Source organism: Sceloporus occidentalis, unplaced genomic scaffold (genome assembly GCF_023333645.1).
Source record: "Sceloporus occidentalis isolate IW3139 unplaced genomic scaffold, rSceOcc1.0.p SCAF_82, whole genome shotgun sequence".
Taxonomy (NCBI): domain Eukaryota; kingdom Metazoa; phylum Chordata; class Lepidosauria; order Squamata; family Phrynosomatidae; genus Sceloporus; species Sceloporus occidentalis.
The window spans coordinates 1,459,707-1,531,795 of record NW_028317062.1 but is presented as its reverse complement, the minus strand read 5'-3'; the positions used below and the strand labels follow the sequence as shown (position 1 = coordinate 1,531,795).

At 41.1% G+C, this 72,089-nt stretch overlaps 3 protein-coding genes across 3 annotated transcripts in view; 2 read left to right on the top strand and 1 right to left on the bottom strand.

The window, feature by feature from the left end:
- The first annotated feature begins 23,438 nt into the window (after positions 1-23,438).
- LOC149285231 (cyclin-dependent kinase 4) lies at positions 23,439-34,713 on the top strand. The gene is made up of 7 exons (XM_089495598.1): positions 23,439-23,656; positions 28,618-28,753; positions 28,959-29,126; positions 32,312-32,421; positions 32,724-32,774; positions 34,148-34,283; positions 34,579-34,713. The coding sequence occupies exons 1-7, from the start codon at positions 23,439-23,441 to the stop codon at positions 34,711-34,713; spliced, it is 954 nt and encodes a 317-aa protein (XP_089351724.1).
- Positions 34,714-44,621: 9,908 nt separating this feature from the next.
- On the bottom strand, positions 44,622-52,586 carry LOC149285230 (tetraspanin-31-A-like). Its single transcript, XM_089495639.1, has 6 exons — positions 52,524-52,586; positions 47,248-47,415; positions 46,575-46,655; positions 46,303-46,443; positions 45,693-45,806; positions 44,622-44,696 (listed from the first exon to the last, which is right to left on the bottom strand). Exons 1-6 carry the CDS (start codon positions 52,584-52,586, stop codon positions 44,622-44,624), a joined length of 642 nt encoding a protein of 213 aa, XP_089351765.1.
- A 17,294-nt stretch (positions 52,587-69,880) lies between these two features.
- The window catches only part of LOC149285229 (uridylate-specific endoribonuclease D-like), an 8,929-nt gene continuing 6,720 nt past the window's right edge, over positions 69,881-72,089 (top strand). The window contains exons 1-2 of the mRNA XM_089495597.1: positions 69,881-69,950; positions 70,857-71,031. Coding sequence (XP_089351723.1) covers positions 69,881-69,950; positions 70,857-71,031 — 245 coding nt within the window. The remainder of the gene's footprint in view (positions 69,951-70,856; positions 71,032-72,089) is intronic.

Here is a 72,089-nt window from a genome sequence, read left to right as displayed (position 1 = left end):
TGGGCCAGCACTGGTGGCTATTGCCTTTCTGCCCCCCGGGGCAAACCCGTCCCACCCCAGTTGCAGTATCCTTATCGAGCATTGTGCTTCTTTCTGCAGTGAGGTACTCAACAAAAAAAGATGGCTGTTACGGAGTATTGGGGCAGCTCCAACTAAAAAACATTAAGCGTAATGATAAGATTTATTAGATTGCAGTTGCATTATTTCAAAGGTCATTTATATCTGTAGGTGGTTATGTGCCAGCTGGCTTGCATTAATATTCATCACATTGCAACTCATAGTACCATAGAAAACATGAATCTTCAGGTAAGACCACTTAATTTAAAAACTGCAGGTCCCTTCTTAGGTAAAAAAATAAAAAACACATGTAATTTAGAAATAAATTGCTAGAAAATTTTACATGCAGAACAAGTATTTTTGTACCTGTTTTAAAACACTGCACAAACACTGCTGCCCCCGAGATGTCATGGATTAAAATGTTTTCTATGCATTATTATTATTACAGTATTTGCCTAAGACCATTAAATTAATTCCGACAGTAAACCAATTTCTAGTAAAAGGTTAGGTGACTAAGATGCATTTACTTATTGTTATGGTTTGTCTATATATGACAAAAATGCTACGGGTAGCGTAAGAGACGAAATTATGTAAAGAAAGAGAGATATAACAGTGGAAGCGAGACCCTACCATAAAGGCAAACCATGCAGCTGCCTGTTGATGAGCTTGTAGGGGAGCACAGTCATTATATTCTTTCCTATGTTAACAAAAAAGTGCATGCAAGAGGGGGCACTGGGAATAGCTTGGTAAGGGTGCTACAAAAAGCTAGAAATCCTAAAGTGAACCTTAGAAACCAGGTAGAAGGAAACAGGGGGTTATCATGTACCAGCCTACCATAGAAAATGTTTAAGGATGGTACATTAGACAATTGACACATTATAGCCTATTGGTTTTGTCTGAAAGAACTGAATGTTCAAGTCTGGTTTTGTGGATTTTGTTGTTGATATTGTATGACAGCCAACAGGAATGTATGGCCTATCTGCTGATCTTCTCATCCACAGCTTATAATAATTAAACACTTCTATTTCAACAGCTCATCCGAAAGTAAACTGAACAATCATGATATGTACTATTTTAGGTTATGTTTTTTTATTGCCAAGCAGGCTGTGAAGGTTCTCCTTAGATGGTGCCATTAAAGTAAACAGGTATTTTTTCTCGTTAACATTAGGACCAGCAAATAACATTTACAATAATTCTGGATCAACTAGGGTTCGCAGAATTCAGTCCAGATATTCCAGAACTCATCCTGACCAATATGAAGATACACACATCAAATACCAAAGAGACTATTTGATATACAGTATAACTGTGACTCTTCCCTTTTCCAAAAAATAAATAAACTGGCACTTGAATAAGACTATTCTAATTATTGATATAGTCTTATGTTATTTTAGGGCACAACCCATACCGCTATACAATACATAAGTAATATGCCTTTGTTTATTACCTATTTTATTATCTGGATTTAGGGTCCCATAAAGCTATGGGATAGTCTACTATCTAAAGTCATCACTTTGGGTAACTAAAACTATCCATTAGCTTCATCCATATGTCTACACATGCCTTATTCACAACTAGTCCTTATCACAATCTGAATTTACTATTTGATTTACTGTGTATACCATAAAGTACATAAACAATGCTTGCAACAGCCGTTATCTTTTTCTTGAAATGTAATGTTGCTATTTTGGTGCCAGTTTCCATCTGGTCTAGAGAATATTTATAATTGTAAAGGGACACTTGCCATTTCATGCAGTATTTGTCAGCTCTAGGGCTTCTTGGCTTGTAGGACATGTGGTGATACACTGCACCTTTGGAGCTGCAGCCTCTCCTAAAAGTAAGGGTGTTTTTCTTTTCCATGGATATACAAAGTACATTAATATGCATTCTTTGTTTGTGGGGCTTTATGGTACATTGAAGCTTCTGTTAATACCTTTAAAAAATGTTTTCAGGTACTTATGTATTTATATAGATATACTTATGTGTTTTATTTTGTTATTAACATATGACCACTGAAAAAGAAGTTATTTATTCCCTCTAGTTTTCTCATGGGTTATTTCTGATTCAATGAACCGGTCAAAACCTTAATTGGTTTGGGTCTATGGAAAAGTAGCACACATAAAAAGTATACATTGTTGTAGAGATTGTAAACGTTTTGGAGCAGGGCCCTCGTCACTTGTTGTTTCTGTACGTCATCTTGTTATGTTATATACTTGTACATTTTCTTCAATTCGTAAGATTTAACATCTACTCACCTATTAAACTACTAGCTTAGCACTTCTTGCTGTAGAAACTTGTCAGTGTTGGCCCTTCATCAGTGATATATTTATCTCTGGGGCTAACCTAGGGCAGCGCACCCAACCGCCATACTCCGTGGCCAGCATCCCAACCTTAGAACAAATATACAAATTACCCATAACAATGCCCCTGTCTTTCTCCAAGCCTTGGAAGGGGTATACTATGAGCTAGACACCCTAGTTAGGGGAACCTACCAGACCAGCCCCTTTGGCATATAAAACTGTCTCTGTCCAATAACTTTTAATCCATATCAGTGGTTATTGATAGAATTGTCTTCTATGTTCAGTAAATAGCAGATTGTTTCTCTGATGGTTGGGCAGAATTGGCAGCATGCGTGTACAAAAAAGAAGTCAATTGACCTCCTCAAGCCTTCTTGCCCAGAATCAGAAGTTAAATGGGAATGGTGGTGACTGACTGGGCAGTAAACACGGTGAAAGCGGTTAGAGGTGGGGGGCTTTGTGGGTTTGTGTTGCGCGGCACATATACTATACATGGTAAGGGCAGCAATTTCTACTGATGGGTAGTGTAGGCTGAAAAGTGCTGTAAGGTTGCCAGGCAAGGTGAGGTGTAGCTAGGGAGGAGTTAAATGATACGAACATCTCACCTTGAATAATAAAAAAAGAATGTCTTCACTGATTTGCATACAATACAAAATGCACTGAAGTTGATGCACAATTGACTCCAGTGTTCGTTTAACGTTAAAATAAATCTGGCGTTGTAATTACATTTAAGTGCCAGATATAATGTTTGCATTTGTCTATATATATATATATATATATATATATACACCTTTTTCCTATGAAAAGCAGGAGTAGGATTCTGGATATGTTTTGATTATTAAACCTGCTTTAACTAGATTTACAACAGCTGCCATGACTATTTAATACCAGTTATGAATGACTTGGCTTGCATACCAGCTACACAGGCCAGGCCAGTCTCTAGTCAGTCTTCTGGACCCATTTGTGTCTCTCCTTTTACTGCTTGTCCTACATGTTTCTAGATATGGTCTCTAGACAGTGGTAAATGGACAATAAGACTGCAGTGACTGTGTTCATTTATTTCTGGGTATGTAGGGGTAAAGACTAATTCCATGTATATAAAATCTATAATGTTGCATACAATTTTACACAGCTGGGCTTTTCTGGAAATGAAAACACACAGTGCTAGCAGTAATACATATATCTTGCCATAGCTATGGCTGTATAGCTTAGGGCAATTCATTAGTGATACATTATAGTTCATGTTACTGTCAGGAATGAACAGCTCAAATACCAGGAATGTAATTTGCTGGGCCCTGCAGAATCTCTGGCTTTCCTTTTACTATGGCAGAATAAAAATGTAGAGGCCAACACCTATTATTTAAGATCCAATGTCTGAAGTCATACTGACTGAAAATGTTTATCACCGAGTTCGCAAAAGAACAAGACCTGATTATAGTGTTTCGACAGCACCCTCTGGTGGATCTTTTGCTTATCTACAACTTCCACTGGCAGAAGAAATTCTGCAGGTTAACTCTGACAGGCTAGATTTTGGGCCAGTGGACTTTTCTACTAGCCACAAGTTACAGGTCAAATATCACACTGGAGCATATGCTACCACAGACAGAAGAGTGTGATATATGAATGTTTTATCGATATATATATAAAAGCTGTGTTGCTGCTCAGATGTCACGTCCTCAGAAACACAGACTGCAACGGACCTGGTGCTTACTCAGCTTGGGTTCTCCGAGTGGCCTTCCATCCATTCTATCTTTATGCTCCATAGAGCCAGGCCTCCAGATACACATGTACATTAGCCCAGGGCTCTGCAGGCATCTCTGCGTGAGGCACCCCTCCACTGATGCGCTGTAAGGGGAGGCAATTCCACTACTGAGATGGTTTGCAGGAGGGTAGAACACAATTTACTGGCTGCTGGCATTAAAGAAAGTGTTACTTTCATCCCTGGTCCATTCTGGCACTACTCTTTTAGCTTATTGTAATAAGTCTAGGTTTAGTATTGATTGTAGGGATAATTAATCATCATCATCAATAATTTTCTGTGTTTACTTACCAAACATGCATAAACATAATTATTGCTAGTTTAAAACAAATGTGTCTGTGGTGTACTTAAAAATTATCAAGTCTTATTTTTGTTCTTGTAGTTCATATAAGTCATTACTTGAATGGAATTACTGGAATTTATAGTAATCCACTCTACTCATTTTAAAACTATTTCTAAAACACAGAGTAACCGGTTATTACCATTGCATAGTTACCAACATTTTAAAAAAAAAAGTAAATGCAGGGACACTTTGCAGCACAACAATCAACTACATAGGTAAAAATTTACAAACTCACTTCAAAGTCCCACCCACTCTACCCAATCCATATAATAAGCATAATTTAGCTCCACCTAGTTATTATGGCAAAGATTATGTCACCAAGTTCCCATCAACATTACCATACACCCTTGGTGTGTGGTAGATATGTATGTATTTGCAGCACAGCATCAATATGAGGCAGGTGAATTTTATTACCTTTACTGAGATTATATTAAAGAACGTAGATGAATAAATAACAAGGAAATAAATGACATTAGAGCTGAAGAGAATTCAATAAGTAATAGTAAAACAAATTTCCCCAAACCTAGTGTTTTATTCAAATTTGTTCCGGCTGGGGTCTGAGCAAGTGTTTTCCATGAGTTTAATGTTACATTAGGAACAATGGTACAGTAAAATAGCCTTTGGCGCTTTTGAGGTTGTGTACTATAATGCCCATTAAGCATGTGCAGGTGTAATTGCATAGCCCTCATCAGTATATAGTTTTCCAGACATGGATATGATACAGCTGTGCAACTCATAGTGTGCATAAGCACATAGTGAGCCTGACATATGTGGTACAGCATAAATCGAATTACTATATATTGAGCCAGACAATGACAGCTGAACAGCATAACTCCCATCGGTATATAGCAAACCAGACAATTATGATGTTACAGCATAACTCCCATCATTAAATAGTAAGCCAGACACTGACGGTGGTACAGCATAACTCCCATCATTATAGACAGAGCCTGAAGGAGGTACACTATAACTCCCATCAATATATACTAAGCCAGACTGAATCGATGGTTTTACCACATTGATGAGAATCAATATATATTAAGCCAGACAATTGCATTGATACAGCATAAGTACCATCATTGCATAGTAAATTAGATAAGAAGGGTGGTAAAGAATAACTCCCATCATTATATAACTGAGCCTGACAGTGGTACAGTATAACTCACATCAATATATACTGAGCCTGACAGTGGTATGCCACAACACTCATCATTACATAATGATGCAGACACATATGGTGGTATAGCATGACTGATATTATTATATCGTGATCCAGACACAGATGGTGGAACAACATGACTACCATCATTAAATAGTGATCCAGATACTGATGGGGATACAGCAAAATTAATTTCATTATATAGCAAGCCAGACACGAACTTTGTTGCAGCATAACTTCCATCACTATGAATTGAGCTAGGCACTGATGGTGGTACATAATAACTCCCATCACTATATACTAAGCCAGGCATTGACGGTAGTATACCATAACTCCCATCACTATATACTAAGCCAGACATTGATGATGATACACTATAATTCCATCACTATTTACTGAGCCAGGCATTGATGGTGGTACACTACAACTCCCATCACAATTTACTGAGCCAGACATTTTACTTCCATCACTATTTACTAAGCCAGCAATGGTACACTATAACTCCCATGACTATTTACTGAGCCAGACATTGATGTGATAATGCCCATCATTATTTTGCTTTTTTACTCACACTCACACTCATAATCATGCTCTCGCAACTCTCTCTCATAAACTCACACTCTCCTTCACTCTCACTATCATACCGCCAACACACCAGCGCTCTGTCTATCTAAACAAGCCTTCTTCAAATATGGCGACCACATGCACCGCAAACATAACACAGCCCTAAACAAAGATGGTGGCTTTTGATCTCACAAGACACAGTTCCCTCATTGGATGAGGTCAGTGGAGGAGGCGTGGTCTAATAGGGAAGTATCACTGACCCACCAATGTGTATGGCAACAGCTTAGCAACCAATGCAAGACACCTGAAGGTAGGAAGGCTGCCTGCCTTGACCTTCTGCCTGTGACCCCGGCTACCTTTTGCCTGTGACCTTGTCTCTGGACATGCTCTCTCACACATTTTTTACTCATGTTCTCTAACACTCTTACTCTCTCTTACACATTCTGTTTCTCTCAATGTCTCCTTACTTTCTCTCCCATATCCCTTTCCTACTGCTCCACTTCTCTTGCTTCTTCTTCTTTTGTCTTCTTTCTTTTCTCTTTTTTCTTCTGTACTCTTCACCCTGGAGCACTTCCTCAAAATGGCAGAAGAAGGTGTATGCAGAGGATCTGCCACTTTGAGGAAACACTACAAAAGGCCTGTTACAAGAAGATGCACATTTCAGCTACAGCTTTATTGAGCCATGGAGAATTAGTAAAGGTTGTCAGAGGACCGCCGCTTCTTAAGAGGTATGCTGACTGTGGCAGCGAGAGACGCATAAGCCAGGACACATGCTCGGACCACATTTTGCTGACGCTGCGCCTCATAAATTAGGACGGTTGTCAGGTATGCTATTGTAATACTAACTACCAAATGAATTATATATATATATACATGGGCATCTGGAGGGGGCAAGATAGGGCACCTACCCCCCCCCCGGAAATTCAATGAAGTCCAGTGAAGCAGCTGCAGGGGTGGTAGCTCCCATGACTCTCAGCCAGCCTGGTATGTTAAGCATCATGGGAAAGTGAGTACGACTGGAGTGTCAAGGGTTGTTATCATTATAAGGGTTGTTATATCATTATGGATTGGCACATCTCATGATTCTCAACCATCCATTTTGTTTTCTCAACATCATGACAAATGTAGTAACAACACTTTGAGTACGAAATATTTAGCCAGCATGAATGGTAGCTGTTAACTGTAGATTGGGCTAGGGGATACAATAATATTGAGCAGCCATTCTGCTGGCTAACATCTTGGAAATCATAGGTTGTGATGACCTACATAACACACTAACTGCAGCTCCCATGATATACAGTCAGCCATTTCTGGCTGAACACCATTACATTACATTTATTTATATAGCTCCAACTGATTAAGTAGTGCTGTTAAAATCACATAAGAAACTGGTACAAAAGGAGAAGAGGATCCTGCTCTTGTAAGCTTACAATCTAGACTAGGGTAGTAGTGGCTAATTTTTAACACCCAGCTATTGTAAACTAAAGTTCTCATGTTGTGCAGGTACATGATGGTCTGTTAGCTACAACTACCATGGTCATATCATTATTCCTGTTAATGGGTAACTAACGTTTGCCTCCAACCAGAAAACCCCTCTCCTGAGCCAACAAAAGTAGGCATGAGGTAAGGAGGTACTGGGGTGGGAGAGAGGTAAGGTGGGGAGGATATTTTGCCCCTCCGCCATTTATATATTATACATTTGTGTTTGAATACATACTTTGATTATGTGAGTAAGTCATCCTTATCGTTACATACTCGCTGACACAGTGAATTATTTCAGTGTTGAAGACTAACCTCAGTAGCCAATCACAAACATCTCTAAAGGCATGGGTTCAATGAGGCTCTTAGGAGGACTAGATCTTTGGTTGAATGTAATTGAGTGGCTATTTAATCAAGCTGGCATTCCACTTTGCATGACAAATACATTCCTAAAGAAAACCACTATGTATGACGAGACAGGTTAAAGGTCATTAGTTGGCTCAAAGCCCGTTGCACAGTCATATCTGTATCTGTAACTAAACTAAAATGAACTAAAGCAGACAAAATACATCAATGTCATGGGGAAAATCAGCTGGCTTTCCATCAAGCCAACCAAAATATGCACCTACCAGCACTGCACCTTCCACATCATCCGCTTCCTCTTAACTAAGTACTAGCAAGACTAATCTTTTAGATTATCATAACAAGTCTATGTTTTGTTGCTCACTTAGTTTAGACTTTCTGTATAATTGTTACATTGCATGGGCACTTTTTCAGAAAAAAACACTCCTTTTTCTTGAAGGCAAAAATGTATAGTCTATTAATAAGGTGAGGATCTGTTGATGATCACTGAATAATACTGACCGTAGAGATAATTAAACACATTCAAGTCTTTCTTTACTTACTAAAGTAATGCCATCTTTGAATAATTACTGCTAGTGTAAAAACAGGACCAGGTGTCACATCAAATATTAATGTAGTGAAAAGTTTTTGTCACAGGGATATGGTTTGCTGGATGACAAATGAGCATTCATGGCTCACAGATCATGTCACATCATGGTTGAAGAACTTTCTGGATAGCACATTCGAGGTTGTGTATCAACCTATTGTCTGTAGAACAGTGGGGACATTTTTTATCAATTCACCATCCTACCATGCCGATACCAAAACTAAGAAGGAAAATGCAGCTTTTGTTCTTCAGCCTAAAACCAGCAGCCCAAATAATGGGCATTAAGTGAGATTATACAAAGCAAAATCGGCACAAAAGCAGCAGATTTACCCTGAGGTTCCATGGCCTGGACACCCAACACATACTAAAATGGAGATACATGACTTGGACAAAGAAAGCCAAGGTTCTAGGTAAACTCCAGTAGCGAAGCATCAAGGGACAACATGATGCCGAAACTCGACTAGACCAGAGCAGTAAACGTAGGAATTTGGCTCTTTAAGATCAACACCCTTTATGATCATGCAGAGGGAATATCCATTATACTGCATAGCTAATAAAATCAATGTACATGTAAATATTCAAAAGATAGGTAAATGGTGATAGCCAGCCAAGAAAACAAAACAACTGATTTGTACCCTTGGCAGAATGGGTACAAACCCTAACGGTAGCTCAAAAAACCTTCTCTTCCAAGAAATTGTGTGTAGTAAATCAAGCAGCATTTGGGAATAGCAAAAAAATATATACAGAAAGGGGAGTACACAACCTAAAAAGATATACACATTCAGATATTCGGGTTTCTGGAATAATAATAATGACCAATAAGTACACAAAACAAATAATTCAGCACATACCCAGAGAATACATCCAAAAAACACCTATCTAAGCCATAAATATATGTATTCAAAGTACCACAAATACGGTCCTATCTAATTTTCCATGGCCATATTGCTCACCAAGGAGCTGAATCAGTGGGACTGCATTGTATTTTGGTAATATCCCTTTAATGATATTATATATATATTGTACAGAGGGATTACGGACTATGATGATGCCACATAAAACAATAAATAATAACAACATACAGTATATGACATGGGTTCACATGTTTCACTGTTTCAGTTTGTTTTTCCCTGAATACTACAATACATTTTCACCTGTCTAATATTCCTACATTTTTCTTTTCCTTTATTAAGTTAGAAGAAATAGCAAATTTCACTTTGTTTTGGCAAATGGACAAGCACTTTCTTAAAATGATGTTTTCGTGAGCTAACTCAAAAATAAAAGTGGTTTATTTTACATTAAAACAAAAATTTTTTTAAAAAAAAAACAAACAAAAAGCAGTAACAAACTTAAAAATGGCACGTAATATATATTATAAATGCAAAGGTAAATTAACTTTTTTCTGATGTAAACATAGACTATCAGTAAATAACAATAACTGATTTGCACACAGTAGATGACCTGGGCCATCTTTAATGCAGGTTGAAGGGGCAGCTGACCTTTGGGCACCCTTAAAAGCCATTGTATCCTGGAGGTGAATTGTGTGTAACTCTGGGAATTTATAAAGAAAATTGTCCAGATTTTTCACTAGACACAAAATTATATTTAAACATAAATGCCCAATTACGCACCGTACACAAATTTGGTCTTTATCAGAGCAAACAGTGGGCAAAATCAAAATACTGTTAATACAAAGGATGAAGCAATAAGGTAATATTAGGTATTAGGCCGTGTCAAATCTGTAATCATGGGCGGAAAATGGTCCCAGGGAAGGAGAAGATACATGGACAGAGACATTGCAAAACCAAAAAGTAAACCTGGAGGGACAGGGGTATTCACATACCACTTCTCTGGGTCGAGCCCCGAATCCTCCGGGACACGGGAGCGGGGTCTTGTCACGCCCCCCACTCATTTCCCCTTTAAATGGGGGTGTTTCCCGCTGCCCTCACCGAGAACTCCCTCGACATCAGCGGGCACTCCCCCCGGCATCAGCAGGATCACCACCGACGTCACGTCACATAAGGGATAGCCGGAGCCCAGAAGTTCCCAGGTATGGGTATTCATGTAGTGCATATGGTGGCTGGAGTTACCCTTTAAGACCTTTATGATTTAGACCATGAAGTATTCAGTGTCACAATGCTGCACCAAGTTGTAAAGTTCTATATGTTTATGATTGTATCTCATTTGCCACTTTTGCCATATGTCGGTTTAACCACTATTTCCCTTACCTGGATGTAGTATACCCATATGTGAACTATATGTCATTTTTTCAAGGAGAGATAGCGCTTTCTTTTGATACCATATGCAAACCTAGAAACGCTCTGGGTTTGACCCAGAGAACTCCGGGTGAAGCTTTGCTTCCACGATTCCTCCAGGTCGCAGGAGCGGGATCTTGACACGCCACGCACACCCCTTCCATTTCCTCTCTAAATGGGGTGGCCCCAACGTCATCGGGACCGCCCACTGATGGCAGCGGATCCGCCGCCAACATCATCTAGAATGCCCAGTGACGTCAGCGGGACTGCCAACCGACATCACAGGACCGCATGCGGACGTCAGTGAACAGTCATGGCTGCATGCCGCAAGGGAAGGCTCCAGGTAGCCGGAGCTCAGAAGTTCCCAGGTATGGTGATTAGCCAAACATTCAGTATGAGCAAAATGGAAAAAATTACTTCTTCTCAAAATTAGCTAAACTGACAGAAAATACCCTCAAAATATATAGAATTTCCATACTTTCCCAGCAGTTATAGAACAGATATTATAAAGTGCACATTATGGTTTCAAAACTGTTGAATTCATACATTTAGTATCCTGGATTTGCAACCCTAATTTTAAACACAGAACCCAAACAAACCCACAAAAGGTATATATTTCTGTAAAGCAGACAAACCAGAGTATTTCACCATGATCATTTTGATGCAACCATATGGACACCAATCAGTGCCAAAATTAGCAGTAGCAATAATTTTGTTTGCTTTTAGGATTTTTTGCACAGGTTATGTGTTATGGCAGAGAAATCCAGCCAAACTTGTTCAGCTGCATCTCCTAATGATGGAAATACACCATGTGCATAGTTTTGTTTTTTAATTTGCAGGACAAAAACTTGGTAGGAAATGTGCCAATTCAAAATACCCCCCCCCCCTTTCTTGTGGCTCACCCACTGAACATATACAAGACAAATATAAGATATATAAAAAAACCTATATATACTTTTGTATTATAGACCATGAAACAAACATTGATGAAGAATTCAGGCAGAGGGGGACAGGAAGGGTAGTGGTGCCTGAAAAATATCTGCCGGTAAGACCCAGGACATTTTCATCTTGCAAATTCGGTGTGGACTCCTCGAAGTGTATGGCTTTTAAAATTAGATAATTCCAAATTTCTTGTACAGCACGTACAAATTGCATGGCCAGGTTACATGGCAACCTGGGTCAGATAGATGGGAATCTTTTAATACCATGTTCTGTTTTTCTGTAAACATAGATCTGAAAGATCTAAGCCCCATGTATTTAGTATATTCAATGATGGACTGTGGTTTTAGGACCTGTTCTCTCCTCTCACATTTACAGGCTTCACGTATTCATTGTGTATGGAGAGACTTTCATCTAATTAAATTCCTTCCCTGGCTGCCTGTACTGAAACCAAGAAGTGTGAGCAGGAAGCCAAAGCTTACATCAAAATCAGTGGGAGTAGCAGCAGTGTTTATATACAGTACCATAGATGTGATTGACTGCTGCTACTGCCTTTCATTTTAATGAAACCTATAAGTTCTTTTAATTAAAATCCCTTAACCCCTTCACGATGGCTGACTTACCAGGTACGTCATGAGCATTGGTCCAAAGGAGCATTGGTCATGAGAGAATTTCCCTAGAGGACCCTAGAGGTCCCTAAAGTGACGTTATGGTAAAAAATGGTCTCACGCCACTTGGCAATCACAGGGGCAGTGGCGGATCTACCGGGGTCGCAGGGGTCGCGACTGCGACCGGGCCCCGGCGGCAGGGGGGCCCAAGCCAAGGGGCCGCCCGAAATCTTTTTTAAGTTTTTTTTTTTTTTTTTTAAATAAGGCAGGGGCGTCCAACATGCAGCCAGGGCAACCGATCTTACACGAGCCGCACCTCAAGCCCTGCTACTTACTTGTGGGAGGGTCTTCTGGACAGCACAGAGGAAGCGGAGTTCATGTGACATCCTACTTCCTCTGTGCTTTAGCAGAGAAGGCAGAGGGAGGCCGCGCCCCCTGCTGAAGTCTGTGAGCGGCATCGAAGGGAGATGCAGTGCAGGTAAGGGGGTGGGGAGGGTGTTTGAATGAGTGTGTGTGATTGAGGGAATGAATCTGTGAATTAATGATTATATGAATAAATGAGTGTGTGTGTGTGTGTGTGTGTGTGTTAGCATGGATGTGTAAGTGCTGGAACCTAGGCATGATGGGACTGTGATTGCTGTTAGCAATCACACTCCTATCATGCCAAGTCAGCCAGTACATGCTGAAACCTGGCTAGCTGCCCCCCTTGTGTATTGATGCTGCCAGCAGTATGGGGTCTGCACATCACTTACAGCCATCCTGTACCAGCGTGTATTGGCTGACTTGGCATGATAGGAGTGTGATTGCTAATAGCAATCAGAGTCCCATCATGCCTAGGTTCCAGCATTTACTGGATGGATGTGTAAGTGCTGGAACCTAGGCATGATGGGACTGTGATTGCTGTTAGCAATCACACTCCTATCATGCCAAGTCAGCCAGTACATGCTGAAACCTAGCTAGCTGCCCCCCTTGTGTAGTGATACTGCCAGCAGTATGGGGTCTGCACATCACTTACAGCCACCCTGTACCAGCATGTACTGGCTGACTTGGCATGATAGGAGTGTGATTGCTAACAGCAATCACAGCGAGCACAGTCCCATCATGCCTAGGTACCAGCATTTACTGGTTGCCTGGGTATGATAGGAGTGTGATTGCTGTTAGCAATCACACTCCTATCATGCCAAGTCATATTGCTAATTTTGTCCAATTGTGTGTTACCTACTTTTATTAAACATGTGAGTTTTTATTATTATTTTTAAAGGTGGAGGTCATTTTCAGTTTTGGCTAAGTGAACCCTGAATGTTTTGGTCCAGAATTTTCATTTTAGTTCATCCCTAGAATAAATCTAGGGAATCCTGAATTTGTAGTCGCAAAACTTTCAAGGCCCAGAAATCAGTGAGAGGAAGAGTAAAGGTTTTGTGTCATTTTACTTTATTTTAATCTGCATATTTTATTAAAGGCCATATTTTTTGTCACAGTGAAAAATGAGTTCGGCCCGCGCACGTATACAATTCTGATGAAGTGGCCCACTGCAGAAAAAACTTGGACACCCCTGGATTATGCCCTTTGTACATGCGCCCCTTTTTCTTTGATTTTTTTACAGATATGATTCAATATGTAAATTGAATTTGTTGAATTAGTTGAAAAAAAATTGTTGGGTAAAAATCATGTTTTTTTGGGGGGGGTGAGGGGGTGGGGGGGTGAGGGGGCCCGGGGGCCCTTAACAGATTCTCGCACCCGGGCCCTGAGGCGTCTAGTTACACCCCTGCACAGGGGCACTTCTGATGCCTGCCTGACGTCCAGGCAGACCAGCAACAGCAAGACAGAGCCTCCCAGAGTAAAACAAATCCAGCACTGATGCTTCCAGGTCGGTTGCTGTCAGTTAAGACTCTGCTGCCGTTTAAACTGTTGCAGAGCCAATGCTAGGAAAAATACTTACCTGACCATCGGGTCTTCACTGCTCTGCTTCTTAGCAGGTTCCACACCTGCAGGCTTCATCTTCCTTTATGGCTTTAGCATCTTTGGATGAAACCTGCAGGGAAATCTTGATGTTGGTGGTGGTCCTCTGCTGACACCTAGTGACGAATGAGTGATACTGCTGGCAGGCACAAACCTCTTAAAGGCACCTCTACCAACTAACCAGGCTACCCAACTAACTATATAAAGGTGTAAAGCGTCTTCCTTAGTTGCTCAGCTGTTGTGCCTCATTTGTTTTTGCAATGCAGTGTTCTGTTACCTGCTTCCTGAATCATGTTCCTAGTTCCTGCTCTCTATGCTCTTCTCTTGACCTGCTCTCTGGCCGCTGGTTATTAATTACCTGGTTACTGACCTTAGCTTGTGGTTTGACCTTACACTCTGTCCAATCCTTTCATCTTCAGTCTGCTTTGGTTATTCTGGCTACCAACCTTGATTTCATCTGAGACCTTGTCCTAGTCCACCATGTTTTCTCTGCTGATGCCTTTGGACTCTGTGATTGCTGTTCCACAGTACTCTGGTGTATCAAGGCCTCGTGGACCTCTACTTATCCACTGGACCCTGCTCTACTCACTATGAGAGGTTGGTCAGTTGCACCCCTACACTGTGGGTAACTCTTCTCATACCTTCTACTGGTTCCCTACTCTCCTTTTCTATGAACCAGATAGGACTTAACAGCTATTTAGGAGTGGGCTGATGATGACCAATAGTCATATGATCATTATAACAACCACTTGGTGACCCATGCCCCTGTCATCAGTGACAGCTGTCATAGAGGGGGGGGGGTCTGTAGCCAAGCATATGAGGTGTTTCCAAATTCAGGTCAAATACCTAAATACATTTTGGGATAATAGAAACCCCTCTATTTATTTGTATATACATTATTTTTTCTGTCACTTGTTTCCTAGAAAACTACTCATACCTAATCTGACCACTTGCTTCTGATTGGCCAAATAATTTCTAGGACTTAGGAATCTGTCCTGTGTCCCTTGAAACCTCAATTCATGATCATCATAAGATGTCTTGGTTTGGAATAAGATACAACTTATTGCAGTATTCAAGCAGCACAAAGCATAAGCAAGCACGAGTGGACTGGCCCAGAGTGTCTGTCCTAATTCTCCTACCTGGGAACTTTGTAAATGGGTTGACCCTGAGACTTTTGAAATATTAACCCTTTAATAGCCAATCATGAAGATTCTATGTAGTGACTTGTAAAAATGTATTATCCAAATGGCTTTAATGTGAGTCATCATGGAAACCTCGACTTGTCATTATTTAAAGATACACTTAATTGAGTCACTTGCATTCAACCAGGGATATCAGCCATAACATACTGGGAGCACAATCATCAGTGTCATGTATGTCCACAGCCAGGGGCGGGCTGGGCCGGGGGGCAATTGCCCCCCAGGCCGCCCGAAATCTAATCTAAACGGCCGCTGGGTGCTGATGCCGCCGGCCGGCGCTACTTTAATACTTTTTTTTTTAAAGTTAATATGGCAAGCCGGATCGGCTATTAAATGGAAAAAAAAATAGTATTAAAGCACCGCCGGCCGGCGGCATCAGCACCCAGCGGCCGTATGCGATGGCCTCCAAGTAATGGGAGCAGCGTGAGGGGTGAAAGCTCCGCCCCCTCGCACGGACCTTTCACCGCTCACGCTGCTCCCATCACTATGCAGCCATCAGATTGTTGGAAATCAAATCTAAACGGCCGCTGGGTGCTGATGCTGCCGGCCGGCGCTACTTTAATACTTTATTTTTAATATGGCAAGCCGATCCGGCATATTAAATAAATAAATAAACAAAGGATTAAAGTAGCTCCGGCCGGTGGCATCAGCACCCAGCGGCCGTTTAGATCAGTTTTCCAGCAGTCTGATGGCCGCATAGTGATGGGAGCAGCGTGAGGGGTGAAAGGTGAGTGCGAGGGGGCAGAGCTTTCATAATCTTCCCATAATCCTCAGACAGTATCGTGGGGGGCATTTAACTGGCTGAGCATCAGGGGGACATTAGGTTTTGCTTTTTTTTTTACCATCCTTTGTTGCTATTAAATTTACTTATGTTGAACCACATTTGAATCATATTTGTATTTTTATAATGAATATGCGTTCAGGAAAAGATGGGCATGTATGGTGGGCTGATTCGTGGCACAACGGGCCACTTCACTTGACTTGCCCCCCAGGCTTTAGGCTGCCAGCCCTCCCCTGTCCACAGCAGTGTAGAATAGGAAGGAATCAGCTCCAGATTGTGTGAAAATGAGAATCTGCCCCTTCAACCTGAGATTGAGGCAAAAACCCTGAGGCTCAGGGGCAAACTCTGAGAGTTCCCAGGTATGCTAATTTTTTAAACAGGGCTATGTGCGAGAAGACAGGCTCAGGCTCCGCTCAAGGTGTATGTTGGTTACAATGTCAAAGAGGGGCTAAAGGGCCACTTGACTTTACATGCCCCCCAGGCCAGAAAGTGCTAGCCAACCCTGCATGTAAGTGGTTTGGCTCCAATGCAGTCCATGTCCGTCATGGCCACAGTGCCCACCTGTTTCACTCTCAATGAGCAAATATTGCTGCCTCCGCTGCTTAACCTAAGGTAGGATAGTCTATCATTACATTCTGTAAGTGATCATACTGTTTGGCTAGTTATCTTATGCAATAAGTGGCAGTTAACCAGTTGAAAAGTGTCCTGCCCATGGATAATATCACCCTGATTAAATCTGGGCTGTATAGATCGAAAGGTAGATCATACATTTTGCTTCAGTTCATGTTGAATGAAAGAAGAAAAACAGCTGGATCTGCTTTCCTATTCCCATGGAAAAAATGTACAGTATGTATGAGACACACCTTCATACGAGGGCTTGTTGGGTCAGAGTACAGTCTCCTTTGCAATATAACATCAAAATCAGCTAAATCAATACTAAAATCTGGGTCTGTTACAGACTTAACAGAGTGCCACCATATTCTACAGATTTAAATGACTAAGGAATTATTCCTGGGAAGAGTTTGAGTAGTTGCAACAGGACCTTTAATAACAGAGGTTCACGTAAGTAATTATTCACTTTTAAATTCTGGAGGGGAAAGTAAAAATATCTTATGTCAGTTTTGAGCACTTGTGAGACAGAGGTTGACTTCAGTCTCACATAATAAAACCATATGAATCTTGGAATCTTCCATTACTGCAATATGTACTTATTAGACTAGTAGCCTTTTGTATTTTCGTTTGTAAATGATGTGTTTCTCAGAGGTACAGTGCTGCCAGTGGTAGAATGTCTGGAATGTCTCTACAGCTGATTATAGAGAACAGCCTATTTGCTTTTGTTGTTATGTGCGCTTGGGTTTTTTTAACCTAAGGGGAAGTTTCAATAGAGGCCAAAGTGCCCCAAATGAGAAATCCTAGATGCCAACTCTGTGGATCTGCCTGCTGCTCCCTGCTTCAGTTCAAATAATGAAAATCTGGGGGGTGGGCGCTGAAAAAGGTCATGCAGAGCAATGTGATGTGACCCCAAACTACTAGCATGGAGCTTGCACATGTGGCAGGGAATTCTGGAATTCACATGGCAGCAACTCAATGCATTTCGGCATGTAGACGGCATGTCAAGACAACTTTCTTAAGTTCAAACTGAGCATTAGAATGGGTGTTGGTACCAGACGGGCTGGTCTGAGTATTTCGGGAACTGTTGACCTACTAGGATTTTCATGCACAACCATCTCTAAGGTTTACAGGGAATGGTCCGAAAAAGAGAAAATATCCAGTGGTGTGGACGAAAATGCCTTGTTGATGTCAGAGGAGAATGGGCAGACTGGCTCGAGATTACAACCAAGGTATGCAGAATACCATCTCTGGATGCACAAGAGGTTGAACCTTGAAACAGATGGGGCTACAGCAGCAGAAGACCACACCGGGTGACACTCCTGTCAGCTAAGAACAGGAAACTGAGGCTACAATTCGCACAGGCTCACCAAAATTGGACAATTGAAGACTGGAATAACAGTCTCGATTCCATCTGCGACATTCAGATGGCAGGGTCAGACTTTGGCGTAAACAACATGAAAGCCTGGATCTATCCTGCCTTGTATCAAAGGTTCAGGCTGGTGGTGGTGAAATGGTGTGGGGGACATGTTCTTGGCACACTTTGGGGTGCCCTTAGTACCAACTGAGCATAATTTAAACGCAACAGCCTACCTGAGTATTGTTGCTGACCATGTCCATCCCTTTATGACCACAGTGTACCCATCTTCTGATGGCTGCTTCCAGCAGGATAATGCACCATGTTACAAAGCTCACATCATCTCAAACTGGTTTCTTGAACATGACAATGAGTTCACTGTACTCCAATGGCCCCCACAGCCACCAGATCTCCATCCAATAGAGCACCTTTGGGATGTAGTGGAACAGGAGATTTGGGTCATGGATGTGCAGCCGACAAATGTGCAGCAACTGCGTGATTCCATCTTGTAGAAAGCATGCCACGAAGATTGAAGGCAGTTCTGCAGGGAAAATGGGGTCCAACCTGGTACTAGCAAGGTGTACCTAATAAAGTGGCCAATGAGTGTGTGTGTATATATATATATATATATTCTAATTACAAATACAAAGGATTAAATCCATTGTCATTAACTAAATAGTATTATATAATAATATTATAAACATGTTATTTACGTGTAAGATTTACTTTCTTACAAGCATCCGGACATTGAATTTACCTTCTCTTTTTAATTAGTTCACCGTGAACCATTTCAGTAGCCATGTATCTAGATACATTTTTTTTGCTATTGTTTCTGTTTTCCTTCCTTTCTGGAACGCCCTGAGAAATGTAGGAATGTGCTGTTATCATCACGTATTGTTGTTAGAGTGTAAGCTCACATGACCACAAATACCTACTATGCTGGTGATTCCTAAGGAAAAAAAGGGGGTATAAAATCGACATATTTTTGACCGTACGGAACACTCTCTGATAAGTCACTGATTTAACGTAAAGCTACCAGCAATAGTTTGTGAAATATATGGAGATTCAGGGCTAATAAACACGGTCCATGATACGACTCCAGTTTCTCCTGCAGTCAGGTGTGGGCTGGTAAACAGAGTTTAAGAGCAGTTGCCTCTTGGCCTAGGGTGACCCAATGTCCCACTTACTATTTTCCAGTGTAAGTGTCTCCTCACAACCTAAAGTTAAACCATATTTCATAAATAGGCTGGTCTTTTTCATTTACATTCCATAAAATATACCATGTCCTATTATATATCCCAGCACTCCGCTAGCAAGGCAGGGATTGTGATATAGGTCTGAGCTCCGTCCTTAATTGCTTCTACAGCACAATGGAATGGTCTGGAAATATCTTCTGATCTCCTGAACCAACCCATAATCACCACTGACCTTTAAAGTGTCCGTTGGGTGGTGAGGTGAGCTGTGCCCAACAGTACCCACTTGACTTGGGATGCCAAGTTTTTTTTGCTTTTAGTCATACTTTTGCTTTGAATAAATGCATTATACCAATGTGGGTTTCATTTTCCATTACTCTGGGGCAATTACTAGCCAAAGATTGGCAATCTCTGGTACTGCATTTGCCAGGAGCTGTACAACCAGCCAACACATTAATGGTTCTATATGTCAAATAAACCTATGAAATTGTATTTCTAAATGAAAAGGAACTATATATATATATATTTATGTATTTTTTAAATATACCGTGGGGAACAAGATTTCACAGGACGCGCGTGATTATTCGCCCTCGTCATGTTTGGTCTCACTTATTCTTATTCACTTCAGTCGCTGACTGCTGTTGATTGGTTCAGAGAGCCATTGCAAAGAAGGGTGAGGAGAATGGAAAGGACTTTTGGGACAGAAGAATATTTAGAAATACTCATTCTCCCCGGATTTCACCTTTGGTAAAATAGTCCATTGCTAATCTTTAGCCTTCAACCCAATACATACCCTGCGCTGCTGTGGAATTCCTTAAATATGTAATTATTTTGCTTTAAAATCGCTCAGGATGTGCAATAAAATATATCCTGAATTCTGTGTAATCTGGGTCTGCCATTGGTTATGCAGAATTCTGGACATATTTACACCAGTCGGCAGAATGACCGCATGTCCATATATTGAAGAATTGTGAATATTGCACAGCAATGAGGCAACATGGGGAGAGCGGTGCTTACATGTATTTTATGTGAAAATGGTGCTATTATTAGTATGGGACTGGCTACCTGGGATCGTAGATAAATAGAACAGCCTTCCATGAGTGTTCCAAGTGGTAGAGGCAATTTAAAAAATGCATTGGATAGGCATATGGCTGTTTCTATACACAGTACTGTAACTTTAGAGGTACAGAACAATGCGATCCACTTATAGCCACCATGCTGGGATTATATAAAAAATGAAATAACAGAAAAACTATAGTAATAAAAAGGTGCTTATTGCTCTGAAAGTCAATCAGAAATCATCTCCAAGAAATACCGGTCATAATAATTTGGCACAGACTAAACAAGCTAAAAACATAGAACCTTAGAATTTGATGGCAGATAAGAACCATTCGGCACATCTGGTCTGCCCATTTCTCCTGATCCAAAGATCCACCATATGAGCCTCTACCACTTCTGCTGAAAAGCTGTCCCACTTATCTACCACCATCTCAATATATCTTCCTCATATTACATCTAAGCCTCTGACCCTCCAGTTTTACAGGGTTTTAAAGTTTGAAATGTGACCCCCAACGTGCTTAGCATTAATCTATCTATTAATAACTTACAAATAAACAATATTTCTCCTGAAAATATACATCGCAGCACAGCGCCTGATTGCATGTAAAGACTGCTGTATTATAAAAGACTATTATGGGAGCTGATGAGATGTAAATGAATAAAAGTAAAGGTTATTCATTGATGCGGGTTACATAATTCAAGTAGGAGGAACACGGAGGGGGTAGTTCCAGTTCGCGAGTGGGAGTGACGAAGTGCAGGAAGTGATCCTCTAAAGATCGAATGGTTCAGAATGTGAACTTTTTTTCCAGATAAGTCGGTGCCGAGTATCGAGAAGGCTGGGGACTCGAGACATGAGTGTATTTACCGGCGTCCGCTAACAAAGCAGACAGGTAAGGGTTAACATTGATGCTTCTTTTAATGGAGAAGGGGGGGGGGTCGTTGGACCTGAAGAGGGTCGGTTTATCGGTTAACCATCTGCTATGTTATATGCCAGAATTTAGGGGCTTTAGCACATTTGGGTAAAGTGCTGGGTTGTTTTTTGGGGGGTTGGGGCGTTTTAGGGCACTTTTTTGGGGGGTGCCTCTATGGCTGGATTTATATTAGGAGTTGTTGGTTTGTATAACAATAGGGGGTCGGTGGTGTATAAATGTCGCTTTATAGCGATGCTTCTGTCCTAGACATCGAAATAAGCCTGATGTGTTGAGGGGCAAATGTTTAGAAGCTGGAGGGGGCACAGATCTGATGGGAGGGAAGAGAATCCTGAAAATCCACAGCGTTTGCCAGAATCTATATTGTTTATTATTATTTTTAATTTCTGGAAACTTTGAAGCCCTGACCTAATGAAAAAGGCGAAAAAAAAACTTGGCAGGAAGGGGAGGAGAAATTTAAGGAAAAAAGAGGTCGGCATGGTTAAAAAAAAAAAAAAAAGTGACACTTCATTATTGTAGGGAGGGGGCTGAACACATCCTGGCTTCCTCTCCCTTCTCTCCATTCATAAGGTGGCACATGTGCAGCACAAAGAGCTTCTCCCAGCTGCTACCACGTGGAGCACTTTCACTTTATTTAAAGGGACACTCTCTCTCCAAAGTGCTTCTACAGGGAGGTCTTTCCTGGTGGCAACATTCACTCACAAACTACTTCCGGTGCCAGATTGTGTTCAGTAACAACACATCTTTAGCAGAAATGAGAACATTGATTTATGCAAAGTTACGCAGGAAGCGAGAGAGTTGAGAAGTGAAAATTGTTGCTGGTAAATAGGATGGCTGCCCTTTAAGTAGCACAGATCTTCTGCTTCATATACTTCAGTTATGGTTAACTGGCATGCTAAGTGTTAATTTTACCATTTTAGAGATGCATCCCAATTAAAAGAAAACATAATTTGAGGTTGAGTGCTCACGGGACTTATAATATGCTACACATGTGTTTTGTAAGCTTCTCTGGCCCTGAAACTCGCTGCTAATACGATGTCATATAGTCCATTAGACATTGAAAATAGCAGCTTTAATTTTGAGATGTCCAGATCTATTGAGACATATGTTACTCCGTTCTGCGTTACATTCACTTCTCATACAAAGCCAGTCTAAGTCATGCTAATGGAAAACCCATGGGTTAATAAAGCCGCATTCTGCTACTAATGTCTGATTAGCCTTACAAGACGTTTAAAGGTTAATGCTCAAAAAGGTTATTATTATGGACTGCAGTCCCACTTGTTTCTGCAGCTGGACCAGGAGGTGTTTCCCAGGCGTCGTATTTATATGTATACCGCATAATGTGGGATTCGTGTCCGTTGAGTACTTGCTTGGTGCAAATCAGAAGATGTTTCATCATACAAACATGATTCTTTTGTTAAAGCCAGTTTTGTTGGAACATGTGTCTGATTGTGTATATTCAGATGTCTTTTGTACTGAGTCAGCAGGATGTTCCCCCTCCCGCAGGGGATTCACAAACTGATCTCGAATATTTACCTGAGTGTGGGCAAACCGCGGTTACAACCTTTTTATATTCATGATTGGGAAAAGTCCTTTGAAGTAGTTTTTGTGTGTGTTTTCCTTTAATTCCACAAATTTTTATGGGGGGGGATTACTTGTGGACACTTGTTAATGTGGGGTGACGACCCCAAATTTCTACTAGAGGAATTTCTAAAATTTTCTTGAGGATATGTATTTTTTTTCCAGAAAAAAATTGCAATATTATATAAATATTACAATAAAAATGAAATATTCCTGGTTCTTCAACCAACTTTTTGTGTCCAAGTTTGTGAAGAGTTCCTGTAAAATCAGTGACTTCTATATTGGGATCCTATTGACATTCTTGGAAGCCTTACTGATATAAATGATTTGTCCTTTACCCCGCAGCAGAAGTACCCTGCAAAATGGCTAAAGAGATGCGGGGTCAGTATGAGCCAGTGGCGGAGATTGGTGTTGGGGCCTATGGCACGGTATACAAGGCGAGAGATCTCCAGAGTGGGAAATTTGTGGCCCTCAAGAACGTACGAGTGCAGACCAATGAGAACGGGCTCCCGCTTTCCACTGTCCGAGAGGTGGCTTTATTGAAACGTCTCGAGCACTTTGACCATCCCAACATAGTAAAGTAAGTAAATTGGTTTTTAGGGTTATGTGACTTTTTTTTTTTACACGGTGAATCACTATTTGCGCTGCAGGGTGTGGGGCTTTGTTCAGTAGGAACGCTCAGGATTCTCCCCGTCGTGCTATATTGGTGTATTTTGTCAATCTGACATTTACCTCTATAACTAAAGCTTATTTCACAAAATTAACAGGGATCAGGTTACATGCGAGTTTTTTGTTTTTTCTTTTTGCTTGTCTGTGTAAAAGTAATTAATAAAGATAATGTAGATTTCAGTGTCGTTACTATATTTCATATTTTTTTAGAGTTTCAGCATTAGTGTTTTTTTGGTTTTTTTTTTTTTTGTTTTTTTTTTTTTTGTCAACGATACCCGTGGTTTAGTTAAAGGAGCGTTATTTCACACAGTTCATTAGTTGTAGGTGAGGGTATTCCTCCTGGTTTCTACCCCAGTGGCATCTGTACAGAGACAGAAGAGTGAAAATAACGTAAAATCCCATCCCTGAATTTTGGGTTGGAAATGGTCCTTTGAGTAGGCAGCTGGGTATGGAATAGTTTAAATTAAAAAAGGGCTCGTGTGCTTTTGTGGGCTACACTACCCGTCATCCTTAGCCAGAGTTTTGTGTTGATTACAATTTTGATTGGTCTTTTTTTTTTTTTTTTTTTTTTTTTTTAAACAATTTTCTTTAAAAGTTGAGACTCCATGATAATGATACATATTTTTTTACTCATAGATGATTGATGACGAATCCCAAAGTTCACCTTGTAACAATGCTTTGAAGGAGATTTCATCTTGTGGTGTGGCTGGGCTTTAGCTTGGTACTTATTAACAAATAATTGCTGATGGGAAATATATGCACTCATAGTCACTAGTTATGTTGATTTAATATCACATGATTCATAAAATAATCCATTATAGAAATATCTGAAACATGTACACCTAGCATTGTACACCTAGCATTGTACACGAGTGGGGAAAAATACTGGAACTCTCCTCCGATCACGGTGCATTATGAAGTGCTAATATGGTAACACTTGAAGGCTTGATTTATTTATGCTGGACCAGACTGCATGTTGTTGGAGGAGCTTCTTGGTGTTGATTTGCTAAAGTGTGATTCTTCGGAAGACTCTACGTGTCACGTGGGGTTGGTTTCTCATGGAAGAAGAACTAAACTTACCAACCAAGGTCTTCTTCCGGTAGAAGCTCACTGGAGTTGGTTCTTCGTAATCTGTAGTACAGTCTCGGTAATAAATGCAATACTCCTGCTAATTCTCCTGCTTTTGCATTGCGTAACATTTAAAGAGCACCGGCAGCTTCTGTAGCATGTGTATATTTAAACATTAAAATTGACTTTTGACTCTCACGTACATTAATGTATACTGGTACGATGGAGAAAAAGGCCCAGATCTGTGAACGTATTGGTGTTGGCTATTCATAACGCATAGTGAATCAAATGAGCTGACGTTCTATCTTACAATGACTCTTGCAAATTTGGGATTTATCTGGTAAAACCGCGGCGTATTTGTCTGAACCTTGAATATGTGTACCCTCTTTCCTGATATATTCAAAGAGCTTTCCTGACTATGCCGAGGTCTTTACGCAAAACCAGCTGGATTGCATATGGTGTTTTAAACAATTTAAATGTTTTTTATACAGCACTCCTATGGAAAGTCGTATTTTCACTTTAGAATTTCTGTTGGTTGTGGAATGTGAAGACCACAGAGAAAAGAAGGGAAGTTATGACTTGGTGACCAAAAAATGTGTCTTTCTGTATCACCCGACACACGTAGATTGTGGTTCAGTTGCTGGAATTCAGTTTTTTGGAATCTTCACAGTGAATAACTAAACCTAAATCTATTAAAAGCTATGTAATAGCAGACAGAGTAACAGTAGGGTTCTGCTACAACGCAAGTGTGTTATTACACTCAGATCAACATTTCCAGTGGCATTTATCATGTACGTCTTTGAATATGTAAACACATTGCAGATAGAGAAAAAACGGCGGGGGACTTGAAATTGGTGGCTCGTAAGCTTGTTGCCAAGACAAGTATGCCTTTCAATGTAGTTATTTGGTGAGAAAATGCATTTACTTTTAATTGTCACATGGAGTCCCTGGTTATGGCTTCTAAGGGCTTGTCGCGTAAACACGAACTGCGTTGGTTTCATTGGAAGACCTTCCTCCTGTCTCCGCAGTTCCCTACCATAGTGGGTGTAGATGCTCCACCGTCTCTGAGAGCTCAGCTCTCCCTACCTCGCACACACACACTCCCCTATACTCTTGGTTACTTACTTACTTATTGCTTTCGACTTTTTCTTTCATTTTTGATATTGCTGTCGATGCCGCTCACATTTGACGTTTGATGGTGTTATGTTTTCTTATTATTTTTTTTCTGGGTCATTTTCGTTTGTTTTATTTTTCACCTCACTGTGATTCCACACGCTGAGGCGGTATGCACACGATTACTGCCAGTGCTTATTCGATCCTCACAGACCTTTGCATACACAACTTTTGTTTTCTCCATCGGACCACATACTGTGCTACTTACCTGGTGACACTCTGTCGCTATGGATATGGGTAATTTGTCATGTTTGCCTATTGTCTTTTGATTTTGTTTCAAGTCATGTATCGTTCACCTCTGTATGATTGTACCTATGTTCCTCATACGCTCATTCACGTTGTGGTTCTTGTTGCAATAAACGGAATTGGAAAAAAAAAAAATGCATTTACTATATGCAAATTGGTGTATAAATTCTTTAGTTATTGATGTTAGGAGATGAAAGTTGTAGGTAAGTTAACTCATCCCCAGCTGCCTCTATCACAGCAAAAATAATTTGTATGTAATCATCCTACACATGCTCGGTAGCCTTGCCATTGAAGTGTTTAAAAGGATACTTGATCCATCTTATACATTTTAATGCATGTAGTAGCTAAGGGGTCCCTTTTACATTTTTGTGATGTCTCTTTGGCAAATGCTAAGAATCTTCATCTCTGGATGTTGACTAAAATGGTAGAAGGTTCCAATTGCCCTTTCTTACAGGAAGGACATGGCTGATTCATCCAGTGATTCAGAACCTTCTCGTATTGGGGATTTACTGACCTGACCTCCATTTTTCGGTGGGATCTGAACTCTGGAGTTGAGGAGCTCCATTGCGAGGGGGGGGGTGACATCAACCTTGTTGTTCAGACAAATTAAATGTGCTGCTCTGCGGGATGTACAAACCGACAGGAAATTTGATACGGTCGTGCATTCCAAATATATATAAAAGGTAATGGTGGAGCATCACCTTAAAAGAGAGAATGAAAGGGGAAACATGACTTAGGGCTAGGGGGCTAGCTCTGACATTTCTTTGTCTGGCTCTTAGGTCCAAACCAAATTTGTCCACCTCTGTTCTACAGTTGTCTCCTGGTTCATTTTAAAGGTGAACTGTCAATTTATTTGACTTCTGTCATATTAATGTGCTGTTTTTCTTTTTTTAACATATTTGTAAACGGTTATAGTTTTGCATAATGTGGTCAAGCAGCTGTATGTTAGCCATATCTTAGCCCAGTCTACTAGACAAACCCCCTGATTCCTTTAAGACTGAGTCGTCATATTGTTTACCACAGGCAGTACTTTATCACCCAACTGGATGCGCTGACTGAGTCAACGGAGGATGGGACTATATAGCATTGCCATAAGTGTGGTGTTTGAGTCGCCCAAAATATCACATGAACTTTCCCCTTTAAGATCTCCAGACCTATACCACAGAATGTATTTTGACCCCCATCATTCATGTGGCATCAAGGAGTTAAATATAAGACAATACTGTTGTGTGTGTGTGTGTGTGTGTGTGTGTATATATATATATATATATATATCTGTTTAGTTGCAAAATTCCCAAAATCGAGGGTTTTGACTTTAAGCAGGCAGTTAATGATGGCTGACTCAGCATTGCGTTTGAGATGAAGAAATTGCTTGTCTGAATGACATTTACTGACCCTTGCAAAAAAACATGTTCATTTCACTGAGCTGTGATATTGTTATGGTGTATGTGTTCATATATTGCATAAATCCCTTTCCTTTGTTGTACCCTGGGCTTGCCCTACCATATAGGTGATTTAAAGTGTTGTTGAGGTCCCACCTTAAGGCTGTCTTTATGTAAATGCACGCTGAAGGGTGTTTGCCTAGAGATCTAGAACGCCTGGCGATGGTCCTGGTTTTACTACGACATGGTTTGGAGATGGATATGGTGGCTGCCGTGTTGGATGTTTTGTGATCAGCAGCTGATCCCACTATACTTCTGTGTGGGATCACCACCAACTTGGTGACATCAGTACTTGTGTGAAAGTCAGTGTACGCATTCATTCACTAAATTGCGCAGGTGTGCACCTCAAATTCTTTTATGTTCTGTACATGGCAGATAGTAACCTGCTCTTTGTTTTGGTTTTTTTCAATCTGCATGGCAAGTCTGCTTTTGCCTTGTTGCTTAATGAAGCCATACTGTATGAAAGGAGAATTTATCTCAGGGAAACAGTCCACAGCTTTTTTTTCCCTTCTTCGTTTCTCTCAAGGGAGGGTATAACATGCAAAAGAAGGTTCCAAGAAAGACTGTGTGTTTGCCTGTGGTAATTTTCTATATGTACAGTGTTAGCCTGCGTATGTGTGTGCTTGCGTATAAGAGTGTAGTGCTCGTGTGGCATTAGCATGTGTGTATGTCAGCATATAGTGTGTGTATGATGTTAGTATGTGCATACATGAGCATAATACGTTAGCGCGTGTCTATTACTGTATAGTGCTAGCTTGTGTAAATGTATGTTAGTCTATGGCAAGTCTCAAAAACCCCTGGGTGTCAGGAAAATAAAAACATGATTATATATATATATATATATTACAAATCTAGAATGTTGGGTCTGTTTCTTTCTTTTTTTATTATTATTTCTTTCCACAGTACTCGTTTTATAACCTATCCCATTATATTTCTTTACCAGGTTGATGGATGTTTGTGCTTCTGCCCGCACAGACCGTGAAACGAAAGTGACTCTTGTTTTTGAACATGTGGATCAAGACTTAAAGACCTACTTGAAGAAAGTTCCTCCTCCTGGCCTGCCTCTGGAGAAGATTAAGGTACCGTCTGCTTTATAAAGTTTGGACACGGAGATCACTGGTGACATGACATCAAAGTAGACCGGCTGGAGACAAAGCATGTTTAAGTACAAAGTCCTAATACGCCTCCATATAACTTCTAAAAATCCTGTGGGCAAAATTGTTGCTTCTGTGCTCTGATAACTTGTATCTCTAATTCTTTTTCATAATTGTTTTTTTTTTTAAGGACCTAATGAAGCAATTCCTCTGTGGCCTGGAGTTCCTGCATTTAAACTGCATTGTTCACCGTGACCTGAAACCAGAAAACATATTGGTGACGAGTTCCGGGCAGGTGAAACTTGCAGATTTCGGCCTGGCGCGAATTTACAGCTGTCAGATGGCTCTCACTCCTGTGGTAAGAATCCGCTGTAACACAATATTGATAAATACCAAAACAAGCCGTTGAGAAGCTGGGCAGTATTCTTATTCTGTCGTGCCCGGTTACTATGAATGATCGCATGTAACCCTTACACGCCATCCTTGTTGTTTGGCACCCTCTGGAATTTCTGGCATTCCAGCTTTATCTGAAATCGCTTTCTAGGACCAGCATTCCAGTTCTGATATGTTTATCATAGTCAGAGTGCGGCTCCGTGAATAAAGCGGGTTCCATCCTCCGCTGGCCTGCTTTCTTACGGCAGGACACAGCTATAAATGGGCACCAAAATAAAACACCTTGTGAAGGAAGCAGAGCACTTTAATGCACAAGATAGCTGCGCGGTCCCTTTAACTTTACATAGTGATTTTGCAAAGGGATGGGGGTATTCTGAAGGATCCCCCCTTATCCATTTGCCCCTCCCTGCCCCCCAGGGATGACCAAACGCTTCTCCCAGTGTGTGGTATATTTACAGCTGGGGGTTTGGGGTGCTGGTGCGCATGCGTGGCAAGTGCTTTCCTGCCACAGATTTGTGGCTTTGTAATGAGGGGCCTCCCTGGAGTTTGGACCCCTGCATCTATCAAGCCACGTTGTGATTTCCCCCGTCCCCTTCGTATGGTTAAATGCTTTTACCGTATATTGAATGAATGTTACATCGCTAGCGTTAACCATTTTCATGCTGCTAAATTTGGAAAATTGACAAGAATGTGTATAACTCGCTGCACAAATCTGCTGCTGGGAATTTTCAGGTCTGTTTCACGCCATTAAATGATTCATTTCTGCTTCTTTCTGACACCCACCACTTGTGCTTTTGGCTGGCTCATTGCTCATTTGCATACATTTGAGGCACATTAAATTCCCCATTAATAATTAGAGACGTTCCACTCATCTGGTTTCTGGGGAAGCTTTGTGTCCAATAGTTCCTGGTAGCTGACTATCACATCGTCATGTCACTCGTATACATCACATCGTATAGCATTATTCTGCACGCCGTGTGTTTTTACATCGTCTTGTGCAACGTGCGCAAGCTTGGTGAGCACTTTCTGCCCCGTCCATACGTTAGAAATTCAATATCCATAAAACCTTCATAACTTGCATGCTTACCAGCTTTAGAACTTTGCTAATAGTTTTTGTGATGCCATGAAATTTGTTGGCTAGGCTAATCTATGATCACTGTCTTCGCATGATTAATAGTAAATATCTCTGTCCCACCGAAGACAGTTGTGTCTGATTATCTTTTTATCGTGGATGTGTCCCATGTGCAGTCTTGACGTGTAGCTTATAGAGTTTTGTTCACTAACTGTGAAAATACAGGACAGTGAAGAGGAACTATACATGTATAGGTGATGAATGAGAAGTTTAGTTATTTGCTCTGCTAAGTGCTAAAAAAACTTGCGATGCCCCATAATTCAATAAATCTAAAACTCCTTTTGGAGTTGGAATTCGGATAGTTAAAGGGCACGCTGACCCTCGTTTCTTCTGGTTACGTTTAGGCTGAGGCTTTCTTTCCCTTCTCGTGCCTCTCTGTCTGTGACGCCGTCTCTCCCCGATCGTGCCCCAGTGTATAAATACCAGGCACAAGCGTGTTTTTGCTTTCTAAATGCATCTGCAATAAAAAAAAAAAAGTAATGTTCAGGCCTGTTTTGCAGACCTTGTAGATTAAGGTCTCCCATTGTTTTAATGCATCAGTAAACATGTTTACCCTTTACGATAAAGGCTAGCGAATAGAAATGAAGTGACCCTTTTCTGGAGTGCTGGTCTGGCAGGCTTTTCACCTGCTTTTTCCAGAGAATGTCCGGCTGTGTATTCCCCGCTTTATTTGCTTCCCTCGCAGCTGTCCTGCCTGCAGCTGGCTCAGAGCAGCAGGGGTCGGAGTAATCAAAGAAAAGCCAAAGTCTCGAGCACACGCCGGCTGGCCCAATCTCGTAATGATATGCCACATTTTAATTGTGTTCCCAATGTAACGGAGGGTACATTCTAATTAATGGTGACCTACATCTGTGAAATCCAAGTATGCTTTTATCTGTTTCCAATCGAATGCATAGAAGTGCCTTGCGTGCGTAACACGTTAACTGGAGGACTTTGTTTTTTGGGGGGTTTCCTCCCCATCCTCTACAACCACTAAGGACAGTGGATGTCTTAATCATTCGTTATCCATAATAATTTGGTAAACTCGTAGTTCTCGGAAAGGTTAATCCACCACCGGAATAAAAGTTCAGGGACAGAGCTCCTTATCATCGCATGGCGTCCCAGAACAATCCCTCCGCGTCTCTGTTTAGGGCAGATGCTGCTATGCCAGTAAAACAGCTATTTGTCACATGCTCTTGAGGCTTATCAAGGAAACCACATGTAGTCTTCCTTTGTGGTAGAATGTAGACTTTGTCCTTTCGTGTTTTTTTTTAGAATTGCACAGTTTGAGGTTAAAATGTTGTTGGCCCTCTCTGCTCACCACCTCTAAAGTTTTAGGTAGTTTGAGTGCTCAGCGTGGTGGTTGTCAAAAAACGTGTATGTGTGTTTCTTTCTAAGCAAGTCGTCTTCTCCATTGTTGTTAATTTATAAGAAGCAATATCAGAATTTTATTGGAATTTTCTTTAAGCTGACCACTTAAAAAAAATAAAAAATAAAAAAATAAAATAAAAATTTTTTTGCAATTCGCAGTCAGAACAAGATCTTAAAATCAATCCACCAAATTCACCAATCGTTTCAATAAGAGTGAGATTTTCCTTCAGCTGGCCAGGTTCACGTTTTTGTTTTTCTACTTATTCTTGAATCTCCGAGGCACACAGATTGGCCCATTTATGTAACATTAACCTTTGGTAAGGCGCTATATTTCTTATAATCAATGTTGACGTACCTAACCTCTTTAGAGTCCTCTCAGCGTAATTGGATTGATGCTCCTGCCTGATTCTTACGCCTCTGAGTTAATCATTGTATGGAGGAGGTCCCGGTGTCCATCGTAAACCACAAGGAATCTACTTTTACCATCTCGTAAAGAAAGCTACTCAACCTTATAAGGGACCCTTATTTTTGTTGAACCTGGCTTAAGGAATCTTTATTTATCTTGTATAACTGTATCATATGGACCTACCCGTCTGGTGGGGATTGGGTAGTATAGTATATGTAGTAAGTTTATAGTATTTTAATTGATATTTACATTTTCTGTGCAGGTGGTGACTTTGTGGTACAGGGCCCCGGAGGTACTGCTACAATCCACATATGCCACTCCGGTTGACATTTGGAGTGTGGGCTGTATATTTGCTGAGATGTTCAGAAGAAAGTAAGTATGCGTAAGCACGTTGGATCGTCTTGTATGTTAGAAGTTTCTTTTTGTAAACTAGCACATCGTTTTTAAATATTTGTTACATTTTCCATATCAGCTGAGCATTAAGAACGCACTCAGACGGATATAAGAGACTGTAGTGTCTGAGACCCATATACACACTAGGCTGTCAGGCACATACCTGGCGTTTGGTGATTTAACAGTAAATATGCAGTAAGATCTCAGCCCAAGTACACAAGGTTTGAAGCTGGAAAAAAATGTGGATTTTTTTTTCTTATTTATTTGGTTTATTGTTTCAGGCCCCTTTTTTGTGGAAATTCAGAAGCAGACCAATTGTGCAAAATTTTTGAGTAAGTATTCTCTTATTTGACATTTTTAGAGAACTTTTTCTTTCTTTCTTATTCTTGGTTTAGTCTAACTCCACAGTGGGAGTTTCCCCAGTACTTATCTTAAGTGTGACCTCTACTCCCACCCTCTGAGCTTAGTAGCTATTTTCAAATAGGGCATATTTACTAGAGCGTTGGTGTAATGATGGTATTAACCACAAGAAGACTTTAATGTAAAGTCACAATTTCCCTTTAAAGTAATATAGAATATACAAAATAAATTCAATGCAGGGTGATGGCTTCAATGATTTAATTATGCAGAGTCCTTGTTCCTGTAGAAGCCCTTCCATCACACATAATAAAGCTGGTGAATTATTATTTGTTTTATATAGCGGCATCAAATTCCTTAGCGCTGTACAATGGGTAGACAGCACATAACAAGTAGTATGTAACATAACAATTAGACTTAGAGACAACAGGTCAGGAGGGCCCTGCTCAAATGAGCTTAATTGAAGCTTCAGCAGACACTTTCTTTAGTGGTTAAACCCAATACCATGAGTAGATATAACTGACTCTATGACTACCCCATCAAATGTTATCTCCCGAATAGTGTAAAAAGTATGTAGGGGAATTCCTTACTATCAAAGTCTGCAAATGTCTTTGAGCCTGACCAAATCCGAAACTGCTTATCAGAAGCATTTATAAAGGCTCAGTTTAAACATCTTACATTTTCTGCTTTCTACATCGGAAACCAAATTTTACAAACAAAGGGTCTCGCTGTGTCGGCCACAGGAAACCCAACTTGTGCATACATGTTTTGCAAGACTCGTATGTTCAAACATATGAATGGAAGCCTCTGTGTGAGATGCTATTCAACAACGCGAGCTGATGCTTGAGGTTTTTGATCACAAGGTCATTCCTCATTATGAAACTCGGGAACAATGATAACAACGCTTGGCCCAAAGAACTTGTCTATAAGCGGCCAAATTAAAAAGGGTTTGCAGACGCAGCAGCAGTACAAATGAGATACGGAGGGGTCTAGACGCTCTGATGCATGGAAAACATGATTTGAAAACAAGGAAGGTGGCTGGAGAGGGAGGCTTCAAAATCTAATTCAAAGTAGATAATAAATGTTGCCTAATATTAGGCTAAAAAATATATTTATCATATTATACTAACATTTCTAAACGTGCAGACCTTAATTTTATGGAGTTGTTTCTGAGCCTTGGTCTGCTGTGTACTATACATGTTTTCTGCATTGTTTACCGTTTGTTTCTTTTGCAGTTGGTGTGCAACTTTTTCTTTACCAAATGGGTCCCTTTTGAAATGTTAAAGTTTCAATTAAGCGCGTTAATGGAAAATGTCGTGGCGTGCTATTAAATGTCTTTTGTCTTCAGCATGATTGGGCTACCATCCGAGGAAGAGTGGCCAGTGGATGTCACATTGTCACGCTCTGCCTTCTCACCAAGGAGTCAGCAGCCAGTGGAGGATTTTGTCCCAGAAATCGATGCCACGGGGGCGCAGTTGTTGCTGGTATGCATTTCACGTTTTATGTTTAAAGGTGGCAGTGGTGTTGATGTTTGCTAATCTCTTACTGTCCTTTCAATAACTGCCCCAACACATGTTATAATAGCCTATGTCTGCAATTATTTCACAGTAGCATACAATATAAAGTGTATATCTTTATAATTCTATAAATTACACCTTTTTGCACAGAAAACTCCATCTAGGGGTTTGGGGTGTCCCTTAAGATTTTTTCTTTTCTTAAACTTTCTTAACGCTGTACTTGGTTTGGGAAAGACCAGTATTTACATTTTTTCCTCCTCAGGAAATGCTGACCTTCAGTCCCGAAAGGCGAATCTCTGCATCCCAAGCTCTGCATCATCCCTTTTTTACAGATAACATGGAGACTTTCCCCAACAAAGAACCCTTCGCTCATGTCACAGCTGATGAGGTGCAGTAGGGCTTCAACTAGCAGAAGCGGAGCAAAAGTGGACAGTAAACGCGCTCTGCTCTCCATTTGCTTGAGAGACATTGTGTAGGAAGCAGATGAGGAAGAAGAGACCAGAGGATATTCTTATCCCCATCTTAATTGAATCGGACCAGAGGATATTTTATACCCACCTTAATTGAATCAGCCCTGGACTTCAGATCTACTTATACGATCAGTGAGCTACACAAGCATCACTGCCTTGATTCTCATCACTGCCCTAAAAATAGGAAATATCGTATGGCATACTCACATTTCTGCCTTACCGCAAGTCTCTGAACCACTTTGAATTTTCCTAATCTACTCTTGTGGGACCTGACTGTATCTGTAAAATTATCCGAGCTCAAGTAGCACCTGCTGGACTGGCAATTGAATGTCCGTTTCCAGTGCAAGCTTCTGAGGAGGCTTGAGTTTGTTTTAGCAGTCTCGTGGTCCAGTGTAAAGAGCCTGCCTATATTCATTCCAGATTACAAAATGGAAGGCCAGAGTGATGCAGACTGATATAGCACCAGTCTTGACCATTGTCACACTACATCATTCTGTTTGGAACGTACAATAACTTAAAATCTAAATTTAAGATTCCAGAAGCAATAAAGCAGTTTATTTCAGATATTTAATTCCTTCGAAGGACCACAGATGATGCATAAACATTTGTGGAGTTTGGATCCAGTGGAAGTCTCCATATTTGGGGATCATGTACACTATGTAGGAATCTCACGCAGTGTTGTGAGCAGGACACGTTGTCCATAGTTAAAGGACAGATTCCCATACTTTTAGTTTATATGCTGCAACCTCTTATGTCTCTAGAATGGATTTAATCCACTACGGACCAGTGCGTAACAATGAATATGATCAGGTCACCTATCAGAAGTCAAGTGAATGTTTTCGACCTGTAACGGAAGAACTGGATTTAAAGTTTGCTGAAATACTATTCTTTCATTTTAGAAGTCTGTTTTATGAAATGTAATTCCAAATGGTTTTTACTAGGTTGTTTTGCATTATGTTAGATATGTAATGACCATAACTTGTACCTCTATCAGATGATCGATTATATTCAGTTGTTTTCCATGTACCAGCTATATCGTTAGCCAACTAATAACGCGATAACTACTTTTGGACACTCATGATCCTTAGCCAGTCTTTAACTGACCAGAAGCTAGGAGTCGTAGATGTACTTGTTGGTTTTCTAAAAAAAAAAAAAAAAAGTATTACAACTCTTTTTGCAGATCTAAGTGTGTTATGTTATGGTTTTTTTCTTATTTTAACATGTTGGTTAAATGTTTTAAACGTTGAATGGCATCCCTGTATTGAAGCACCAGACACCCTGCTGGATGAAGTCAAACAAGCTGGGCGTTGTGTTGTCATTTTATCTTTCTGAGAGCAGATATTTAGATACCTGGCTGGGTGTGATGTTTTTCATTTTGTTTCTGTGACACAAACACTGGGACGTAATTCATATCACTAATATATCTAAACACTCTCGCTTACACGTTGATTTCTCTTTTGTTTAATATTTATGGTGTCCATGGTGGTAGCAAGTAATGGTCTGTTCTAAATACTAGCTATGAAGCGGTACCCTTCAGCAGAATGTAATGTTCTGTTAATAAAATGTATTTCTTTTACCGATAGTGGTAATGTTTGGAAAGTATAGCATTTTGCAGAACTCGGCAAAAAAAAATCTATAGTTTTTAGTGCTATAATTTACAGCAAAGAAACAAACATGTTGGACCAGGAGTACATAACTCCGCTTCTCAGGGCACAGACAGGCCAGGAAGTCTGTGAATGCCTAACTGAAAAAAAGTAGTTTAATGGGTTTTTTTTATTATTGAAATGTTCTTGTTCAAGCTGGCATATATATATATATATATATATATATATATATATATATATATATATATATATATATTGTGGCAAGATGGCCCGATCAAAACAAGAAACTCCAAACACCAGCAGAATAAAAGCAAAATGTGGTTTATTGCAGCTTTGTATGGTCCACAGTGTTGCACTTACAGTATAAATAAACCAAAACAAAAAACAAATCCTACTCCATCTTGGAGACTAACTATACAAGGTTCTTACCTCACTAACTGGCCAGCTAATCCAGTCCCAGTCATAAAAGCGGTAGCGGGGGTTGCCACGGGCTAAGGTGACCACATGTCCCGGATCCCCGGCAGCCTCGTCACTTTTTTATTTTTTCTTTTTCTTCACAGAGGGGCGCCTAGCAACCGCTCGGCGCCCCTCAGACTCCTTCGCGAGGCCTCTAACTAAGCAGGTACGTCATCGCCACAATCGTGGTGATCGCCCAGGAGTCTGGGCAGACCAGCACAGCCTCTCTAAGCCCGTCCTCAAGCCTACGATCACTCCCACGGAGTGATTCTGTAGGCTGAAACCGCGATTGCAGAAAAACCTGCAATCGCGTTTTCAGCTGCCACAGGCAGCTTCAGGGAAGGGGGTGGTGTGTTGATTGGGTCCCTACATATGTGTGGGGACCTGACACAACACCCCCCTGCTGCCTGATCGCTCCATGAGAGCGTCAGTGCAGTGTTAACCCCTTCAATGCTGCGATCACGGCATTGAAGGGGTTAATTCCTGTTTTTTATGGGGCTCTGGAAGCCCAGGCAGACCAGCAACAGCAAAAATGAGCCCCCACAAGCCCTTTGATCAGTCCTCTGCAATCTCCAGTCTATGGGAGATTGTGTCCCAGCTGCCAGAGGCAGCTTCAGGGATAGGGAGACAGGGTTCTTCGGTCTCCACATGAGTGTGGAGACCAGCCCCTACCCCCCCCCCTTGCTCAATTAACCCCTTCAATGCTGCGATTGTGTATGACCCCCATTGCAGCATTGGAGGGGTTAATATTAGTCCCCACAAGCTTGTGGGACCTGACTGTATCTGTAAAATTATCTGAGCTCAAGTAGCACCAGCTGGACTGGCAATTGGATGTCCGTTTCCAGTGCACAGTTCTGAGGAGGCTTGAGTTTGTTTTTAGCAGTCTCGTGGTCCAGTGTAAAGAGCCTGCCTATATTCATTACAGAATGGAAGGCCAGAGTGATGCAGACTGATATAGCACCAGTCTTGACCATTGTCGCACTACATCATTCTGTTTTGGAACGTACAATAACTTAAAATCTAAATTTGATTTCAGAAGCATAATGTAGCCTACAAAAGTGCAATTCCTGATAATGTCTAATTACATTCCTGACATCTAAGAACCCTCAAATGTTCTCAGTTTGCTGCTTAATTTCCCACTTTAAGCAGGCATAGTTTGTTTATTTCAGATATTTAATTCCTTCGAAGAACCACAGATAATGCATAAACATTTGTGGAGATTATTGATTGGTCTCCCTGATTGATGTCAGCGGCCTAAACCTGTCACTTACAAGTAAACTGATAAAAAAAAATATTTCAAAAAGTTTAAAAATTCAAATGTGCATGTTCCAGTTTTGCCCTCAAAAATAGCATGAACCATGCATGTGAGGCCTTGTTGGAACCGGAGGATGTTGGTGAACAAAATCCAGTGTTTTCTTCCACTGTTGCACATATGCTGTGCAAGAAATAAATTGCAACATTGAAATGTATGCGTTAAAAACGCAATAAAATACATTTTCCGTGAAATTTTGGCAGACCTCAATGAAGAAATGGCTGCCTGAAAGCTGTCAAAATTACCCTAGTTGAACACCTTGACTTGTCTGCTGTTCATAAATATATACTTTTATGGGGGTAATTTACAGTGGGGGGCTTCCAAAATCTCCCAAATGGGATATGGGCCCAGTAAACCAATTTCTGAAAATTCCAAATTTGAAAACTAAAATGCGCATGTTCCAGTTCTGCCCTCATAGCTTCTTCAAAAAATGCATGAACCATGCATGTGAGGCCTTGTTGGAACCTGGGGATGTTGGTGAACACAATTTGGTGTTTTTTTTCTGCAGTGGCACATATTCTATACAAAATATAATATGAAATCTAAAGCAACATTGCAAAATGCATATGCAAAAAAAAAAATATATATATAAAAATACCTCAAAATTTGGCAGCAATTGGTGATAAAATCCCTGTTTGAAAAGTGTCAAAATGACCCTAGTTGTACACCTTGACTTATCTATTATTCATAAGCATATAATTTTGGGGGGATAATCAGTATCTGTGACAACTATTGCAGTTATTAGACTACCATGCCAAATTTGAAAAAAATTACATTTTAAAAATGTGATGCATGCTTTGCAATATTTGCCCTATACTGGTCAAAATAGATGAAAATCTTGGCTTTATCGGGTGGTTTCCAAATTAGGACAAGTTAATATATTTTGGATAATTTTTTCCCATTGGTTCAATGTGTGTACAATTTGTATGCATACAAAACTGTAAAATAATGTGTTTTTTTTCATTTTCCTCCCACTTTTTCCAGTTTATTTCAAACAAAACAAATACCCAGCTTAATATGGTTTCAAATGAAAGCTCTACATGTGCTGAAAAAAACAATATATGATTTGTGTGGATGCACTAATTGATATGAGAGAAATTACAGTTGAAGAAAGACATAGCAAAAACACAAAAACGGCTCCGGTCCTTTAGCGACACCTTAGTATCAAAATCCCGGTCCTTAAGGGGTTAAACACCTCAGTGCAGGTTAATTGGTTCCACCTGCTGACCTCCCAGCAATTAACCCCCTCATGCTGGGAATAATGAGCGTTCCAACCTGCTACTGATATACACAGACTCCATTACCTTGCCACAATATATATAAAAACTGTGGAAGGGGGTTGTGCAGACCTGTTTTAGATACTATTGGGTTAGCTTTGATAGTTTGTGTTCAGTAGCAACGTGGTCATGAAATGCTAAATACCCCATGTTTCATGAAGTTCCCCTGTGTTTTTATGCATTTTTCACTATTTCGCCTTTCGCAGTATGGCCTGTTTATTTATGGGTTCACACTATTCAACTTAATCTAAAATAAGACATTCATTAACATTTTGTCTGTATTAGAAAAAAAATCTATAGTGTATGAATTACTTGTTTACCCAGAAGAGGCCTTTGAATCTTTGTGCATCTTAAGATTCTTAAAGTCACTTTAAATATTGTATTGAGTGGGATCACTTTTTTCTCTTTCATTGGGCACAAGGGGCATTTTTTTTTTTTACATTTTTTTTTAATAGTACTACATACATAAAAAAGTAATCTATCGCAGTACCTTGTGAAGCTGGTTAAATAAGAGCCATAGTTTTTAAGAAAGGGTGACTTCCTTTTTTCTTTTATAGACTTAGAGGAGAGTAGATGACTAATTTGTCACAAGTTCTCGTTTGCAATTGAGAGTGCCAGTGAATGGATATTTGTATATTTCAAGAATTATACAAGATAGTCAGCCAATAGTAACAGCACAGTTGTCTGCCACAAACTTTTGGAAAGAAAATAAATACTATATGTGATCTTTGAGATATGTTGAACTTTACAATTAAGTCTTAGGAATCTTACTAGTTTTCAGTATTTTATGTATTCACAGTGAGTTTAAATGAGGTAAGACTGGGTAAACCTAAAAAGTTATTTTCTCTTATTAAAATACAAACTGCTCTTTTCAGTTGCTGGTTTCAAATATGCCATCTTACTGCTACATTACATCTTAACAATTGCTACCTTTTCCTAATGTATGTGTAGCAATACATTAAGAGAGATTGTATACGATCCCTGTTTTCTAGTAAATTGGCTAGAGTGAATCAGTGCAGGGGTAGTGGTGTGTCTAAGTAAAACCTTCAAGTCACTTGGTGTGCCGGCAATAATTTCAAAGAGGAGCGAATGGTTGAGAAAGTAAAATATTCCTTAAACAAAAAGGAACATCATGAAAACCTGCTTTTCTTTCTCAGAATACTGCCACACTGAAGAAGGTGGAAATGTTGTTTGGGTGCATTTTTTCACTTTAAAAAAATATATATATATATTTTATTTTATATATACACTGGAACCAACCTCCTACCTACCCCCTGAAAAAAAAATAAGACAAACAAGCCCTGTATTTGCAGGTATACAATAAATGTATGGAAACATAGTATAGCAGATATAGATCAACAGAATAACACAAAAACCCCAGCTTTGCAGGTATAGATCATTTGGAATTCACACAAAATCTCCGCAGGTATAGATAAAACTCCCTAAATTTCAGGCACAGATCACAGGTTGCACAGCCCAAAGCCAGCCCTGGGGTCCACACTGCCCACATAGAACCTGACCAGCACGCAGATAACACACATAGGATTTGCAATCTTTGTCCCCAAACAGCCCACCCTGTGCCATCTTTGTCCCAAAAACCCGCTACCTGTGCCACCTTTTATGCCATAAACACCCTGCCCGTGCCATCTTTGCCTTTCCAAAGATCAATTATTACATTTATAATAGACTCTTTTAGTCACTCACTAATTCACACAATCATTAATTAACTTTTTCACACAATTCTTCCACACATTTATTCTCTCATTTACCCAATTCATACAAATTAATTTGTTCATTCTCTCACTCATTCTGACTCCGACCTTATTTAAATATTCTTATTACCCTCTTTTCTCACTATCTACCTCCTCTCCCCCTTTGTAGTTCACTTACCTTCAGATGTCCTGTGGTGGGAGCATGAGGCTTCTGTCTTCAGCGTCTTCGTTGTGGTACGCGCTGCTGAGTGCCAGAATATGACAAGCCCCTCTCTCCAAGCAGTTGGCAGCCCTGCGTGCCAGGGGTTGCCGACCGCTGGTCTAGAGTGTGTATGGACAGTGAGAAGAGCTATCTTTAATCCTTGGATTCGGCATCTGACTTTGAACTAGTGATGTTAACTCAGTAATTTCACACAGCTAATTGTAGTGTTTGATGGATTTATGCATTGTGTAAAATTAAGTTTTAACAAATGTTGCCTAATTCACAGATTTGTGGAATCTCTGAGAATGCGTTGGGAACCTTTAATAAAACAAACAAGAAAGTGGGAAGGGACTCTGTCTAGGAGGGTACAGAACAAATTATTGATATTTGACTTTGTGTCGATTCATACAAAGTCACGAAAACTAGGCCAGTACCTACACAAAGCACATGAAAAAAACAAAATGCTCAGAATTTTCATCTGAAATTCACGGTCCCTTTCACTCACATGCCGTAAAGGATTTCTTATCCTCCTAACCTGGTGACAACTTCTGCCAAAATGGTGGCACTTCCGGTGATGTCACAAAAAGCGCTACCATTTTGTCCTAAGACAAACTCCCTTCCTAATTGCAGTGCTTTCACTGCAGTCTTCTCCCCCATTGTATGATCAGGGGAGAGGACGTCCCTGGAAGCGTCCCCATTTTAGCGGAGGTTGGCACCTGCTTATGCCCGCAGAGTAAGTGTACTGCTCGTGCAGAAAATTGACAAAGGCGAGGTGAATTTTAGAAACTGCACAACTACCATTAGTTTATTTTACTGGGTCTGTAGCAGCTGTTTAATTTTGGTGGAAATTCAGTCCTATACCTGGGAATGGATGTCTCTCCCTGCCAGAGCTTGTACTGATTTTTTTCGCTTGTGCTACTGCTGCCACTATCACCTATTATCTGAGGGATCCATTCCTCACAATTATCCAATTTTTGTGTAACTTTAATTCCAAGGTGATAGGGATCTTTGCCTGTGCCTACCCAGTACCCTACTGCTGCTCTAGCACCTTTTTATATATATATATATATATATATATATATATATACAATGAAGGATCAATTTGTCAAAAAGGTCCAATTGTTACTGAAATTAGGCCCCGTGACGTGCTGCTCGATTTATCTCTGTACTGCTGGCTTTGCTTGGTGGTGGTCATGTAATGCAAAATTCTAAGCCCTAAGAAGCCATTCCTGTTGTAGACGAAACGTTAGCATAAGGTAGCACGGAGCTTTTGCACTAAAAATGTTGCTCCAAATTTTGTCCGAACTAGAAGGCAAAAACAAGCCAAAATTTTAATATAAATAGATTTTTGATATTACCATCATGCAAAAAAGTTCAATAGAACAATGGCAAAATGTTATTATACCAAAAACCAAATGTTCTTCGAACATATTTCCATGCGTACCAACCTAACTAAAATGTTGCAATATTAAGATTTATAGGCATATAGAGAGCTATAATGTGCAAGTATTTTCCAACCAGTAGAACTTATTGGAACTAATTTTCTCATATGCTAGCCACTGCTGATAAATGCCCTAAATCCAAAACTGGTGTTAAAACAAGTGTAAAAAAATGCATGCATTAAACTGCATATGAAACCGAATGTGTGGGAGAGGAAAGTTGTGATGGAGATAAGCCTGGCAGTAGACAAAATGAGAGATAACGAGTGCATGAGCTTTAGGTGTTAAGGAGTGTATATGAGCACATTTTAAGATATAGGCTGTATATTTTGGACACAGACTGAACAAGAAGAGTCAATGAGATGTTGGAGTCAATGGTGACACAGAGGTGAGACAATTCACACAATCAAAATGGATTTATTCACTGAAGAAAGTTAAATGGGCGTCATCAACATACAGGTAAGTAAAGGTCACTGTAAGTGAAAGATCAAAATGTTCGCCAAGGGAGGTAGTTTGAAGGGGTTCTAAGACTGCACCTCAGGGTATACCGGCTGAGAGGATGAATTTGGAAAAGGAGACAATTCTCTCTTTATATGAATTAAAGTTTGGTCAAGTCCTTCACAGACAAAATCACTTCTAGGAAAAACACGCAAACACACTCATAAAACTGCAGTAATTTCTGTGTTTTATTTATATAATTATTTTTATATGGGATGGAGCAACATTCCACATGGTTTGCTAAAAAGTGTGTGTGTGTGGGGGGATGGGGGCATTTCCAGAAAACTAAATCAAAACATATTCGACCATGACATATTTAAATGCACAAAACAGGATTTCCCTTTAAGCAACAGTTCATTTGGTATAGAGTCCTACTTATATAACATAAAAGCTAAAACAGAAAGTAAGAGCCTACTGGATGTACAAGCTTGTAAGACAGCAGCGAGGTGGTATGAAGCTGGCATCAATAAGACAGTCCCACCAGGGTATCATACATACACAAAAAGAGACACATACCTGTAGGAATTATGCGATATAGAGGGTGAAACAACGAGGGCGTCACTGATATGCTGAAAAATACTTGCCACATTCAGCAGCTTTATTTACGTCTTTATTATACTTTTTGCAATAATAATGGCTGAAATAGCCAACCTGCTTAGGCTTCTTTGCTTCAAGTGCCACACCACTACTGCTTTGTCGACGTGGGACAGAACCTTTAAACGTCTGTAGCTGCACTGTCATTAGAAAGATACACATGGTTTTACTAGAAAAGACACGCTATCTCCACCACCTTTCCCATAATGTCTCTGCGAACGACCTTATTTATCCCAAGTATTTATACCTTTGCCATGACAAAAAGAAAACATCATCAAGAATGATTGGTATGTATTTTTATATATATGTACACATTAAACTACCTAATATTCATTCAGCTCTTTAAAAACATGGCAATAAGGAGGTGTCTCTTCTGGGCATCTATCTTTAAGAGACCGTGTACAACAGAAATTCATGTAAGGGCAGATGGGCACTGGATCACGTTCCTGAAAATTAAAATAACATTTCTGAATGGGGTTGGAAATAAATACCATGGAATGTCCAATAGGCATCTTACGCTGAAAGATCCTACAATGGTTTGACTGCATTCCTCAACGTCTGTCTACATAATGAGTTTTAATCAGCCACATTCATTCAGACATCTTGTTCTGTTACATGTCCCTTCTCTTTGCCAAACAGAACATAGAATCCACAGGATAATAAGTTAGCTGCTAGGAGATGGGACAGGTACTGTAAAGTAAAATGCATAACTGAGGGATTGCACAATGAGGTTCTGTGTCTCTATAGAAAAGCGCTGGGGTTTGCACGGGGATCCTTCTGGTTCCTGTAACGGAAGGCAAGCCACACTCCTAAAATCTGAAAGACAGAATGTGTAGGTTGTTGTTAAACTAAAATGGAAACTAGACCCCCCCCCCATCTACAACAATCATCAAAGTACATTCTCTAATGTAGGGTTAAGCAGGTCCTACATTAGACGCAAGTCAGTCAGTGAGATAACTTAAAACTTAAAACATGCCTTATAAAACTAAACTTCCGGTAGGAGATGCTCATCGGTGTCAGCTCTTCATAATGCATAGTGATGTGAACATCTTGATTTAACGAATAAACCCCGAAGTAACATGAGTGGTGTCAAATCTAAATACATCTGATTTCAAAAGAAGGTTCAATTGGCCTATTCTCTTGGGGGTTTTTTTGTTTTTTTTTAGCTAAGTGAGCACTTAATTCTATTTCCATAACATTTCAAAAGGCATAAATGTCAGGACTGAGGCTGATGAAGTCTAAAATACTCTATTTTTGGTACACCTTAATTGAATGACTATATGCATTAGGAGGCTCGAAAGCCAGACATAAATTAATAACTGGACGCATACTGATGTAGCTCTACCAGTGGTGACACAAGGATGTCTTTTGTGATTTTTACAAACAATATTACTGTGACACACAGTATTACTGTCATTTAATTATTGTGGAATTCCAACATATTATAACTAGGGCTGCAACAACTAATCGATAAAATCGATAATAATCCATAATGAAAAAGCGTTACCAACGAATTTCATTATCGATTAGTTGAATCGAATTTTAATAATAATTATTTTAAATAAATGAACTTTACATTCATTTGTTTTATCCGATTAATCGAAAAAATTAATCGGCCAACTAATCGATTATGATAATAATTGTTAGTTGCAGCCTAATTATAACCCTTGTGACTTTGGCACACTGCATTTTTAGTGACAGTACAAAATCTAAGATACATTTTCTTAATTTAATCAAAACGATTTAAGTATATATTTGTAGATTTCCAGTTGTCCCCCTTAAAACATACAAGGAATATCGCCACCCCATTACCTCTGTGAAACTGAAGAACAGCCCAACTCCTCCAAGGATTTTTAAGGCTTCATCGGCATGCTTTAGCATTTTATCACCACACGTGAGACATTTCTGGTCCTGCAGTAGACATTCCTGCATGGATGGAAAAGACTACTGAATCCCGAAGAGGAACACTCACAGATTCTAAAGGGATGATACTAATACATTTTGTTCTGTTATCAACTGATATATGGTTGTACCTTACCATGCCAAGTGTCATAAGTGTATGGTAACCAAAGGGATATTTCAGATGCATACCATTTGCTGTGCCCCCATTGTAAGATATGTTTTGAAGCGCTCCCCCCAAACTCATCCTAACTTGCCTTGTGTTTGCCTGGCTGTATGATGTGTTCACATAACTGGTGGTTTAGAAATGGAACAGAGAATTCAGTGCCTATGTCAGCACATCTCTTTCTACTTTTGATATAAATCCGCAAACATGTAGGGAGCGCAAGAATAGACGCGTATTATCTCTATTCTCCCCTACTAAGTTATGAAGGATAATCAACAAGCTTGATTTCTTTTTCAAACTGAAGAAAGAATGTGAGCCAAGCTTTTCTTGTCATTAAATCTACAGTTTGCTGCTCACCGATCTGCAGAGAGAATAATCCATGTTAAACTGTGTCCTGCTCTCTGTGGTATTCAGCAGCCCGCAGCAGTTTAAGGATTTCTCCAACTCCATACGAGTGTCGTTGCTCATCCGGCTCCAAGTTACATTTAACAAGTGCACCTGAAGACATGGAAGCATTGGCAAATTTCATAGGTTATTTTGTGGGGTATACAGAGTATGATTTCTTTGCAAGAGGCAGCAAACACTGAAGTGAATTGTTTAAATCTGAATTGGTGTGTCGAGAGTCTTACCTGTTGTGAAGTATTCATTGCCAAGCATGAGCATGACACAACAAGCTGGAATATAAAGACCAGAATCAAAACAACCATGTACTATCTTACAGTTAAGGAAACCAACAACTTACAGGAATTATTACAACTACCATATATTATGGGACACAGTATTTCTCCAAAAACTGCAGTTACAACATCTGTGTGGTCTCATTAAGTTTTTTGAAATGTGTGTGTGTGTGGGGGGGGCATAATCCCCCCAAATAAATATGATCATTTCCCCATGCCTCCAGTTAAATGCCCTGCAGGAGATACATTTGTGTCATCTCCAGCTGGCTCTGCTGAACACTGTAAGCAGGGGTCACTTTAGGGGGTCTGTAGTAGGGGTGTCAGGGACATTAAAAAGTCCCTTTAAAGTATCTGAAATACAAACAAGGGAATGGGTATACAACATGTAAAAGGGTATTTGCATACGTGTTTAATTGGCATGGATATAGAGTTTGTCTTATACAAACACCTATTTTAGATTTTAATATATTTAAGTTATATGTGTCAGTGGGAATAAGGGTTAAGCATCGCCACAGAAACCAATAACATTTTTCCCCTGAATGGGCCATTGTATTTGCTGCTAGAGTCACTTTTATACATAAAAAATGACATATACATGAAATTGTTATTCCAGTACAAAGGATACAATAAATAACATCACTTGATGGTGACTGACTGCCCCGATTAAGCCAACGATTGCAATAAGCAGAAGGAAAACTCCAATGGCAATGACTCCTCCGATGATATGAATGCTGGAGACTATTCCAAATCCTTTGCCCCACGCTGCCACGCCAATCAGGAGTAAGCCCACCAGCTATAAACAAAAGAAGAATTTACATTATGTATAAATACACACACAGTTCAACACTTTCCCTTTTATCAGCCCTTAGAGGACTTAAGAATTTTAATACGTCCCATCAAAAATGTAATATTGCCTTTTTTTCCTGTAATAAAAATAAAAAAAAAAGATGCAAATATTCAAAAATATAACATGTAAATCAAGTGCATGCTAAACATAGAAGGCACAGAGCGCAAATGTTGATAAAATACCGTAGCAAAGTTTATGGCAGGGGTGTCCAACATGCGGCCTGCGGGCCAAATGCGGCCCGTGAGACCTCGAGGTGCGGCCCGCGTAAGATCGGCAGCCAGGGCAACCGATGTTATGCGGGCCGCACCTCGAGCCCTGCTACTTACCTGTGGGAGGGTCTTCTGTACTGCATAGAGCAGGGGTTCTCAAACTGCGGCCCTCCAGCTGCTGCAGGACTACATCTCCCATACTCCTCAGCCAGCCCCTTAGCTGAAGGAGAATTATGGGAGATGTAGTCCTGCAGCAGCTGGAGGGCCGCAGTTTGAGAACCCCTGGCATAGAGGAAGCGGAACCTAGCAGAGTTCACGTGACATCACATGACTCTGCTCCAGTCCTACTTCCTCTGTGCAGTACCAGAGAACGCAGAGGGAGGCCGTGCCCTCTGCTGAAGCCTGTGAGCGGCATCGAGGAGCTGCAGTGCAGGTAAGGGGGTGGGGAGGGTGTTTGAATGAGTATGCATGATTGAGGGAATGAATCTGTGAATTAATGAGTATATGAATGAATGAATGTGTGTGTGATAACATGGATGTGTAAGTGCTGGAACCTAAGCATGATGGGACTGTGATTGCTGTTAGCAATCACACTCCTATCATGCCAAGTCAGCCAATACATGCTGAAAGCTGCCCCCTTGTGTATTGATGCTGCCAGCAGTATGGGGTCTGCACATCCCTTACAGCCACCCTGTACCAGCATGTACTGGCTGACTTGGCATGATAGGAGTGTGATTGCCAACAGCAATCACAGCCACATCATGCCTAGGTTCCAGCATTTACTGGTTGGATGTGTAAGTGCTGGAACCTAGGCATGATGGGACTGTGACTACTGTTAGCAATCACACTCCTATCATGCCAAGTCAGCCAGTACATGCTGAAACCTAGCTAGCTGCCCCCCTTGTGTATTGATGCTGCCAGCAGTATGGGGTCTACACATCACTTACAGCCACCCTGTACCAGCATGTACTGGCTGACTTGGCATGATAGGAGTGTGATTGCTAACAGCAATCACGGCAAGCACAGTCCCATCATGCCTAGTTACCAGCATTTACTGGGTATGATAGGAGTGTGATTGCTGTTAGCCAAGTCATATTGCTAATTTTTTTAATTGTGGTGTGTTACCTACTTTTATAAAAAATGTGAGTTTTTATTATTATTTTTAAAGGTGGGGGGTCATTTTCGGGTTTTGGCTAAGTGAACCGTGAATGTTTTGGTCCAGAATTTTCATTTTGATGCATCCCTAGAATAAATAGAACTATTTAATTTTTAATTATCCTGAATTTGTAGTCACAAAACTTTCTAGGCCCAGAAATCAGTGAGAGGAAAAGTAAAGGTTTTGTGTCATTTACTTTATTTTAATCTGCATGTTTTATTAAAGGCCATATTTTCTCACAGTGAAAAATGAGTGCGGCCCTCGCACGTATACAATTCTGATGAAGTGGCCCACTGCAGAAAAAACTTGGACACTCCTGGTTTATGGTGTTTCACCAGTTTCAACAGAACATTTAAACTATGATATTTAATATGATTAATTGTAGACTTTTGCATTCAGATTTGAACAAATTTAAATTTTAACCAAATTTGTCAATTTCATCAATTCACACAAATTACCAAAAACAAAGAGGAACCTTGTTCTCACACACAGCCCCTTCTCTTTCACATTCTCTCACACTCTCATTCATGCTCCCTCTGAATGTCTCCCTACCAACCCTGCTGACCGCTCCTGTGTCCGCCTCCTTGCCATGCAGCTCCGCTTCTTCTCCTTCATCTTCTTCTTTCTTTGTCCATTGCTTCTGGTGTGCTCTTTCTTCGTTCACTTTTCTGTGGACATGGCCTCCTGGTGAACAATAGGACAGAGCCTCTGAGCACACTGTGCCCCCTGATTGGCAGAACGGGAGGCCATGTCCACGGAGAAGCGGACGAAGAAAGAAGACGCAAGAACAAGGAGATGCAAGAGAATAATCAGAGCTGTGCGGCAAGGGGACAGGGGCACAGAAGTGATCGACTGAGAAGGAAGGGAGTTTTTTGTCTGAAATGAAAGGGGAAGAAACAAACCTTGTTTTCCCAACAACTAAACAAAAAATGTGTCCAAATAGTTATGGGTCCATTTACACAATTCCAATTAATTAAGATGGTATTTTCTTCTGTGTGAATAGTCATCTTATTAACACAATTTTTCCCATCTGCACAAACGGTCAGCTTTACACATACATATATATATATACACATATATATATCTCATGTCGCTTGGTTTTACACAGTTTTTGGTCTGGTTGTACACAGATGGAACTTGTTTTTGAGTGTATTATCCTTTTCATTTGACCAGCCTTCATATACTATACAAGGATAGAAAGGAACAAACAGTAAGTAGCCACCGCTCTTGAGGTTTCTGATAGTTCCAGTGGAAAATCCATTCATTATTGAACATACTGCTCAAGGACTGCTTAATTTCCTGGTAACATGACTTGTATTTGCTGTGCTACATTACAAAAACAAAACCCAAGGTCATGTGTATCCAATATCTGCTTGGTTTAAAGGCCACTTATTTAACTCATACATGTTTCATAAACTATGCCTACAGCAGGAGTCAACAAATTTGGCTTGGATCTAGGAGCCAGCCTAGGGATAGGAAAAGTGTCCATACAAAGACACCAGTGTCTGTGACAAGTCTTGTAAAGGGCCATAGACATTAAGTTGTCCACCAAAGACACCAGTAAACGTCCACCATGAGCAATGTTGGTGCCCATCCCTGAGCCAGCCCAAAAAAAAAAAATCAGGAACCAATCATGTATTCGTTTTCGCATATTATCAGTCTGCAGTTAAAGGATGTTTATTGGGGCAATAAAACATACCTTTCTTCAGTGCTGCGACAATTTGTACTGTACTGCAGTGCTATTCCCTGCACGACAAGATGTATTTTACACCATAAAGACTCATGATTGTACGTTTAACCATTATTCTACATTCATACTCACATACACATATGCTAACGCTTTGTTAGCACCACAATACAGTAGACATACTGACTGATACTACAGTTTACATATAGATACACTACCCCCCCCCCCCTCACCTCATATAGAACTGCCACGCTGCTGCCTATCTTCTGCCATTGTGAATCAGACAAGAAAGCGTAGGGTGCCGGCTTCATAATGTTAGCCCTTGCCAGTTTTAACGCCTTGTTTATCAAGGCCAGTCATACAGGATAAATGTCAAATGCCAAAAGACAGCCTTTAAAGACGAACTGTGACCTTCACAAGTCTCTTTGCATAGTTAAATTTATTTAATATACCTTAATTAATGCTGATATTCAGCAAATTCCCAGCTTGGTGAATTAAAACCAGCATCTACCATTGTAGTATGGTGGGAATTGAGTAGCTTTTCTTAACGGCAAGAAACAGAAGGGCTGTAAACATTAACATGTAGGATAACTAGAAAGAAAATTTGCACAAAATACGATTACGTAAAAATGGCCATCTGTTATGGGTAATCACAACATCTCCAGAAGAACAATATCAGTTCTCTGTTTATAGGCCAATTGATTTCACTGAAACCACATTCTATGGTGCCCAGAAATCCCCGTGATTAGGAACGTTGGCTTTATATCAAACAAAATAGAGAGTAAGTTATATGAGGTCATGGTCCACACGAGCAATGCTGACTCATGGGTCATAACAAAAATGCAAAGTTGGAGGCAATTTAAATGGAGACATGCTTTAAAATGCTGAATAAAACAGGGGGCATCCACTAATAGAGATACGTAACCTTTCTGAAGACACCACCAATGAGATGAACCTGCTGCTACATCAAGGATGGACAAAGCCATTGAGAAAGCGCAGAGTGACCTATAGAAACATCTTTAGCATTTTCCTACGGTTGGCAGCTATATATCTGCCTGGCTTGTAAATGCTACCAATCTAATTGACTATTAATCTATCTTCCCTTGACATCTAGAATTAATAAAACAAAATTAAAAGCCTAAATATAAAGAATAGTTATTTGTTTTTGAAATATGCATATTAAATGTTATCATTAACACGAGCAGATGCCTTTTATAGTTCAGACAAATTCCGAGGCATGTAAAGCCAATGACAATAAATGAATAGACACATTAGGTTATTATGGGCATCTTTCTTTTTTAAGGCACCGTTCCATTCCCTGTTAGATGATGACACACCCTGCCATTCATAAAATCTGGATTGTAATTGATAGCGTTGCATAAATTACACATCATTTTACTAATACCCACAATTTACAAATCGCCACAAGCCTTACTTCATTTGTAAAGCTTTTCTATTCCCCTTTCAACCTCCTAATAGATTGTAAAGTAATAGCAGCAGATCCCTTGACTCCTTCTGTAGCAGACTCATGTCTTGTGTTAATCTGCTCAGTTTTAATGTTATTGTTCCTTGCTCGCTTTTGTAAATGTAATGCAATAGAAGGGCATTTAAACTGAAAGCAGGCAGTGACAGGTTGAGACTATGGCCGGAGGACAAATCATGGGAGGGGAAACACACATTTGATGAAAGCCTGAGGGGAAGATAGGCGTCCGGGATGTTCAAAGGAGGCCAGAAGGTAGAACCCTGTGAAATCAATGAGCATATAGCCAAGACTAGGTAATCGCGGCCTTAATGAACTACAACTCCCAGAACCCTCCATGCAAAGTCAACTGACCATGCGTGATGGGAATTGTAGTCCACCGGCAGCTGAAGGCCGCTGCTGCCCTAAACAGATAAAGAGGTACAGTGGAATGCAAGTCATATTCACTGGTGACGTGTGGAGTACGCGAAAGCGTCTCATATTATCCATGGCTGTCTATAAAACCATGCCGTTTCCACTCACCATATACACCACGTTGAGCGCACAAAGCGCATTTTTGTAACAGGTGAAGCCGCCACAACCCATCCTTCTCCCACCGGACACGCTCTCGCTTTTCAGCACCGACTTTCACCGAACAGCAGTGATATATCTTTAAATTTTTAGTATCACTTCTTCTTTCGTCCAGGCCCCGCTAGCCGGCGACGTCATGAAACCCTTACGATTGGTCGGTCGGCAGAAAGTTGCGCATGCTCCATAGTTGCGCTGGAATGCGGCCAGACCCTATCCGGCCAACCAGAACGGGCGCATGAATGACGTCAGCGGCAGGCCTTCGGATTCGGCGGCCATCTTAGTTCCCCCTAACCACTCCCTTATTAGTGATTCCGGTCATGTGATGCCTGCGTGTTCACAGACAGCTTTTTTCCACATGGTATTTAATTATTCCCTGTAAAAAAAAAAACCTCGGCCATTTTAAGTTCAAAATACATTTTCAAGCAATGTTCGAGTCAGACGGATAACCGGGTCACCTGTAGATGTGCTTTGTGGTGGCTCGACTTTTTTTTATAAGTAACATTACTATGACAGAGTTGTATGAGCGATAAGCTTGGGTATGTACAAATTAACATGTATGGCCCATACGCCTCCCAACATTTCAGTTTGCCACAGGGTCAATTTTATGTGGTTAGTATGGAGAGTTTTTGTTATTTTTCTTCCCTATTGGTAGCCATATATAAAATTAATTTAGGCATTTAGAAAACGAATATAGTCACACCATTTTTATAGCACATTGCTTTATTAAAGCGAATATTACCTTCTAATTGATGTTTTTAAATAATTCAGATTCTTAGATGGATTCGTCTTTGTACGTTTGCTATGGTGCCTTGTCTCCTAGCTCATTTACTTCGCAGTAGAAGTGTTGGAAGGTATAGAACGGAGTAGATTTTGTCCTTAAATCTGGTGAAATCGGGCTACTGTCAGAAATAATATCTTGAGCAGGCCTGTCTTAAAAGATGGCGCTACAGTGATCGCAAATTCTTTGAAAATGACTTATTGTCCCATCCCAAAAGTGTTTTATGGGGTTGAGATCAGGGCTCTTTTTGGCCAGTTTTTCCACACCAAACTTGTCCAACCGTGTCTTCATGGACCTTGCTTTGTGCACTTGGGCACGGTCGTGCAGGAATAGGAAAGGGTCTTCTCCAAACTTTTCCCACAAAGTTGGAAGCATAGCATTGTCCAAAATGTCTTGGGATGCTGGACCATTAACGTTTCCCTTCACTGGTACACCCCCAGACCATTATCCCTCCTCCACCAAACTTTACAGTTGGCACAATGCACTCAGTCAGGTAACCGGTCTCTTGGCATATGCCAAAACCAGATTCTCCCATCAGACTGCCAAACAGAGAAGCGTGATCTGTCACTCCACAGAACACGTTTCCACCGCTCCAGAAACTGCTGATCTGCTGAGATTTTCACGCACAACCATCTTTAGGGTTTACAGAGAATGGTCCGAATAAGATAAAATATCCAGTGAGCGGCAGTTGTGTGGATGAAAATGCCTTGTTAATGTGAGAGGTCAGAGGAGAATGGGCAGACTGGTTTGAGATGACAGAAGGGCAACAGTAACTCAAATAACCACTTGTTACAACCAAGGTATGCAGAATACTATCTCTGAACGCACGTCGAACCGTGAATTCCAGCTGCGACATTCAGATGGCAGGGTCAGACTTTTGTATTTATGGTGGGGCCCCTTAGTACCAATAAGGCATTGTTAAAACGTGAAAGCCTGAGTATTGTTGCTGAGCATGTCCATCTCTTTATGACCACAGTGTACCCATCTTCTGATGGCTATTTCTAGCAGGACAATGCACCATGTTACAAAGCTCACATCATCTCAAACTGGTTTCTTGAACATGACAATGACTTTACTGTACTCCAATGACCTCCATAATCACCACATCTTAATCCAATACAGCACCTTTGGAATGTGGTGGAACAGGAGATTTGCATAATGGATTCGCAGCTGACAAATCTGCAACAACTGTGTGATGTCATCATGTCCGTATGGACCAAAGTCTCTGCAGAGCGTTTCCAGCACCTTGTACAAAGTATGCCACAAAGAATGAAGGCAGTTCTGAAGGCAAAAGGGCTTCCAACCTGGCACTAGCAAAGTGTACCTTATAAAGTGGCCAGTCAGTGTAAGTTTGGAACTCTTCAGCTATGGAATTAGTAGAGCGTTGGCGACAGTGTGCAGTCTTTTGTAATAGTTGTCTACGAGGCCCCAAATTATTGCAGGTGGTAATAGCTGCCCCTATTAGTCATGGCAAAATGTCGTTTTGCATGAACCGCATGTTTGAGATCTCCCCAGAGTGGCTTGAGGATACTTAGGAGAATGTGATGGCCACAACAGAACCTTCACCTTTTTCTGCTGTAACTACTGGAGGGTCAAGTTGGCCATGTGCTTAGGGTGAGTGTTGTGATGGAAATTCAAAGAGCATCTCATGCGTAGCTTTCGTGCGGAAGAATGCCAATTGTCTGCCAGTATTTTCTGATAACTTGCTATGTTTATCTTGCCATCAATTTCACAAGCTTTCCTGTGCCTTTAGAGCTCACATCAGTGAGCCACCACCATGCTTCACAGTGGGGATGGTATTCTTTTTGCTATAGGCCTTGTTGACCCTTCTGCAAATATAGCACTTATGGTTGTGACCATAATGCTCCATTTTGGTCCCATTACTCCAAATTACAGTGTGCCAAAAGCTGTGAGGGGTGTCAAGGTGTTGTCGGGCATATTGTAACTGGGCTTTTTGGTGGCATTGGGACAGTAAAGGCTTTTGTCTGGCAACTGGACCATGCAGCTCATTTTTGTTCAAGTATCATCGTATTGTACTTCTTGAAACAATCACACTGCCTTTTTTCAGAGCAGCCCATATTTCTCCTAAGGTTACCTGTGAGTTTTTCTTTGTATCCAGAACAATTCTTCTGGCAGTTGTGGCTGAAATCTTTCTTGGTCTACCTGACCTTGGCTTGGTATCAAGAGATCCCCGAACTTTCCAGTTCTAAATAAGTGATTGAACAGTACTGACTGGCATTTTCAAGGCTTTGGATATCTTTTTATATCCTTTTCCATCTTTATAAAGTTCCATTACCTTGTTACTGTCTTTTGACAGTTCTTTTCTGCTCCCCATGGCATGAAAATTAAATTAATTGCCATTTTAACTTGTGCGTGTCACATTGTGTGTCTGTAACAAGGCCAAACATTCAAGAGTATGTAAACTTGATTTGGGTAATATCTGTTATCACTACGATTAAAAAAGGAGCCAAACATCAATGTGAAAATTAAATGGCTTCATATGATCAGTAGTTTTAAATAAATCAGTCATATGATCAGTCATATTTTCAAAATCAATGCCAACATTTTACAATTTTGCACAGTGTATGCACACATTTGAGCACAACTGTACATTTAACATGACAGGATCAACACTGAAACTCATTACCAGTATGTTTTTTGTTTTTTTTAACTTATCCTACTTATCAGCAGGGGTCAGTTAACCCTTAGGAAATAGCCTTTTTTGTTAGTTCAACTGTTATGTATGTGTCTAGTGCCTTGATGGTTGGGGACTGCTCACGTTCCTCCAGTGATCACGTGAAGAAACACAGTCACACATCCTACTGCAACATGGTCAAGTGGTACCAGGAGCCAGAGTGCCGTTAACTATATTGCCAGTGAATTTTAGGTATATTTCCAGGGTGGTTTGTGCTTACAGTTATGTGTCATTGGTAGTAATCATGTGTTCTGTGAAGTGTATATATGGCAAGATATTTTTTGTATACAATTGTATGCATTTGCTTGCTGTGATGTTCCTCACTCAGACTTTTTGGACTTTGCTACATTTGTCAAATAAGATTATCTACTGTAATTTGGGTTGTGAGCTGCAATAAGCTCTATATTCACTAGGTGGCAGCAACTTTCATAATGCACATTGTACAAACTAGGCTCAAATCTAAGATGTTTTATTATTTGTACATTTTAATATTACATTTACATTTATAAAATGTGTGCCATTTTAAGCAAAAATCAGCATTACTGTTGAATCTTGTAATTTAATAATCTAAAGACCAGTGTTTTTTGTTTTCTTACATTTGAAGGTGCAGACTTTAATTCAAGTGGCAGGTGAGGTGAGGTAATTTTTTGTGGGGCCTCCCTTATCAGTGCTTGGGAGAATTCACTGCTCCCTCTGTCTTTTTTCATATTGCTTCTCTAAGATCTAAGGTGTTGCAATTGCTTCTCTAAGATCATTGCTGATGTCTCTCCTTTTTGGCATTGTATTAACACATACCTGGATGCTCTAGACCAGCAAACTGCTAAAAATTCCGCTTTTATAGAGGTGGTCGCACTTGCTAATCATCACTTAATCAAGGGCATTTCATTCCTATGGAAGCAGTAAGGGTGGACTTTACACATGGCTTCTCCATTTTGGCTTTATTTTTGTTGAATAAATCATGAGACTGTGTAAAATGTCATGCGTTGTTCATCTGAGGTTGTATTTACCTAATTTTTAGACCTGCTAAGGAACAGATGATTGTTATTATGTCCTGATATGTAAAACAATAGAATTCAAAGACAGCGTAATTTCTTTTTCACACCAATATATATCCAGAAGACTGCACAATGCCAGGATAATTATGTTAAAGTTCATAGAACAATATAATATTTAGTGACATAGAAACATAGAAAGTGACAGCAGATAAGAACCATTCATATCCCCCCGTCACGTCTTTCTTCCAGGCTAAATATGTTAGTATCTTTTAACCTTTCATGGTAAAATTTTATCCTGCAATCCATGAACCACTTTAGTAGCCCTTCTCTGAACTTTATCCAAAGTATCTTTATTCTTCTTGAGATACGGTCTCCAGTACTTTACCCAATTGAGGTCTCACCAGTGCTCTGTACAACGGCATGAGCACCTCACTCTTCCTCTCCCTATACAATCAGGTCGCAATCAGGGCCAGACTGGCTGGGAGATTTTTGGTGGGCCGGCCAGTCTGTGGGCCGGCTTACCAAGATGCTATTGCAGCCGATGTGGGTGCAAGTTTTAAAGTGCCTCCGCCGGCCGCTTAATGATTTTAAAGCGCCCAGCGTGCCTGCACCATGCCGCCCATTGCCTCAGTGAGGCTCTTCATCCTGCCCCTTTAAAGATGCAATGTGCCGAAGAGTTCCTTGTGACAGGGAGAACATGTTGGAGGACAGCAGTCTGCAAGGGAAGAAGCCAGAAAAAAGTAAGTATTAAAAAAAAAAATAGGGTGGAAGGGATGGGCTGCCTTGGGCCAACAATTAAATAGTACATAAATCAATACACAAAAGGGGGTGGGTGGCTGGGGGCAATATACATGGGTACATTAATCAGTACAAAAGGGGGCATCAATACACAAGTGAGGGGTGCTGGAGACATCACATAAATCAATACACAAGAGTGTGGGGGGCGTACATGAACAAAGGTGGCTGGGTGGGGGCACAAATACATATGGGGCAATACACAAGGGTGTGTGGGGGTAATATATTAAAACTAAAGGGGGGACCTGGCTGGGGGATCAATACACAAGGGGGAAAATAAACAACAAACCATTCTGGAAAGCATTTTTTATGCTTTATGTAGCTTAACCTGTCCTGATGCTGATGTCGGTGTGGCAGAGTCTGTCTCGGTGTGTGTCTGAGTGTCGGTGTGGCACAGCTTGTTCTAGTGTGTGTTTTTGGTGTCGGTGTGGCAGAGCCTGTCCTGGTGTGTGTGTGTTTGGGTGTCGGTGTGGTAGAGCTTGTCCTTGTATGTGTGTGTTTGGGTATCGGTGTGGCAAAGCCTGTCCTGGTGTGTGTGTTTGGGTGTCGGTCTGGCAGAGCCTGTCCTGGTATGTGTGTGTTTGGGTGTTGGTGTGGCAAAGCTTGTCCAGGTGTGTGTGTCGGTGTGGCAGAGCCTGTCTTGGTGTGTGTTTGGGTGTCGGTGTGGCAGAGCCTGTCGTGGTGTGTGTGTTTGGGTGTCTGTTTTTTAGAGCCCGTCCTGGTGTGTGTATTTTACTTACTGTAGGAATAAATTTAACTATTTAATTTTTACTTATCCAGAGATAAAATGCCCTCCTGAATTTGTAGTCACTTCAGAGGACAAAAAGGTTTTGCGTTATTTACTGTATTTCAATCTGCATATCTTTTAAGAGGAAGCGAAAATGGTAGGCAACACAGGAGAAGGGATTAAATATAACACATGACACAGACTTAAGACCTAAGGGTGTGGTTTTACATCCCAATAGCAATGATTTTAATAATTCAGTCAAACGTGATGATATAGAGCTTGGACATTGTCAAAGGATAGAAAATTGAACATAATTCAGACAGACTAAAGATCATTTACAAAAAACATACCAGGGATCTTGAATCGAGCTTCTTCAAAGTATATTATTTTAAATGCTAACGTTTAAATGCAACATGCGCATATTTTCAAAATATATTTTCTTTTTTTTTTTAAATCGTTTTTATTGACATCTGTTGACCAAAACAATACAAGTCGTACAACACATGAAGGGACGCAGGAGACAATGTCCAGCAGGGTTACATCAGTAAAGCATGACGAAGCAAACATATGTCTCAGTAAAACAGAGGAGCCGGGTACAACCGGCAGGCATAAGTTACTTCATTCCCGACATGAGAGGCGTATCAGACAAAGCAAATCACAGATGTGGTTTTCACGTTTTTATACATAGAAATCAAAACAAAAGAAATAACAGAAATGCGAACCGGGAACAGTAAATAAAAAAGGATGAGAAGAGAGAGGTAAGGGAGGAGAATTATAAGAGAACAGAAAAGAAAGGAAGCAGAGAGGAAAAAAAAAGGGGGGACACGAGAGAAAGGGGGAGTAAGGAGGAGACGCGTCAAACTCCCAGTGTGACCTAATGGGAGCTAAAGATATAGCAGAGGCAACACCTGGTCCTTGTCAGCAAACGCCGTGAGCCATGGGTCCCAAATCGCCTCAAACCTGCGCATAGTGTCGTGAAGTTTCGCCGTGATCTTTTCCATAGTGATCATGTGCCATATATTGGAGTCGATTTCTCCCGCCGTAGGGGGGCGCCCCTTCCACCTGCGTGCTATTGCTTGTTTGACAGCCGCACAAATTCTATGTATCAGACTGTGGTTATGTGGAGAAAGATCTGGAACGTCCACATCCATCACTAGCAGCGCGACTTCAGGAGATTCCGGGATAGAGGAGTGTAAGGCCTGAGACAGCCGCTGAAAACAGTGGTGCCAGAGCGGCGCTATAAATTGACACGACCACCACGCATGAATATAAGAGCCCGTCACCCCACATCCCCGAAAGCACCGACGATCACCCCCAGGGCCCATGTGAGATAGCTTCGCGGGCGTGAGGTACCACCGTGCTACCACTTTGTAAAGACGTTCTTTGACCATAGTGTTGATGGTAATTTTATGCATAGACTCAGCAGCCTCATCCCATGCCTCGTCCGAGAACTCTCTGTGCAGATCCTGATGCCAACTCTGCCTATACGTAGGGGGAGAGCCAAATTTAACGGCTAAGAAATGGTCGTAATGGGAGGAAATGGAGTGGTGTAGACGTTTACGCACTAGAAATCTCCGTTCAAACATTGTCTGGTCACCCACGTACCCTCGCTCAAGTAAGGACAGCATAAAGTGTCGGAGTTGCAAGTAGCGGAACAATTCCCGGGGCGGGATGTGTTTGGTGTCACGTAGGGTCTGATATGAAATTACCTGGCCTTGGTGTATCAACTGGCCCGCTCTACCAAGTCCCGCTTCTATCCACCAGGCGAATTTAGCAGGTGTAAGTCCCTCTGGAAAGGCTGGATTATGTATTATGGGGGTCAAGGAAGACGGGCGTTCCGTAAGACGTAGTTTGTGCTTACATGTGGACCATATGCGGTAAGATGCTTTCATGGTCACGAGGGCGTTTGAGTTCTGGAAGTCCAAAGTGTCAGTCCAGAGAATCAGCTGCAGTTGACGGTGTGAAAGGCAACCGCGTTCAATATCCACCCACGGCATGACTCCCTCAGGAAAGGACCAGGCTTCCAATTGGGAAACCCTTGCAGCTAAGTAGTAGAGGTAAAGATGCGGTACAGCCAGGCCCCCCTTACACTTGGGCATGTACAACGTCCTCCTCTGGACACGCGCTCGCTTGGAATTCCAGATAAAGGTGAGTATATGTGATTGGAAAGCGTCAATATCCGATTTCTTAATTGGCACAGGAAGAGCACGGAACAGATAGAGCAGTCGAGACAAAGTGTTCATCTTTATAGCGTAAATGCGGCCCAGCCAGGAGATGGGATATTGGGACCACTGCGCTAGTTCTTTACGGAGCGTAGACAGAAGAGGAGGATAATTAGATTGATACAAAGTAGACGGGTCATTCGTAATGTTGATACCCAAATACCGGATATGAGACTGACGCCACACGAACTTAAAAGCAGCCCCAATCCGCCGAACTAGGTCGTCTGACAAAGTAACATTCAACGCTTCACATTTTGCATCATTGATTTTGTAGCCGGAGATCTGGGAGAATTCACTGAGTTGAGAATAAAGGTTAGGAAGAGAGAGCAAAGGATTCGTTAAGGTGAGAAGAATGTCATCCGCGAATAAACTTAATTTATATTGGCGACCATGGGCAGTTATGCCGGTGATATCGGGGTTGTGTCGTATAGCGACAGCCAATGGCTCCAGGCAGAGTGCGAACAACAATGGCGAGAGCGGGCACCCCTGCCGGGTACCGTTGCGGATCGCAAAGGGCAACGACTCATGACCCATTAAAGCTACAGATGCTCGCGGATCCCCATAAAGAGCTCGAACTCCATTCAAGAACCGGCCGTCAAATCCAAATTTGGCTAAAACTTCCCACATGTACCTCCAATCAATGCGGTCAAACGCCTTTTCGGCATCCAGAGCTAATAACATGGCAGGTTGACCGGTCGATTTAGCTAAGTCAATCAGATTGACCGTGCGCCGAATGTTATCAGGGGCTTCCCTCTGGGGGATGAAACCAACTTGATCAGGGTGGATGATGGTCGAGATGACAGCACTGAGGCGTGAGGCGAGAAGCTTAGCATACAATTTGATGTCAGCGTTGATGAGGGATATCGGTCTGTAACTGCCACAGTTAGAGGGATCTTTCCCATCTTTATGAATGACTACAATCCTGGCAGCCAGCAATTCGGGCGTAAGGGAGCCTCCATCTAGTAGAGCATTAAAGAGCGGCAACAAACGCGGAATCAAGATCTGTTGGAATTTTTTGTAATACGTGCCTGGAAGACCATCCGGACCCGGCGCTTTGGAAGCTTTAAGGGAAGATAAGGCAGCCTTAAGGTCGTCCTCGGTAAAGGGCAAACTCAGGGAAGCGACGTGGGACGCTGACAGTTGCGGGAGCGACAACGAGTCTAGGAAGCGCAAGATATGTTCGGAGCCTGCGAGGTTTCTAGGAGCCTTGTTGCCGTCATAAAGGGATTTATAATAAGAGGCGAATTGTTCCGCTATATCCGCTGGGTTCACGCATGTCGTATGATTAGCATCAATGATCTTGGCTATGTTTTGCGATTTACGTTGTGCTCTCAATCGTCTCGCCAACATTGTATCTGGCTTGTTGGCTTTAGCAAAAAATTTCTGTTTCGTTAGATTCAATGAATGCAAAACCTCCTGGCTGAGCAACAAATTCAATTCACCTCTGGTGCGTATAATAGACTGTAGGGTCGAGGCATCCAACGTGCGCTTATGATGCGCTTCCAGGTCGGTAAGTGTAGTTGTGAGAGCGTTGATTGCAGCCTGATGGAGCCGTTTACGTCTGGCTGCGATTCGAAGGAAGGAGCCGCGAATGTAAGCCTTATGGGCCAGCCAAATCGTCTGCGGGCTCACGTCAGGGGTTTCGTTCAGAGAAAAGTACTCTGTGAGGTCTCTGTTAACCTCAGCAACAAGCGATGGGTCCGTCATCAAAAATTCATCCAGCCTCCAGTGTCTTGCAGTAGGAGTCCGGGGAGACAAAACGATGGAGCATTCCACCGCACCATGGTCTGACCAGGAGATAGGGTGGATTCGTGCCGAGAAAGCAGAGGGAATCATATGTTGACTCAAAAATATATAGTCTATACGCGAATAGGAGCAGTGAGGATGGGAATAAAACGAGTAGTCCAACTCTTTGGGATAACGCAATCTCCAAGCATCAGTCAGAGCTGTCGTCTTCACAAAGTCCCGGAGATATTTCGTATTCTGCGGAGTGTGCCGTAACGGGGTGCCCCCTTTCCTATCCAGGTACGGGTCCCAGATCGCATTAAAATCGCCTCCCACTATAATCTGCTGTGAGCGGTAAGGTAAGAGGAGGTCAGTGAGAAGGGAGTAAAATGATACAGCTTGAGTGGAGGGCGCGTAGACATTGAGAAGTACTATCGGCACGTTGCGGAGAGTCCCAGTAAGAAGGAGATATCTGCCCCATTTATCTGATTTCGAGGTGTGAAGCTGAAATCCCAGGGAAGACCTTAGGAAGATGCTAACCCCGTTTTTCTTTTGTCGCGGGTGAGCTGCGTGGAAGTGGACATTATAATTGCGATGCCAGTAGGTAGGTACATGAGATTTGCGCAGATGTGTCTCTTGCAGCATAACCACGTCACAATGAAGCTTTTGGTAGTACCGCATGGCCATCCGTCGCTTTTGAGGCGTATTAAGGCCCCTAACATTGTGTGTAATTATTTTGAGATCACCAGCCATGAGATCCGGTGGAGAAAGAAGCCATTTAATGCGAAGGGAGGCGTAAGCGACAAGGGTGGGTCGAATGGACCAGGATAGCATGACCCCCGTATAGAGACGGGAAAAAAAAGAGAAGAAAAGAGGAAAGGACAGACGAGAGGAACGACGAGTGAATAAAAGAAAAAAACAAATGCAAAAAAAAACATTCTCAAACTTCGTAACCAGTGAGGTGGGCTACTGCACTGACACTGTGGAGGCCCCATCTCGACAGGAGGTCGAAAGGCCTGTTGGACAGGCAGTAGATAGACCCTAACGGTCAGGTGAAATGGGGATGTAACCTTCAGCAACCAAAACGGCCTCCACAGCCTCAATGGAGAATAATATTAAACTACCCACATAGGGAGCAGAGCAGGGGGATCGAGATAACTATAACATGTAAACATGTAAACAGGTAGGGGAACCAACCATAGGCACCTTGGTGACACAGCGCGGAGCCTAGCAATGGTAACACAACGCTGAATGTGGCGTGGTAGGTAAACCGTGCCAGAATGTCATAATCAAACAATAAAAAAAGAAAGAACCTAAAAAAAAAAACAAGACTTAGCTGGTCCATACGCAATTAGTGTGAACGGGTGACCGGGTGCTCGGTGCAGAAGAGGTCCCCAAAAAAGGTCTAATGCGGCGGGTGGGATGGACATCTAGGCCCCAGAAGGAACCACCACTCCACACGAACGGGGTCAGCGGCCATGGCAAACGTAGCGGCCCATCTGATGCGGCGCGGAAAGCGGAGGTAGAGCAGCAAACGCAGGCACACGGAGTGTCGAAGGTGCGCACCGGCGACAGTCGGTCGGAGCACCGTCAGCAATGGGAGGTAGGTGCGGTGGATCCAGGCGACGCATCTGCGGAGCGCGGTGCGGTGTCATCAGTCCTCCGGCGCCGGGGTATGTCGGTCCATGCGTCCGCGGGGTGCAAACCGGGCTCCATCCTATTTCGCTTGCGGCCCAGGGACAACGGTGGAATATCCAATTCCCGCAGTAAGTCTTCAGCCTCGTTGAGGGATTTGATGGTATAGCTTCTATCCCCGACAGAGGCTTGAAGTGCGAATGGAAATCTCCAGCGGTACCTGACATTATGGGCCCGAAGGTGATCAGTCAAGGGTTTAAGGGCTTTACGTCTCTGGAGAGTCCTAGGAGCCAGGTCCGAATAGACCTGGACCTCCTTGTTGTCCAGCGATAGAGCGAGTGTCCGGGCAGCCTTCATAATGCTCTCTTTAAGAGAATAGTCGGATAGCTTGACTATAATGTCTCTCGGTCTCTCATCCGTCTTTGGCCTCAATTGCAGGGCCCTATGCACGCGATCAATCAGGACTCGATCCGGCGGAGTATCAGGCAACAATTGAGGGAGGAGACCGTGCAACACCTGCGGCAAATCAAGGTACGTCTCCGGTACCCCGCGAAGGCGGAAATTCGCCCTCCTCGACCTGTTTTCCAGGTCCTCTTGGGCATCCTGCAAGGATTGTACCTCTGTGTGGAGGGAGACGATGTCCTCAGCCATCTTGCCATGAGCACGTTGCAGGGAGGCCTGAGCTCGTTCTAAAGTGTCCGTCCGCGCCCCAATCTCGGTGATGTCCCTCTTCAATTCTCGCAGTTCCGTGCGGATATGATCCATCAAATCGTGCTTGACCGAGAGGACAAGGGATTTGATGTCATCAATATCTTGCCTGGTGCAAGCTGTCGCTGTCGCCATGTCGCGCGGTAGGCCCAACGGCTCGGGCTGAGGCAGCGCGGGAAGCTCAGGAGAAGCCGATTTTCTATGGAAGATATCTGGGACCGTCGACTTCTTAGTGGACTTACGCGGTCCCCCGGGCATGCTGCAGAAGATCCCCGCGATTTGGAACGGCAGGGGGTAGAATAAAGGCTAATAATAGCTGCTTATGTAGAGGCTTTGTGGAGGAGAAAAGGCACTACGCGGCCATCTTGGTTCACGTCCAGCCACGCCCCCTCCTCAAAATATATTTCCAAAAAGACTCCAACACCTTTCACTGAACTTTACTATTCTCTTAGACTATTCCGCTCCTTTCCTGCTAGTGATTGGCTGTGTCTGGAATTATGGAGCAATGGGGATGTTTCTCTGCATTCTCTTTATTTTAAAATGCATATTAAAGTACATACTAAGTACTTAAATATGTATTCATGTTTGGTAAGGCTGTTTGGGTCAGTAGTCCCTTTAAAGTCTTATCAGCCATTTGTATTTTATTGGGACTTCTGTATATATAAAAAGTGAAGCTGGGTGAAGCTTCACCTCCCTTAGTTTGCGAGACTTCCACCTACTCAAGACTGTAGCCCCACCTCTATACACGACTATCCCTGCTTACATGGCTGGATAGCCCTGCCTCTTCAAGAAGCCACTCCCCCAGAAAATGGAGATCTCCAGTTTGCCCAGCTTGCTTAGTTCCCAGATATGGTTATGTTTATTTATTGTATGAGGGCCTTTCCCTTTTCAAAATGAATATTTCAGCCTCTTGGAAAGTAAAGGGCTTTTGGGACTTGTATAATAGATAAGGGCTATGAACTAGACAAGTTGGGAAAATGAACATAAAAAAGATAACAAATGAATCATAGCCCTAATCTATTATGTTTATGTCTAATAGATAAGGGCTATGATTCACATAAGTGAGAACAATGGACATGTGGAATGAAAAGAAACAGAAAAAAACTGCAGCCAGTCATTATGTAACTAAAGTAGTAAACACAGCGTCCATGGTAATAACTAGACTTGGGTGCCGACCAATAGAGTCGCTCGTACAGACTTTTAAAATCCTGGTGCCACAACTTGGCCGGGGGAGGCCACTGGTCTCCCCACTCCGAGAGTTAAAGGTCCGTATGAAGACCCATAGAGTCACACATACGGATCTTTAACTCTTGGAGCGGGGAGATCATTCCGTCGTCAGGAGTTAAAGGGCCTTACGAGCGACTCTATTGGTCACCTGCAGGGGCCCCCTCTGACATCAACCAATTGGTTGATGCCAGAGGAGGTCCCTGCAGGCGACCAATAGAGTCGCTTGCATGGCCCTTTAGCTCCTGACGGCAAACCTACGGATTTCCGCTCCTGTTAACCCCTGCAATACTGCGTAGATAAGGTAGGCTAGATGGGGAAGGGACCAGGGAGATTAGCAAATGAAGACAAACACAAGGATTCTTTGTGTTGTATGTCTTCGTCTTCGTGTATGTTTTGCCACCGACATGTTCGTATGTTTGGTATTCGGGCTGAACAACGAAAATGCAGCCTTTCGTGTTCGTTTTAATGTTCGCCCGAATACGAATGCACAAGTCTAGTAATAACAATGCAACCTCAGCATTATAAGACAAACATCTTCAAGATCACAAATAAAAGCAGGTTGATTCATTGTATTAATCCTTAGCGTATATAACAAAAATATGAAAGTTTATATAATAAAGTGGGTGGAGAAATGCACAATTGTAATTATTGTACTCATTACAAACATCAGTTCTTGTACTGCTGAATGTCCAAAGCCTTCCTAGAAGTAATTCTTAAAACAAGCAACAATTTTTCTCATTCACAATTTTTAGCGTGACACAAACACAGGCACTAATATAGAAAATGAATCTGCATGGTTGAAAGTGGTGCATATGGTTGAGAGTTGTGCATATGGCTGAGAGTAGTGTATGTGGCTAAGAGTAATATCTGTGGCTGATTAATGGGGCCTGTGTGTCTTAATGTGACCTGTGTGGCTGAGAGAGCATGCATGATGTTGTTTGGCCAAACTGTGCAAGGTCCCTGTTACTCAACTACCCTCACTGAGTTTTTCCTTCTACCACTCAGAATATTATATAGAATAATAATAAGAATGATTATTATTACTGACAGGAGAATGCTACTCTTGAAATCAGAGGCATCACTTTCTGCACACAGATCCTCTGCAGAACTCATGTGATCCAGCACTGGAGATGACTGGCAAGTATCTGTCTTCTCACTATAGCACATGAGATGCATTCGACCAAATGCATATCCTGTAATGCCTAGACATTGAGTGGTGAGGAAACAGAGCGAATGCATATGGGGGAATCTGATGCATGCATTTGCAAGGGGCAACAAGTAAATTTAAAGGTGATACCTATGCATTTAACAAGATACAATAGAATTATGGCAGTGTGCATTCTAAGTCGAGGACAGTCCCAATACATACATTTGCCAGAACAAACAACAGCTGGGACTTAACCCTGGTTGTTGTCTGCCACAGGAGTTTTGGCACCTATGAAATCAACAAACTGTAGTGGAAAGTACCAAGATAAAAACACAGTAAACATTTTTCTCCAGTAGTAAGATAAAAATAAGTAAATTCATAGCTTATTTTATCCCTGAATAGAACAGGTGTTTTTGACAGAGTAATCTAATATTGTAATTCATGAGGACATAGTTCAAGCAAGTCTGTTTCAGTCTATGGCACAAAGATTATCAAAACTAGCGTCACAATAAAACCTGTTTTAAATTAGTGTTTTGAATTCATTTATAGTGGGCCTCGGGAATCACATGCAAATAATATTCCTCTGCATTTTTATTGTGTAGCCTGCTAAAATTACTTTTATAATCAAATATTTATATTCAAACATTAGTAATTTTACAAATCATGCAACTGTTTTTTTCTATAAAGAAATATCAGCAAAGGTGGCTTTACCAAGTAAGAAAGTTAAGCAGCTCCTTAGGGTCCCATAGACATAACACATGCTTCCTTGTTCAAAAGTAGACCCAAACTAGCCTTATTTTGCAGTTAAAGATTCACTCAAGCCATCATATGCAAGAAGGGTGGTCTCCTGGTAAATGCTTGGGTGATTCTGTAGAATCCCCCTATATGCATTTGCTCCTTTCTATGCTCCCCTTTGAATCAGGCAATGTGTTCTGCAAAACATCTCCTGCCACATGATATACTTACTGACAGTCAGCTCCAGCACTGGCTAGGCGAGCATTCTGGGAGTGAGGTTCTAACAAAACTCTCCCCGGGCATGTGCATAAAGTATTCCCATTTATTTCAATGGAAGCACTTTCCTGCCACTGATGAGCTGCTTCAAGCATGATGCATTGGACCACCAAAGTGATTTTTTTGGTAGTTTTTTACTTGACGATTGGTCATCAGGCAAACATACCCTTTCTGCCTAGAATCTTAGTTGTCCCTAAAAAAGGGACATTGTCAAAAGCAAAACCATGTTCCAGTTATTCCAGCGTGTATACCACCAAGGTGGACATGCCAAAAGTAAAAGCTGAGCACAGAATATTTTATTTTCCTTTAGGCTATTTGAATTAGGCCCATCTTTGGAACACATGAAAACTATTGTTCCTGGATATCATAGATATATAATCAAGCACCAATGACAGTTTAAAAATACATCCTAATATCTATTTATCTATCTGCCAAGAAAAGCACACATCGTACTCACTTATTCTTTAAGACAATTTTATCAATGATGCCATCCATATAGCCAAATCCCTAAATGCACTGAATAGTACTCAAGAAAAGAGCTGTAGTGGCATTTAGAAATATAACCTCATTGTCACTGTGTGTTTATAAACACACAATAATTGTATGAATCACTCGCACTCCCTCCCACTACCTTTTTTGCTGACCACTTCCGTGTCTCGCAAGTCTACTTCTGTGTCTCACATCTTCTTGTTCTTCTCTTTTTTGTCTTCCTCCGATCTCCCGCGGACATGACCTCCCGTTTTGCCCTGAGATAACCCCTTATGAACTTTGGCCAAAAGTTTGCCGGGAGGTTATGTCTGCAGAGATGCGGACTAAAAAAAAAGAGAGACGAGAGGAGAACAAAAGGATGCAGAAGCACTTGGCAGAGAAGGTAGGGAGAAAATTCAGAGAGGATGAGAGAGTCAACAGATATAAGAGTGGGGATGTTAGAGACTGAGAGTAAATGTGGCCGTTGACAACAAATTTACCGCATTTGCTCGATTATAAGACGAGGTTTTTTTCAGAGCAAATGCTCTGAAAAATACCCCTCGTCTTATAATCAAACCTCAAATAGGTCTGACTATGAGAAGACTAAGATCCAGATCCCCCGCAGCGATGCAGGGGACCTGGATCCTCCTGTCTCTCCCCCCCCCCCGCCCCACTTACCGGTGCTTCTGTCTTATACTAGTCTTATAGTCAGACCTTTAATTGAGGTTGGATTATAAGAAAATATATCATTGTAAGCTCACAAGACCAAGGCTCTCTTCTCCTATACCACTACGTGTTAATGTATATTATTAACATAAATAATGTTATTGTCAGTTTTTAATATTATTTTTCAATCTCTTATTGTAACAGCGTTATGGGATCTACTGTAGAAGGTGTTTTGATCCTTTTGTCCTTTTTGCCTCACACATTTAGTTTTAAGTTACTTTATAAATGCAGGTTTGTTTTTGTAGCCCAGTAAATTTGACTGTAACCAATGTGTTAAATAAGATGAAAAAGGTAATTAGGTTCAGTAAGTTCTTTAGACATTATCACATTGGCAGTGCAGTTCATCGAGGCTGTGTGACCTGCTGATTTTGTGTCCCTACCGCCCCCTTCATCGCACTAACACTATAAAAGCACATTGTGCAGACTCATTTCTGTTCCTGTTGGTCCACCATGAAGAACATATGTATTGTGCTGTTGCTCTTACCCTGTGTGGTTCTTGCAGCACGCCTGCCTAGGGCTGGTAAGACTGAGTATACAGTAACCTTTTCTTTACAGGATTTAACAGTAAATTGAACGGTGAAGTATGAAAGTAGACCATTCAGTAGAGGAACATATCTGTGGTATTCTACAGTACTGATGGACTAAATAACTATACATAATTTTACATATCATAGAGTGCAATTACTTCTTTTCTCAAAGCTTTCTCTATTTTGTAAATTGCTTATATTTTCTGCAAGTACTTTTTAAAATTGGATTTTACTGCTTGATTGCTGAATCCTGGCATGAATACTATAGAATATTATAGAACTGGCATACATATTATAGTTAGTAGAATAGAGATGAATACCAGAAAATCTCTTGGATACTATGCATACTTACTTAGGGACAAAATCTTTAGAATAATGTTACAGAGGTCATATTATTTAGGACCCAAGTCCTAAATAATATACGCACATGCTGTCATAATTACAAAAATGTATTATATGTGAGATTTTACAGTATGTAATTCTGTATTAATACTTATACTGTAATAATACTTATAATAATACAGAGCTTAATGAGTTAAAAGTAAGTATCCCTTATCATTCAGGGGCATGCTCAACCTGTGGAATATTTTTTGCTTTTTTTGTACTTTTCATGAAGCTACTATAATTCCTTTTTTCAATCACTTCACCTTTCCTTTGCTAGTATTTATTTTGTCACACATACTTGACATTGTATCAGATAAAGCCATTTAAGATCTTAAATTCCCCCTTCATTTGATAAAGTAGAATATAAAACACACGGAAAATACAGTTTATGGCTTATTCCAAAGAATAACATGTTGTTACAGCACATATGGTATGTTAATTCTAGCTCATCTTTCTCGGAGCGTTAAATTGTATATTTCTTAAATAATTATTTGTAATCTTTTATTTCTTAGTAGGACAGAATAATGGCAAATCACTATTTTCTGCTACCAATTCTGAGATTACAACTATCTCTGAGCAGTTGTATGCGGCAGATGTAAACAGAGCCACGAATGCTGACATAACTCTGAACCTGCAGTATAGAGCATCCAGCTCCCAGACCAGCTCAGGACAGGATTTTTCCAGCCAAAAGTAAGCTGAAAATAGTAGATGAATGGATCGTATTGTTAATTTTTCCTCTCACTGTTGTAAGACCTCAATTTTACTTGACTTTGGGTCTTATATATATATATATATATATATATATATATATATATATATACACACACACACAAAGGAATTACCGAAATGTGAAAAATAAACCTACTTTATAAACTCCAATTTATGAAAAAGTGATATGCTGTAGCATAGCTAGAATTTGTAGATTGACAATAATGCAAAGCACTAAATTACCCTAAAATATTGCATTTTTACTTGGCTGTAGCTAGCTATATCAGCATTTGAAGCTTTTAGTTTTAACATGCTGTGCAGTTAATCTTTTTGAACATTTATAATACTTGGTAGTTGAAACCAGATTTTGTGTACTGATTCATACGATTGTCTAAATCAACTAATTATAAATATTATGCAAGACATTACCAATGACTGTACCTTTGTTTTCAACATGCTGCTTTTTCCATGATTTTTGTCTAATTTCATAAACCCTTCCTAAAAACATTTTTTATTATGTAAAATGTTGTAGCATTTCATTTTTTTCTGGGAAACACTTGTCATAAAAGCAAGGACTTTGTCAAAGCACAAAGAAACATTAAGAGGAAAGAATACAATGAGAAATCTGCTAAATATTATTTTGGATTACTTTGGATTCTATGCTCTTTTGTTTCATGAAGCTGGAGTGCAAGTGTGCAGATATCATGTTAGATCAGGGCTTGTGACCAGATATAGATCCACAGAAAAACGGCCACAGAAACAACAGCACTCCACTCCTTGAAAGCTTTGCAATGCTGGAGAATACAGCGAACACCGAACGTAAACAGACCACGGAGCTGATTTTGAGGAGTGGAGTACTGTGGTTTATGTGCCCATTTTCCTGTGGATCAGTTCAGAGAACTGGGGGTCTCTGCAGGTGCACCTGCCTCAGATGTGTTATAAAGCTAGGACCTAACTTGTTTTCAATATCTACACAGAGACTGACATTATAAGACAGCATGCGTGGTAGGTTCTCTCACTCTTATATTGTGACTAGATAT

Bases quoted from the DNA above. Each gene is read 5' to 3' on its own strand.
- LOC149285231 (XM_089495598.1), top strand. From the start codon at position 23,439: ATGGCTAAAGAGATGCGGGGTCAGTATGAGCCAGTGGCGGAGATTGGT. The intron at 28,754-28,958 runs GTACCGTCTGCT...TTTTTTTTTAAG, and splicing joins TGCCTCTGGAGAAGATTAAG to GACCTAATGAAGCAATTCCT. The intron at 34,284-34,578 runs GTATGCATTTCA...TTTCCTCCTCAG, and splicing joins CGGGGGCGCAGTTGTTGCTG to GAAATGCTGACCTTCAGTCC.
- LOC149285230 (XM_089495639.1), bottom strand. From the start codon at position 52,586: ATGGGTTGTGGCGGCTTCACCTGTTACAAAAATGCGCTTTGTGCGCTC. The intron at 47,416-52,523 runs GTGAGTGGAAAC...TTTTGTTTATAG, and splicing joins CGCTCAACGTGGTGTATATG to CTGGTGGGCTTACTCCTGAT. The intron at 46,444-46,574 runs GTAAGACTCTCG...CCATGTCTTCAG, and splicing joins CAATGAATACTTCACAACAG to GTGCACTTGTTAAATGTAAC.